The following is a 72,089-nucleotide window of genomic DNA, read 5'->3' as shown; positions in this document are numbered from 1 at the left end:
GAGACACTGCATATGTTTTATGCATGTCCAATGTTGCGGGTATTTTTGTGTGAGATAGAGGTATTCCTCAAGAAGATTACGGGCTGCAACGTTCAGTTATCTGTTATGCTGGTACTACTCATTGTATAAAATAAGGTGATTTTTATTTGTAACAATGGCAATATATCATCTTTGTTTTGCAACAGACTGGATCAAAAAAGAACCCCCTACGTTTGAGGGATGGCGATCTAGATTACTTGCCATCTATAATATTGAATTAAGCTTGTATAAACTAAAAGGTTATAAGAGGAGACATAGGGGGGAACGAATTTGGGCACCACTGACCAAATGGCTGGAAAATCAAGATACACCATAGAGGTTGTTGACTATTTTGATATGTGATGGATATATCTGTCTCCTTCCAGGTTAAAAAAATAAATAAATAAATAAATAAATCCCACAAAATATAATGGGATTTATATTTTGGCGGACGGGATAGCCGCCACCATCTGCCGAGATTTAAATCAGACCTTTTGTCATTAACATGCTTCTTTAAGTAACTCATCTACCAATTATTTTCTTTATGCATCATATTTACAGGTTAATCCACTGTTAGTGGTCAAAAATCTCTAGTGAGTAATCATTATGTAAGAAAATAAATGTTTTATTATTTGCAGAGGATATAAAGTCTGCCCAAGTAATAAGTCTCAAAAACAAAGCACAGGGCTACACTGTTTTCCTCAGAACCTAGGATATTATCCATTATATGAATGCCTCACTTGTCTCAATGTGCAATTGTGTAATGTGCACACATCAGGGAGGTGTAACCCAGCTTGTATAATAACTCATGTGAAAAATTGGGTTGTTGGTTGACTGGGGTGTGAGCCCTGGTCAAGCAATAGATACAATCTCTTGCAGGATGTTCCACAAAACGTCACTCAATTAGTCTGTGCTTAACCCTGGGTAGCTTGGCACAAAAAAGCAGTCAAGCTTAACTTAGATGCAATGTGCAGAGTATGAATGCAGCACAAAAACAGCAAGGAAGTGAAAACACAGCACAAGAAAAATCTGAAACCAGTTTAGAAAAATGGAGTCAATTTTCATCAATTATTTAATACCAAAATGACAAAAATCCAGTCAGATACACAAGAGGTATGAATTTTTTTTTTTTTAGTAAAATCTAACGCCTAAAAGATCAAAACATCCACAGTGGACAGCTAGTCGCAAAAGACCGGGTCAAAGTTGAAAAATATGTCCGACCACTATGAAGCACGGTTCTGTTCAAATACACGAAGTTGATTGGGCCTCGTCAGCGCTTACCTTCAGACTTTCATAAACTTTTGTGAAAAATGTTCTGAGAAGGTAAAGTTCAGTGCAAAAGGGTGCAGAAGGTGTCAGAGGATGGAGCGTCATCGTCAGATAGCCTTGGGTCAAAGCTGCGGTGAAGATTTCTACATTCAGACTTAGCCTCTGACGTTGAAGCCAAAAATCTCCAGCGGAATGAGGCAGAGGTCTGTAGCCGAAGATACTTCGACTAGGCCAGATATTTCCTTAGCAAATGACTGCTAAAAAGGATTTGCTGCTGTGAAGAAGAATGAAATGGGAGAAGCCACAAAGTGAATCCTGCCAGTAATGCACCTCAAGAAGATAAGCAAAGAGGTTCTCAGAGCAGGTTTTAGCCAAAAATGTCCCCACTTTTGGATTTTGCCTATCTGGACACCTTTTGCAGAACTTTGAAAGGTCCAAGACTAGAGGGACACCCCTTGGAGAGTCCGGACTCACTGAGGCTGGGGCCAGGTGCAGTTTCAAGATGGCAAAGCCTTTGTGCCTCTAAGGCTCTTAAGAGGAGACCAGCAAACTAGCTCTTGTGAATCACTGTTGGACCTGGCCCTTTTTGCAGGGTCATCCCCAATGTTTTTACCTCCTTCCTCCTATTTTTTCTGACCAGTTTTTGGTGGCTTTAGGACTCTAGGCACATTCCCACTGCTAACCAGTGCTAAAGTGCATATGCTCTCTGTGTAAATTGTATTAGTGATTGGGTTATCCACGACTGACCAATCTGATTTACTAGAAAATCCCTAGTAAAGTGCACTAGAGGTGCCCAGGACCTGTAAATCAAATGCTACTAGTGGGCCTGTGGCACTGGTTGTGCCACCCACATTAGAAGTCCTGTGAACATGGCTCAGACCTGCCACTGCAGTGTCTGGGTGTGCAGTTTTAACCTGCCAATTCGACTTGGCAAGTGTCCTCACTTGCCAGGCCTGAACCTTTCCCTTTTTATACATGTAAGGCACCCCTAAGGTAGGCCCTAGGTAGCCCCACGGGCAGGGTACAGTGTATGTTAAGGGTGGGATATGTACTGATGTGTTTCACATGTCCTAACAGTGAAATACTGCTAAACTCAGTTTTCACTGTTGCAAGGTCTATCTCTCTCATAGCATGGGGGCTGCCTTTAAATAACTTTAAAGAACAAATTCCCTTTGGGAGCAGATAGAAAAATTGAGTTTGGTGTCTCTGAACTCACAATTTAAAAATACATCTTTTAGTGAAGTTGTTTTTTAGATTGTAAGTTTGAAAATGCCACATTTATGAAGTGGGCATTTTCTTGCTTAAACTATTCTGTGACTCTGCCTGTTTGTGGATTCCCTGTCTGGGTCAGTTTGACAGTTGGGCTGTTTGTGAATCCGCTCTAGACAGTCAGACGAAGGGCGCTGGGGTATAGCCTGCATAGCCTAATGAACCATCTGTGCTAGAGTGGAGGGAAGAGTTCATTGCAGTCTCCACCCCCTTGGTGTGTATCTGACACCTGGCCTGGGCAAGACAGGATCCTGTAAACAACTGAGACTTTCCTTTGAAGTTTGCTGACTTCAAAGGCAGAAAGGGGTATAAGTAGTAGACCCAAAACCCCAGACTTTAGATTTCTTCAAGATCACTTGTAGATTCAAGAGGAACCTCTGACAAAGTGAAGAACTGAAGAGCTGAGGAGAAGTGCTGCCCCTGCCTGTGGCTGTGCTTGGTCGGACTATCCTGCAGTTGCTGATTCTGCCTGTGAAAGGGGACAAATACTGGACTTTGTTGTGCATTCCTGCTTGAGAAGAATCTCCATGGGCTTGAGCTGAGCTTGCCTCCTATTTTGAAGTCTCAGGGCCATTAAAGACTTCCTCTGCAAGCATCTGGACTCTCTGCTGAGACTCCTGTCCTGTCAAGTGGTGCCCTATCCAGTCCCTGGGCCCTTCAAAGGTGAATTTGGCAGAACAAGAACTGAAATCCATGCACAGAATGCCGTGCGGGTAAATTTTCAAATCACCATCTGCAACACAGCTGATAAACGACCTGCCAGTGGCTTTGACGCTGAAATTGACGCTCCACCTGCATTGCGGCTGGGAGATCGACGAATCACTGTCTGGAGAAATGACATGCAACACCTACTTGTGGCTGCTGATAACAATGCAAACCCCACGCAGTGTGGTTTTCTAACATCGTGCTGCCAGATTTCTCATACTTCTTCCCTGGGCATTAAGGTCATCCCGTCCCTGCACGGATCTGAGGTGCCCCGTCCGGAAAGCGACGCATGACTCCCTTGCGAGGGAGAAAATCGATGCATCGCCGGCCTGACCAGAGAAGAAACGACACACAGCTTCACTTGTAAGTATGGAATTGATGCATCGCTGACTTTTCTGACACACACTCACCCATGCGGCTTTATATTTGATGCAAACCAGGCACTTTGTGTAAAATCAAGGTTTCCATTGTTTTCTATGGAATAAGACTCTTATTCTTTGGAAAATTGATATTTTGACTTGTGTATGTTGGATTTTTGTTGTTTTGGTCGTGTTTGGTTTAGATAAATATTACCTTTTTTTCTATACTGGTGTGGTGCCCATTTTGTAGTGTTTTCACTGTATTACTGTGTGTGTTGGTACAAATACTTTACACATTGCTTCTGAGTTAAGCCTATCTGCTTGTATCAAGCTACCATGGGGGTGAGAGGGGGTTAACCAGGTGTGTTTCACCTTTGCCCTGACTAGAGTGAGGGTCCTTGCTTTGACAGGGGGTAACCTGACTGCCCAGAGTTGGTGCCTGAGGTCCCCTTTCTACACCCTGGAGCCCCCCTTGTGTAAGGTGGGAGAAGCATCTAACATTGGCTTTGAAGTACATGAGATTTCTTGCCTCCCCTACCCTGGCTGTTATCTGGCTGTAGTGACAATGTCAGGTTGCTAGGTCCTTTGTGTGAAGGCAGAGCATAGGCTATTCAGTTGCTGGGAGGGCTGCACCCAGCTCTGCCCCTCCATCTTGCCAGTAGATGGCCCACTGAGGCACACCTAATCTATCTATTGCTTTAATATTGGAAGGAATTCACTAAGTCTAACTGTCAGTTACACCTAGTCATGTGACCAAGGCCAGGATGCAGGCACAAAAGGGATGAAGGCAGAAAATACCAACTTTCTTAAAGTGGTATTTTGAAAATTGTGATAAAAACATACTTTACCATTAAATGAGGGTTTTCACCACAGTTCCAAGCCACCAACCATGAGATAGCCATCTGTTCTCAAAGAGAAATTACAGCTTAGTAGAAGTACTAAGGAATCTCCAATTTTGTAGTGAGGGAGGGTTAGGCCTCACAGTAGAGGAAAACTAATTTAGGAGTTTTTCCTGCCCTGACATGTAATGCCTAAAGGTACATGTCCAGCATTTTTAAGGACCCAGCATCCTTCCCTATGGGCTACCTAATTGAACAGAAAAGGAGTCTACCCAATTAACCCCACTATTCCTGGGTAAAGGTAAGCAAAAAAATAACAAGTGGTAAAATAGTAGGGAAAAAAATAATTCTTAATATTAAACAATGAAACTATGCATCAATCATTGAAACTGCAATTTAATTGCATATTCTTATTTGGTTATGTTTTGCTCACATGTAAGAATAGCATATAGACTGTATAAAACATATACTACACATAGATCAAATACAAACAAACAAATGATGAAATTAATAAAACAAGTAGTCCTTCAATCATCTCCTTATTTTAAGGCAGTGTGGTTATCACCAATACTTTCAATATAGATCTACAACAAAGAGATGGTTGCATTGTTTACACAGCTGTATATCATCCTTATTTTCATGCATATTTGAAGAAAGATGTGTGAAGAAATCCTTATAGGGCGTATTTAAATTCTACGCAACTTCTCTTTAAAAGGTCGATGCATTTCGGCCCACTTTAAATACAGGCCTCATCAGGACTAACAGAGATAGAAGTACCTAATAAATACAAATAAATCAATTACCAGAAGAACAACTTTGAACTATTGAAACCTCCACCGTGAGGAATTCTATTGAAACTTCAAACCACAAATAGTGTCTTCACAAACTCACCGCATTAAAAACGTAGTGATTCTCATGCACGGCTGAGTGATAATCATTAATTGCGTAGGCCCTCTAAGTGCCTGATCTCTTGAACAGACGATATAATCTATGTGAAAGCAATTTGAAGTTCTACCACATCTGACACCACTATGCCAAAAAACCTTGATTTATGTACAGGTGTTCCTTAACTATGGTCAGACAAAAACTTGACCATGATCATCTCCTTCCTAAAGGGCACACCAAATGCTGAAACAAAGTTAAAACATTTGCCTGAATTGCCCAAGGTACTGCTATTATTAAGCACTTATCCAATTGTGTTAGAATCTTGCAGTGTACTGCCGTAACTAACCAGAGGGCCGCATCACAGCTCCTCATAGATGTGATTACATAAAAAAAATGTATCCTGGAACACCTCCGGTACTTCAAATATGTAACCCAATGCCCCTCTAGTGGTCTCCGTTCATGTCGGAACCGCTCCCCTTCTCCTTCATGTCCTTTTACGGCAGCCATCTTAGAGGAGGAAAAACCCTTTCTCTGTTTAGCAAGGCCACTATCTTTTCTTTCTCTGTTCATTTAATCAAAAACAGCCCTTCTTAAAAACCAAGGGGCATATTTATACTCTGTTTGCGCCGAATTTGCGTCGTTTTTTTCGACGCAAATTCGACGCAAAACTAACTCCATATTTATACTTTGACGTTAGACGCGTCTAGCGCCAAAGTTCATGGAGTTAGCGTCATTTTTTTGCGTGAACACCTTCCTTGCGTTAATGATATGCAAGGTAGGCGTTCCCGTCTTAAAAAATGACTCCGATGCATATGCGTCGTATTTATACTCCCGGGCAAAAATGACGCCCGGGAGTGGGCGGGTCTAAAAATCCCGCATTAGCGCCGGATTTTAGCGCCTGGGTCAGGGCAGGCGTTAAGGGACCTGTGGGCTCAGAATGAGCCCAGAGGTGCCCTCCCCTGCCCCCAGGGACACCCCCTGCCACCCTTGCCCACCCCAGGAGGACACCCAAAGATGGAGGGACCCACCCCAGGGACATTAAGGTAAGTCCAGGTAAGTATTTTTTTTATTTTTTATTTGTGGCATAGGGGGCCTGATTTGTGCCCCCCTACATGCCACTATGCCCAATGACCATGCCCAGGGGACAGAAGTCCCCTGGGCATGGCCATTGGGCAAGGGGGCATGACTCCTGTCTTTGCTAAGACAGGAGTCATTTCAATGGGGGATGGCGTCGTAAAAAAATGGCGCAAATCGGGTTGTGGCGATTTTTTTGCCTCAGCCTGACTTGCACCATTTGTGGACGCCCATACGCCATTTTCCCCCTACGCCGGCGCTGCCTGGTGTACGTCGTTTTTTTTAACGCACACCAGACAGCGCCGGCGGCAAACGCCGGCTAACATCATTGAATAAATATGGCGCCTGCATGGCGCTTCAGAATGGCGTTAGCCGGTGCTAATTATTTTGCCGCAAAACTGCGTTAGCGTAGTTTTGCATAAAAAAGTATAAATATGGCCCCAAATACCTGCAAAGTCTTATTATTGTAAACCTCAATTGTCAGAATTCCTATTATCTTTTGTCATCTGAGCCTTTAAAGTGTTACAGAATAATACAATGCCTCTAGAGACTATACTCCTTGGAACCCCAAAATCCTCTTGTAAACAGGAGATGTCTTGTTTGTACAGCATGTTCTATTATTCTAGTAGAGGCATAAGACATAAGCCTCAATTTTTGTGATGCTTCTGTGGCGCAAAGCACAGCACCGTATTTACAAGGTGGCATGAAGCCACTTTTTGTGGCTTAATGCCATCCTGCAAATACGACCCCTTCCCACGGAGCACTATGCTTGGAAGGGGCGTGCAATGGGTGCTGCTGTGGGCGTGCTGCAGCAACGCCCATTGCATTTTGATGCTGCCTCAGATTTATGAAATCATGTAAACCTGAGGCAGCACCAAAATCTAACGCCACCCCCAGTGGTGGCGTTAGCAGGGCTCAACGAGGAGGAACACCTTTATTCCTCCTCGTTGTTTGCTTTTTGTATATGTGCTGCATTCTGCTGCACACACAGAAAAAGCAAAATGACAGAAATTATTGTTTATGTGCAGGAGGGTGTCCGTTCCTGCACATAAACAATCATTTGAACATGACGCTTTGGGACATCTGTGTGTGCTGCATTGTGCAGCACACACAAAAGTGCCAAAGTGGCATTAGTGTTTGTTTATGTGCAGGAAGGGACACCTTCCTGCATCTAAACAATCACACTCCTCAACACAGACATCCTTGCACGATGGTGCTAGGATGCCTGCGTTGGCGCTGGTAGCTCAATTTAGCGCCAGACAGTGACACAAAGGGGGCTGGGGTGTAGCCTGCATATTCTGATGAGCTATCTGAGCTAGGAGGGAGGGGAGGAGTGGTCACTCGCATCTGAAAGGGCTATGTCGGCCCTCACACAATGCAGATTCCAACCCCCTGGTGTGTGTCTGAGGCCTTGCCTGGGCAAGGCGGGATTTCACAAACAAGTGAGACTTTTCTTTGAAGTAAGTCTACTTCGAAGGGCAAAATGGGTATAAGAAGAGGACCCAAACCCACAGAATTTAGACACTTCTTGGGGTAGACAATCTACCTCACAGACACTTATGGACAAGAAACCTGCTGGTGAAGAATCCCTGAACCAGACCTGCCAAGAGGAACTGCCTGGCGGCCCAAAAGACTCACTGAGACTGCTTTTCTGACTAGGATTGCTGCCTTGCTGTTGCCCTGCTGCCTTGCTGCTCTCTGGCTGTGCTGAGAAGTGCTCTCCAAAGGCTTGGATGGAGCTTGCCTCCTGTTACCTGAAGTCTCAGGACCAAAAATACTTTACTCCTGCAACTGGACTCCTTGTGCAGCAAAAATTAAATGCGCAGCCTGCTAAAAACGACACAAAGCCTGCCCTGTGGTGAAAAATTCACGGCATGCTGAACTGGAACGATGCAGCCTGACTTCGCAAGGAGAAGATCAACGCAGGACCTGCTTTGCGACCGGAACTTTGACGCACAGCCCACCGGAACGACGCACAGCCAACCCGGGACAAAGCAGCCAGACTTTCAGAGAGGAATCGGTGCATGATATCAAATTGGTGACTAACTCATAGATTCCAACAAGTATAGATTGGGTTAGTGTTAAAAGATGAGTGAATTTTTACATTGCTGGACATCTTAAAATTACCTCAATTTTTATTAGAATTTCTGTTACTGTTTACTGTTTATTCAGCCTTGATAAAGTCCAGAATAGGACGAAACACGTGTCGGCTGGAGCTTTTGGCTGTTTTTTCCAATCAGAGTGAACTTTATGATTATGAACGGAACTATTTCTGATTGAATCTTGTGGTTGGATTGAACCTCATTATCACCATCAGGATTATTTCTGGATGGACTCATTATGGATATCATCTTAATGTTTGTTTTTGATTTATGCATGTCCAACTTGTACTGATGTCCAACTTGTACTGTTAAGTTTATATGTTAAGGCCCATATTTATACTTTTTGACGCAAAACTGCGCTAACGCAGTTTTGCGTCAAAAAAATTAGCGCTGGCTAACGCCATTCTGAAGCGCCATGCGGGCGCCGTATTTATTGAATGACGTTAGCCGGCGTTAGCCGGCGTTAGCCGCCGGCGCCTTCTGGTGTGCGTTAAAAAAAACAACGTACACCAGGCAGCGCCGGCGTAGGGGAAAATGGAGCTTGGGCGTCAAGAAATGGGGCAAGTCAGGTTGAGGCAATTTTTGCGCCTCAACCCGATTTGCGCCATTTTTTTTCACTCCAACCCACATCGAAATGACTCCTGTCTTAGCAAAGTAAATACTTTACATATTGCCTTCTAAGTTAAGCCTGACTGCTCAGTACCAAGCTACCTGAGGGAGGGCACAGGATAATTTGGATTGTGTGTGATTTACCCTGACTAGAGTGAGGGTCCCTGCTTGGACAGGGGGTAATGTGACTGCCAACCAAAGACCCCATTTCTAACAACATGTTTAATAATGTGTTTGTCCATTCTACATTAAGGGGCTCATTATGAACCCTTGCAGTTCAGAACACCATGCCGGCGGTGGCGGCAAAGACCGCCACTGCCACGGCAGTCTGAACCGCCATATAATGATCACAGGGAGGGCCGTCTGTGGCGGCTCTCCTCCACCGCCAGGCTACTGCTGACAGGCAGCCTGACGATGGAGGAAATCATTATCCTTCGGATAATTAGCTCTTTTCCTCCAACCTTTCCCTGGCGGATTCCACCGCCAGATTAAGGCTGGCAGAAGGGGTGCTCCAGAGGGCCCCTGGTGGCCCATGCACTCGGCATGGGCAGAGCAGGGGCCCATGTGCAGTACCCTGTCGCGCAGGTCACTGCCCCATTTACTTGCAGTGTTCTGCGCGACAGGTGCTGCTGCACGGCCACACATCAACATTGGCGGCAGCTCCATTTGGAGCCGCTTTCAATGTTGCAGCCCTTTTCCCTGCTAGGCCGGTGGGTGGAAACACTGTTTCCACGTGCCGGCTCAGCAGGGAAAACATTATACGGCCGGTGGAGGTCATCACTTTGGCGGACTTCTGTTGACCGTCAGGCTGATCTCGGCGGTTTTTACCACTGACATCATAATGTTCACATGTAAATTGACATGCAATACAGTTTTTACATGTATAATGGCCCTGTAATGAAGGGAGCTGAAGCATCATTCTAAGAACTTTTTCTCTTTTCCAAATGGTAAGCCACTTTAAACCAATATTCACCTAAATTCCGTGCTTTTTTAAAAGCAAACAGAGGTTTCCTAATGTCTAATCTGGTTAAAATCTGCCAGTTTCTTTCAATAATAGATCTTATTTTGTTCACTATGGGACTATATGTAATAACACAAGTCAAGGGATTCTCTTTCAGTTGTTGTCTGGGGGTTAATACAGATTCTCTACATGTGAACCATGCCCTTTTAGATGCTGCTTTCACCAGTTTTTTAGGGTAGCCTCTGCTAACTAGTTTATTTACCAATTTGGGTGCATTTTCAAAATAGTTATCTTTATTGGTGCAATCCATTCTGATACAAAGAAACCGGCCATAAGGTAAGTTTTCTTTCAAAGTTCTAGGATGGCCACTAGAAAAATGCAACAAAGTGTTGCGATCAGTAGGTTTCTTATATAGGCTCACTTCAAGAAAGCCCCCATTTGATATTGTCTGGAGGTCTAAGAAATTGATTTTCTTAGCATCAAAATTCATGTGGGCTACCTAAGGCCTACATTACGAGTGACATATGCAATGAGAGGGGAGTTTAAGGCTTGGCAATGGTATTTTAATGCCAATTCAACATGAGATTTTTTAAAACTGCATTCAGGCTGCAGTGGTAGACTTGGGGCATGTTTTAAGGTGCTAATTAAGTGGGTGGCGTAATAACTGCTCACTGGTAGCATTTAATGTAAAGTCTGTGGTATGTGGACTGCTACTCTGCAAGGGACATACAAGTAAATTAAATAAGCCATATGGGGATAAGTCAATCTAACCATGTTTGAGTGGAGAGAGCACAAACACTTCAGCACTGGTTAGCAGTGGTAAAGTGCACAGACCAACAAACGTAAGTGCAGCAAAATGGAGGAAAAGAGGCAAAAAGTCCGGGGGAAGACCACTCTAAGGCTGACAAGTCTAACAACCAAGATTTTAGCTTCACTGGAATTATTATACCCAGTTGCCTCTTTTTTAAGCCTCATGGTTAGTTTTTTATCCAGGTGCTTAAGTTAACCTTTTAAGATATAGAAATTCACACTGCTGGACCGGTAGGACAGCATGTCAGTTTCCCTGCTCTCTCCATTGTTTAACTGAGGTAGTAAAATGCCACCATCCTGATAAGAACCCACTGAAGTCGCTCATCATTAGAAAGTCAAAACATGGACAATAAATATTCAATGGTTAGAGTGTTGATTGAGTGGTCTGCAAGCGCATTTGGTGGAAATCAGCAGTCTAAATCAAACTCTTGTTTCCTACAAATTGTGAATGCAGCTGCGTATGACCTCAAGTGTATCTGAGCCAATTCTGTTGTTGTATCTTCACCTGTCCCAACACCTAATGACCACTGTGTCTCTGCCATGCACTTGTTCTTATGAGGTTCTCGTCTAATCCAATTTAATTTCCATATTAGGTCTATATTTATGTTGAATATATTATAATTGACATACTCTACAAGCATTGGTTTCCATTTTTTATTGTTCATTTTTAAGACAATTTGTGCTGGAGGAGGAGGTTATTCTACTCTCTTAGTTTGAAAGGGTTAATGCCTCTTCGATTCTGTCCATAGGGACTACTTTTTTTAAATAATAGGTAAAGCTCCTTATCAGGTCCAATACACTAGTTCAATAAATGAACCTGGGCTCGGTCCCTGATAGCTTTGGCACAGACCAGATTGGCTTAACCTAGGGGAATATGTGTAGAATATTTAGAAGTAACAAAACAATCAACATGTCAAATCACAAAACAATACAAATGCCAAAAACAATTTCTATATAGAACATGTCAATTAAGAGAATAGCACAAAAATTATTTAAGTACAAAAGGGGAATCACAGGTATGTTTTTTAAAAAATTTGGTATAAAAAGCACCAAGAAAAAAATGTCAATCACTGTTCACGATTGACCAGAACCAAGGCCCAACTTCAGGCTGACCCCAATGTAACATAGGTCAAATTCATTAATGAATTTGTCCCAGTCAAAAACGTTACCTTCTATCGCTGACATGGAAGTCAACAATTTACAGCAGGGCAAGGATTCAGACAGCATCCAGTGAAGACCTCTTGCGGTCTGACAGCCATTGGTTGAAGCCCTGCTGAGGACATCGATTTTGACAGAAAAAGCACTGCGTGAAAAAATTCAAATTTCGCACCTGCAAAATTGCCAGAATAATGCAAGGACAACAGGAATTGATGAAAGTGATTGTAATAAGATCAACACAAAATTAATAATTTGATTTGGCAATGCAACAGATATGGACAAATGTACAAAAAAGGGACACTGCCCAGTCCTCAGTTCACAGGGGCCACATGACCACAGGGCAAAGTCCAAGGCCCCTCTTGCACCAATATGGAGAGAACACTGCAGGGGCCTCAGATGGCAAATAAGCAGGCATCTCAGAGGGATGGGGGGCACTGCAGCCTGATGCGGAAACAAGACCACTAGTTCTGGAGGGGGCAACATGCCCATTGCTTGGCCCTGGGAGTGCAAGGCCACAGTCTCTGGAGTGGGTGACTTGCCCACTGGTTCTAGATGGGGCAACATGCCCTGTTCTTGGTCCTGGGGAGTGCAATGCCACAGTCTCTCGAGTGGGTGACTTGCCAACTGGTTCTGGAGGGGGCACCATGCCCATTGCTCTTTGTCCTGGGGAGTGCAAGGCCACAGTCTCTCAAGTGGGTGTCTTGCTCACTGGTTCTGGTGGGAACAGGCCCCACAGCAGCCCATGGAGGCTGGATCATATGGCGTCTGCTGGCGGTGATGGCTGCACTGCAGTGAAGGTGGTAGTGGGAGGTACCTGCTCAGACTCTGCACCCTCTGATGGCTGCACTGTGGTGGTAGTGGTAGTGGGAGGCTCCTGCTCAGCCCCTGCACCCTCTGATGACTTCACTGTAGTGGTATTGGTAGTGGGAGGCTCCTTCTCAGCCCCTGCACACGCTGATGGCTGCACTGTTGTGGTGGTGGTAATGGAAGTCTCCTGCTCAATCTCTGCACTCATTGATGGCTGCACAACCATGGCTGGCAGTGGGGGCTCTGTGACAGCTGCTGGTGCAGGCTCCTTGCCATTTTTGGTGGCTGGTGCAGGCTCATTCCCCTTTCTGCTGGCTGGTGCAGGCTCCTTCCCCTTTCTGCTGGCTGGTGCCGGATCCCTCCCCTTTCTGCTGGCTGGTGCAAGCTCCTTCCTATTTTTGATGGCTGGTGCAGGCTCTTTCCCCTTCAGTATTTGCCTGGATTCCATTCCACCACAAATAGGTGCTGATGGAACTGGGCCCGTGCACTGTTTGGCTGAGGTGCTTGGCTGTTGCGTAGGCTCTCATTATTCTAATGAGACTACTGGATTTTGAGCGGCAGAATCGCCTGCGGTGTGGGAGACTAAGTCTAACCCACTGCGGGTGACACCTGTCGCTCCAATCCGGGTTTTGCTCCAGCTAACTAGCAGTGCCTCATCTCTATCAAAGGATGGTGATGATTGGGCAGCCAAGCGCATGACATACCTGGCTTCTCAGGGAAGTCATGGTCACTCAAGTCTCATCCAGTTCTCTCACTTACAATTCAGTCTCATATATAAATGACAAACAGAATCAGTATATGTTTCAATAATGAGTTTAATAAAACGACTGCATCTTAGATAGTAAGGCGTGAGCTGCAATAACCAGGACAACACAACATGACAGTATTAAAATTGTGATGAGAAGAGTGAAGCCTAAGAACAACGCTATTATATTGTCACTATTTTCGATAGACTAATCCCTACCTAGGCTAGGATAGAGCACAGCATGTTAAGCTCTAATTCTGCCCTTCAGGGTCCCCTGGGAAGACATTAACCCCCATACCTGAGCAAAGGCCTGCGGTCTGCGTTAGCGTCTGCAGCAAAGCATTTGGCAATCAGCATACAGTCGTGGTTCTCTAACTGGAATCTCCCTTTAACGTGTAAGGGACAAGGAAGTGTTTTTATAATAACACAGCTGATATTCTGAGAAAGTGGCCCTACGTAAGGATGTGTATTTTCTACGAATATTGAAGACTAAACTTCTACCACGTTCACCGGCAATGTACCGTGCTGTAGCCTTGGAAGAAGCACAGAGTGATCAAGAAAGTCTTTTTTGAGAACAGAGTGCTGGCCTAGGCAAAAACAGTTAGAGATACCGAAATAAAACAAGACCGTAGAAATGGTTTTTGCAACAGTAATAAGACGAAGCAGAATAAAATATATCTAGGTTAAAGTGAACAGCGGCCTAGTGTGTTAAAATAACGTGCATGGAGCTATAACTAAAATGGCTACACAACAGGCTCGGTCCTTGATATCCTGGCCATACGTGCAGGATGGTGGGGAGGGGGAGGGAAAAGGTCAATGGTGGAAAGGAAAAGCTTTTTTTAGGGACATTGGGTCAGTAAGAGGGAGAAGAAATGGGAGTGGAGGATGAGGGAGTGGTTGTTAGAGATGTTTGTCTTCTGGATTTGGGTGCAGGTGCATGGGTTGTATGCTGTTAAGAGGTGGATGACTGTTGCATGTCTGAGTGCTTGCGTTTGTGTACTTTAGGAGGGGGGATAGACACTGTGGGAGAGGACACAGGAGACGTGTGCATGGAGGTGTCTGCCAGTGAGGTGTGTGTTCTGATTGGTGTGGTGATGATGCAGGTAGTGGATGATGATATAGTACATGCAGGTGTGAGTGTGGACGTAAATGGGTGGGTGATGGAGGAGGTAGAGGAGGAGACATTGGAAAGAGTGGATGTTGTTGTGTCTGCAAATGAATGGTGTTTGTGTGAGTGCCTGTGGGATGAAGTATGGTGCTTGTGTTTGCCTGTGACACTTTTGGGTGTTGTCCTGTGTGCATGCTCATCTGGCTGTGTACTTGGATGGGTTGGGGTTGAGAAGAATGGGACTGGAAAGTGGTAGTTCAAGGGGGGATGGATGAAACAGGGACAATGGCTGCTAACAGAGATGTGGCCAGAGCCTGGATTGATCTCTGTTGGGCTGCCAATCCACTGTGAATGCCCTCCGTGAATGCATTAGATCGCTGCATCTGGGCTGCCACCGCCTGGATGGCATTCACAATGGTTGATTGCCCTACAGAGATGGATCTCAGGAGGTCAATAGCCTCCTCCCTTAGGGCAGCAGGGCTCACTGGGGCAGGGCCCAAAGTGCCTGGGGCGAAGGAGATGCCCGCCCTCCTGGGTGAGCGGGCACAGTCAACATGCTGAGGGACTGCTGGGAGGGCAGTGCTGGTATGGGGGTGGCAGCTGTACCTGTAGTTGGGGAGGTCACAGAGGGGTCCGCCACCACCAGGGAGATCCCATCAGGGGAGGTATCTGAGTCTGTATTATCCCCCCCAGTCTCCGCTGTGGTGCTCTCCTCGCCCTCCATCCCACTGTGCCCTCATCGTCGGTGGATCCTGCCTCCTGGGTCTTGTGGGATGCAGCTCCCTCCATCAAAGGTGCCTCTGCTACTCCACCAGATGATGGTAATGCACATTAGGACAGGATGACAAAACAAGAAAGGGGGGTGAAACAAAGGATGCACTGGGTCAATGACTGCACCGACACCACCGTTGGCATACACAGCACCATCACACACAGAGTACAGGCCTACACATTATGAGTTGCACTACCAGTGATATTGCTATCCACCAAGGATTGAGGAGGGACACACACTGCCAACTGCAGCACATCTGGGACCTATGCAGCCCTGACCAGTAGTGGATGCTAACAAGCGAGGTAGGCAGTAATTCCCCTTCAGACCCTTAGCCACCAGAGGACCTACCCTGCTATGTCTGGCCTGGCCTGGCCTAGGGGAACCCACTGACACACAACCACCACCCAGATACCACCCATCCTAACGTTTCCTTCAATGATGGCCACTGTACTCACCCCCTTGTGGCTGCTGTGTTGCCCTCAAGCACCCATCCAGTTCTGGATAGGCCACTGCCGGTATGTGGGCCACCAGGGCGGTCAGGGTTCGACGGGTAGCCCTTACTCGTTTGGAGGTCATCCCCAGCTGGGCCTCCGCGGTCTTCTGTGCCCAGCATCTCAGATCCTCCCACCGTTTGCGACAGTGGGTGCTCCGCCTGCCATAGACCCCCAGGGCCCACACCTCTTTGGCAATGGCATGCCATATACCCTTCTTTTGATGAGTGCTGACCTGTAGAGGCTATACAGACAGGAGAACACCATCAGTCAAACAGTACAGCCTGTCACACAAATGGCCCACCACACCCGTTTCCAGCACTATTGGCACACACATCGCCCAGCACTCAATGTGTACATCCCTCCCCCTTACAACACCTCCATGCATGTATGCCACATGCATCATGCCCACAGTGTTATCACCTGTTGGTCTGGAGGCCCGTACAGCAGTACGTACTGGGGTAGGACCCCATCCACCAGTCTCTCCAACTCCTCCAAAGTGAAGGCTGGGGCCCTTTACCAGGTCACACAGGCCATAGCAGGTTCCAGACACAGGTCACAGCAGCACATGCAGTGTAGGTCCTCCCCTATGGAAGGTTAGGAAACAAGTGACGAATCAGATAGAAAATGGCAGTCAAGTCACCGCCGGGGTAGATCACCATTGGCCCCTGTACCCCATAGCACCCAATATGAACCAATGAGGAATTGCACAGCGGTTCCCGACCGCCTCCCGCCATCGCGCACAACGTCAGCGGCATTACCTCACTTCCACCTGTCCCTCCACACAGGACAGGCGGACGCCATTTCAGGGGGGCAGCCCTATGAAATAATGCTGCGTCACAGGAGAAATAGGCACATACTGGACAACTGACAGTGACCCATTACTTGTTTACAGATTGCAAACTACTGTTGAGGCTCCATTGTTCAGTTTGTGACAGCCTCTTCACTCTTTTGTCCTTAGATTCCTACCGCTGTGGATGAATAGGAGAGGGATACATACCCCGTGTACAGACCCTGGTGGACTTGGCTACACTGGAGGACAGGCACATAATACTCACCTATAAACTAGACAGGGCCACGATCACAGAGCTGTGTGCCCAATTGGAGCCTGACATGTTATCTGCTATCCGTCATCTCACTGGGATCCCCCCTCTTGTGCAAGTTCAATCAGTGCTCCATTTCATGGCAACTGGTTCTTTCTAAGTGACAGTGGGCCTGGCAGGAGGAATGTCACAGCCAATGTTCTGAAATCTGCTGACAAGAGTGTTGTCTGCCCTGATAAAACACATGTGCAGCTACATTGAATTCCCCCAGGTTGAGGATTTGGCCACTGTGAAGGCCGAGTTTTATGCAATGGGGCATATCCCCAATATAATTGGGGTGATTGATGGAACCCAAATTGCATTTGTCCCCCCCGCCAGAATGAACAGGTGTTCAGGAATCGTAAGAGTTTCCACTCTATGCATGTGCAGATGGTGTGCTTGGCGGACCAGTACATCTCCCATGTCAAAGCAAAGTACCCTGGGTCACTGCATGATGCCTTTGTCCTGAGGAATAGCAGCATCCTAAATGTGATGTCCAACTACAGAGGCACAGGGTGTGGCTAATAGGTGAGCCCTGGTTCCCACCCAGTATATGTTGGTGTATGGGTATGGTGTTGGCCATACAGGCCAGTGTGTGGCTAAATGTTATCCCTTAATATTTGCAGGTGACTCTGGTTACCCAAACCTATCATGGGTGCTGACCCCTGTGAGGAATGCAGGGCAAGGGCAGAAGAATGTTATAATGAGGCACATGGGTGAACCAGAAGGATAATTGAGAGAACCTTTGGCATCCTGAAGGCCAGGTTCTGGTGCCTCCATCTGACAGGTGGATCCCTGTGCTACTCATCCAATAAGGTCTGCCATATAGTGGTGGCATGCTGCATGTTGCACAACCTGGCCCTCAGACGCCATGTCCCTTTACTGCAGGAGGTGGAGACTGGAGATGCCCCTGTGGCAGCAGTTCACCCTGTGGACCGTGAGGATAAGGAGGCAGAGGATGAGGATGAATACAACAGAACAACTGTAATCCATCAGTACTTCCAATGACACACAGGTGAGACGGTGTAACTTTACATTTCAATGACTTTGGGTGTATTCTGTGTGGCATTTTCCACTTCTATACCCACTTTCCCACTTCTATGCCCAGTTACTGTTGCCTCTGGCTATTCATTTTGCAGATGTTGGTGATTTGACAAATACTCCTGGTGTGATCACAACAGCCAGCTACAGGTCATTAATTCTATGCTCATTCTATGAACAGTTCTTTTGCACTGGTTGTGCCTGTTTCAATCAATACATATTTGAAACGCATGACACACTCGAAATCGATTTTTATCAAATGGTGTTTACTGTAATCCTAACATCTAGGGGGAAAGTGCAATGGAATGGGGTGATGATGGAGGAAAGTCCAGGGTATTTTTCCAGTCTGTTTGTACCACTGGTGCATTGTCCAAGGGGCCATAGGAAGGGGAGCAATGGCATTTCAAGGTGGACAGGGTGACTGAGTGGGACACAAGGAGTACCATCATGAGAATCTCATTTCCCGGCAGGGGTCTTGGCAAGTGTCTCTGGCTTCTGTTTGGATCGCAGGGAACATTTACGGGGTGGTTCACCTTCTGCAGGGGGAGAGATGCTGGTGGCCTGTGGGTCCTGTGGCAGGGCCTCCTGGCCACTAGCGGCAGCAAAAGTAGAAGGTTGTTCAGGTGACTGGCTAGTGGCAGGGGCCCACTGGTGTGAGACTGCCTCTCTCATAATGTTGGCCATGTCAACCAGCACCCATGCTATTGAGATCAGGGTGTTGTTGATGGCCTGCAAGTCCTCCCTCATCCCCTGGAACTGTCCCTCCTGCAGCCTCCTGTCCTCCTGCACGTTGTCCAGGATCTGGCCCACCGTGTCCTGGGATTGTTGATAGGCTCCCAGGATCTTGGAGAGTGCCTCCTGGAGAGTCGGTTCCCTGGGCCTGTCCTCCCCCTAGTGCACAGCAGTCCTCTCAGTGTCCCTGTTGGCCTGTGCCTCTGTCCCCTGAACTGTGTGCCTACTGCCACTGACTCCAGGTACATGATTGTCTTGGGTGCAAGGTGTAGCCTGGGGTCCCTATACAGGGGGGCACAATGCTGATTGATGTGTCCTGGGGACAGAGGTTTGGGGATGCTGCGTGGGTGCTGTGGTGTTGGATCCTGATGGGGGAGGCTCTGTGGTGGTCTGCGATTGGGCTTGGGCAACTGACTGTCCAGTGGTCCCTGATGGGCCAGGTAGATCATCCAGATCCTGCAAGTCCAGAGTTACTGTCATCACTTTGGGCCTCTTCTGTTGGGTGACTGGATAGTGTTGGCTCCTCCTCTCCGGTGACATTGGCTGGGGTACCTGTGGGGATGTAAATGATGTGTTATGGTTAATGTGTATGACATATTGTACATCTCTTGCTTCCCCTCTATGGTTGGGGTTGCCCTACCAGCTTTAGCTTGTGCATGTTGGTGTATGGTGGGATTGTTAGTTCACTATGCTATGCATGCTTTAGTGATGAGTGTCCATGCAGGGCTGTGAGGGGTGTCCATGCATTGGTACAGCATGCAGTGCTTGGCATTGGGATTAGTGAGATGTGATGGTGGGGTGTATGGGATGTAGTGCAGTGATGGCAGTGAGGATGAGGGTATGTGATGGCATGCAGGCAAGGGGGTGATAAAAGTAGAGAGTTGACTTACCAGAGTCCAGTCCTCCTCTGACTCTGGCCAGGCCTCAGGATGCAGTATTACCAAGACTAGCTCCTCCCATTCTGTGAGTTGTGGGGGAGGAGGTGGGGGTCCACCGCCAGTCCTCTGGATAGCGAGCTGGTGTGTTGCTGCTATGGAACGTACCTTCCCCCGTAGGTCGTTCCAGGTCTTCCTGATGTTTTCCCTTGTTCTGGGGTGCTGTCCCATGGTGTTGACCCTGTCCACGATTCTCCACCATAGCTCCATCTTCCTGGCTATTGATATCTGCTGCACCTGTGCTCCAAATAGCTGTGGCTCTCTCCTGACAATTTCCTCCACCATGACCCTTAACTCCTCCTCTGTGAAATAGGGCTGCCTTTATGGTGCTATGGGTGTTATGTGATGTGTGTTGGTGAGGGTGTATTTGGTAATGCGTCGGGGTGTGTGAAGTGGGGTGCGTGAGGGGTGTATGGATGTATGTGGTGGGTGTATGTAGTTGTGGCAGTGGTCTTGGTGACAGTCTGATGGCGCTTATTGGTATTTGTAAAGGGTTGTGGGTAATGTGGGTGGGCGTTTTATAGTGGTGTGAGTGTGTGAGTGTGGTGGTTGTATGGGTGTCAGGTGTGTGTTGTTTGAATTGTCCAATGTGGTGTTGTTTTTTCTGTGGGTGTCCATTGTGAGCCCAGCGGTATGTACCGCCAATGGTTTACTGCAGTTGAAGGTCTGCTGTGGTGATTCTTGGATCATAATGTGGTGGGCGTTGTTCTGTTGGCGTAACGGTGTGCGTTTCGATACCACACTTTATCACTGATTTGTGTATGTGGCTGAATTCTGTCGGATTGGTGTTTGTGTGTCATAATATGGTGAACAGATAGCTGCCGCTGCGGCGGTAAGTTGGCGTCCGTCAGTGTGGTGGTAAGCAGAATTTACCGCCAATGTCATAATGAGGGCCTAAGTCTTATTAGAGTCAAAACTTTAATGCCTGGTCAGAACAGGCATTAAAATGAGATCCACACACCACTACATAAGGGAAACACACAGAAGGAGCATTGCAAAGCATCTGGACACCATGGAACTGTTACTTCTACAGCTCAGCATCCGTAGAAGATGACAGTGATGATGCAAAGTGCCTCCGGCACAACAGCAGTAACCGCAAACACCACCAGAGTAGCCACAACCACAGCATAGAAGGCGAGAGAAGATCGTTCGCCAGCATGCAAGCATTCTGGCCCTCAGGGAAGAAGAGGTGGTCAGCCTCTACCATTTGAGGCGGGAGTCCATTGTACGCCTGCTCCACCACATTGCTCCAGACATCACAGCAAGAGTGCAGAGTCACACAGAACTTCCACCCATGACCAAACTCCTGGCTGTCCTCCATTTGCTGGCATCAGGTTTGTTCCAGAGGACTGCAGCACAAGTGGGTGGGATCTCCCAACCATTCCTCTCTGCCTTACTTATGTAGGTCCTGGATGCTATTATCAGACTCACACGCCACCACATCCGGTTCCCCAACACCCAGGCACTGCAAGAGGAGACCATGCAAAGTTTCTACCAAATCGCTTGCTTTCAGCATGTACTGGGTGCAATAGATTGAACCTATAGGCAACCTATCCCTCCTGCAGCAACTGAACACCTCTACAAGAACCAAAAACATACCCACTCCCTCAATGTGCAGGCCATCATTGACCACTGTGGAATAATCACAAACATCCTTGCGCCCATGATGCTTACAAATTCAAACACTTGATTATAAACCAACAATTCCAGGATAGACAACATGGCAATTACCTACTTGTAGGTAAGATACCGTATAAATCATAACACACACAGCAAACCAAACTTGTAGTACAAACTATACAAACACAACACCAAACATATATGGACAGGGAAACAGAGATGTATAGACCATAACACATGTGCCACATGCCACACTACACTGCATGCAATGCACATCACCCTCACATACACCCTATCTACAAGTCCTTGGCACCACCTGACTGACACAGCAGTGGACGGACTGGTCAAACAAAGTCACCCATGACTACAAAAGCTGGATTCAAACAACTACATGTGTCCACTGCTTCACCACAAAACACAGATCATTCACACATAACACTTACCAAGGAATCAATCTGCTATTTGAATTGCATTGACCAATCAAATATCAGACAACTCACATATTGGCACTGCCCCACATTTACGATGCTTTAGAAATCTCAGACAGCACTGATATCTAGTGCCACCCGAGTGGTCCCATCACCATCTATATATCAGCAAAAGACAATAGATATACTCATTGTGTACAACTTTCCCTTGTGTGGTGCATAGTGCAGCACACATTGAAATACATCACCATCAATGAAAGATCTTGTGTAGGAATGAACACCTTATAGCACACCAATAAACATATCTATAAATCCCACACCTCCATACAATGATACAAGGGTGCCAACTGTCAACATCAGGGCAGTGCACGCTCTACGGGCGATGAAAATGCAAAAACCCAGCCTTTATACAAGAGCACAATTCATGCATTGTGTTTATATGCAGTATGTTAACCTTTTGCATTGCAGACTTTAACCTTATAAAACACTATTGATGATGTTTGCAATAACTGTTCTTTTGCAAGGTGTTGCTGCAGACGTACTGAGTGTATTAGGGTGTGGTCCCTTTCTAGGGTCTTCCAGAAGCTTTCTCTGCAGCATGACTGGGTGTGGTTGTGGGCTGGGCCAGACTCTATATAAGGGAGCTAGCCCAGCTTCACGTGCTCACTGTTCAGAGGTTCCGGTGCAGAGCAGCAGCATTTTCCTCAGCTCCTGTTCCGGAGGCCTACCTTGGCGTTCCAGGCCTGCCCCTCATTCTTTTGGTGATCCTTGAGCAGGGTGGTAAGACGGAGGTCGGGCTGGGCGCACAACCCCGTTCTAGGAGACTCTTGAGTTTTGGGGCCTATTCGTAAAACTTTCAGAGTACGCAAATCATTGCTCGGATTCAGATCTTGGTGTTCAGATCGCTTACAGAGTGCGCGATCATTTCATGGCATTTGCATATTCTTGTTGTGATCAGCAGTGTGCGTGATTCATTCCCGCATTTAAACCTTGATGTTCAGATCGCTTATAGAGTGCGCGATCATTTCATGGCATTTGCATATTCTTGTTGAGATCGGCAGTGTGCGCGATTCATTCCCGCATTTAAACCTTGACGTTCAGATCGCTTACAGAGTGCGTGATCATTTCATGGCATTTGCATATTCTTGTTGAGATCGGCAGTGTGCGCGATTCATTCCCGCATTTAGACCTTGACGTTCAGATCGCTTACAGAGTGCATGATCATTTCATGGCATTTGAATATACTTGTTGGAATCAGTAGTGTGCGCAATTCATTTCCCGGATTTAAATCTAGGTGCTCAGATCGCTTACAGTGTGCGCAATCATTTCATGGCAATTAAAACTTGATGTGTAGTGTTTCCTGAAGTGCACACGATTATCCAGGGCCTTTTGAATTTTCTGTAAAAGGAGTTAAATTCAAGATGTTACATTCTATGTGCATGTTAAGTCCTTAGTACAATTCCTATTGTTTTCAAGGGAGTGTTCAGATTATCTTTTGTCCTCATGTAAAGAGGCAATGTTTGTTCTGAAACATAATTCTAGAAGGTTCTTATATTCCTAGACAGTATGTGACATTTCATGAAAAGTTCATATGAAACATTGTATTAACCATTCTTGATTCCTTCCCAGGTACCCAGACATCTTGAGGTCTAGTTATAGTCCTATCTAAAGTCATCCATGGTTACAGTATGACAATGCTTAGAATCATAGTCTAGTGAAAATCAATGTGATAATAACTTGATATTGTGTTGTTTAACCTTTTGCTTCCTACAGGTCTCCTTCCCAGCTGTTCCCATCCGAATCCCCTTTTCCCCCGCTTGGACTCTCTCAGGCTCTGTGATATTTCTATCAGAGTTTTGGAGCTGTCTAGTGGTGGACATGTTGGGATCGTACGCAGGCCCCGAGGATCTGGTTTACCTGACACCAACAATGGACTGCGGCAGATGAACTACTGTCAATGTACGGGGAGAGGCCAGAAATGCATATGAATGAAGATACATGGAACTTAGCAGGGCTGGGCACCTGATGAAGGGCTGTGCAGAATAGCATAGCATGCCGTGTCCTGTCCCACAGCTGTCTGAAAAGTCTTGCGCACATCAAAATACATCCTATAAAATTGTTCCACATTGGGCATATGGTTCTCATGCACATACTTGTGCCAGCCAGCAATTGCCAACAACAGCAAGGGAGGTGTTTCAATGGCAAAGGTTTGGGATTCACATGCAACACACAGGGCCCTACACCTGTTACATGGAACACAACACACTAAATAGGTACACATGTCCACTACATCACTCTTTTGTAGGTCTAAAGTGAAGGCACCAAGGGCCACATGTCAGAAAAACTGGGCAGCAACTAAAGCAGTGCTATTTTACTTGCGTACTTTAGTGCCCCTACACCCAACATGTTTGTGCTGTATACAATATATGGCGAACCATGGTGCAGAGTAGGTGCAATACTGTCACCGTGATGGAAGCCATCAATGAACTGTGTAGGATAATTGCCAAATGTATGGTGCAAATCCTGAACACCACATAGGGCCCCATTTAAAGCAATGGTGTGCCCCATTCTTATGCATGCTCTTTGCAGGAATCAAAAGTACCAGGTAAAAATTACACATTGGAACTTCTTATATTCCTCTGCACCATTTTTGCTTTTGTCCAACGTGAGAACACACCCCTTGCATACATGATGCTATGCGCAGTGTCGCAAATATTCACTAAGTGTTGCACTGCATGGGTAGTGGCACTTTGTAAACATACTGTGTACAAAAATGAGGCTAATGTGTTGCAAGGAGATGCCAGGGCCTTGTAAATTTGGGCCCCTGGCTCAAATATAGAGTATACTGCACACATTTGGCATGGGTGAACTGTCAGACAAAAAATTCCAATTACAATCACCATGGGCACAACCGATGATCGGAAAGTTCATCACCACAGACTAATGCAACCATCCATCCAGACAGTAACACACATAATACCAGATGTAAGCCTGATACAACACTCCACTCAAAACAAATATGGGCCATGGCACCTAGCAATTAACTAATGTGCATGAATGGCACATGTTCTCACATTCCTTTGCAGCTGACCAAGGTTACAGCATCCAGTCATGGGTCATGACACCTTTTAGAAATCCTGCAACGGATGCAGAGCAGGCCTACAATGAAGGCCACATAAGGACCAGATATGTTATGGGGCGAACATTTTGCCCCCTGAAATTTAGGTTCAGGTGCCTACATCTTACAGGAGGAGGACAGTTATATGTACCACACCTTGTCTGCAAAATTATCCTTCTATGTGCCATTTTGCACAACACTTATGCACTTATGTCCCCTGGGATGAACAAGTCGATGTCCCCAATGAGGAGGATGACAACAATGGTGTACTACTGGAGGAGGGGGGATAACAAAACACTGTTGCTGGAGAACGCAGAAGAGAATTAATTGTGCAGAACATTTTCATGCAGAACTGAACTTCAAGAATCGCTAAGTAAATAATTCAATAAAATCACAGAATGTACATGGTGTACTTTTTACACACTCACATACCAATTGTAACTTGCCCATATCTCAGAGAGCATGACTACACCACAACAGTTGTAACCAACGTGGGAACATAGGCCCTGATTTAAGAGAGCTTAGTGCATCCTTGTTCAACATTAGTGTCAAACATCTCAAACCAATGTGGCCCAACTACACAAATATCTAAGCAGCAGAATCTCATAGTGGCACAGTCAGGCATTGTGTCACTTTGTAACACCATGTGCCACAAAATGCCTATTGCAGGCATTAATTATGCATGGGGGGTGTACAGCTGGTATGGAGGGAGCCGCAATTGTGCAATGGAATATAGCTTAAACAATTGTGTCATATATTGCTGCTACTTTTAACAGCTGCACAGAGCATTGGTACCAATGGCACCCTACATACTGTTGAGGGTAAGAGCCAAACTTTTATCTCTGACCCTGAACAGTATGTCAATTGCGTCAAATACCTTACACACTATTGCCCCATACTCTGTCCCATGGTGCGCAGTCTTTAAAAAACGACACATACATGCTGGTGGTAGGGAGATGTTAAAGGGGAAAGGAAAGTGGCCCTCCATTGACTGCTGCACCACTTTACTTTAATTTGCCCAATAGTCAGGGACAAGAAGCATCTTTAAAATAATTCACTAACACATGAATGTGTTTGTGGAATTTAGGCATTGTCTGTAGCTAATACATTTTACATTGTCACAAACATATCACACACGTGTGTTGGCTTGACATATTTCTGTAGCAATCCTGGAAATATATGTGAGACTGCTGTACGGGTATATGGGCTAGGTAGGAAAAGGCCAGCAATTACCTACAATGGTAGGTTTGTGTCTGCTTAATAACCTAGCTAAGGCTGAATTACACTATCACAAAAGAGTACTGATAACATACTTCTCAGTGCCACACATGTATTAGCAAACGAGTGACATACAGGGACCAATACACATAAATGTCTACGTGTATCACATGAATCAACTAGGAATGTGCATGTAAGTCAAGCACTGCACTAACAAGTCGCAGACCCTTGGCAAATTGTATCTGTGAAGAATGACCTAGAAAGCTTGATTGTGTCATTCCCTCTTCTCATAGGTAACATGAGTAATCACAGTACCAAAGTAGACTCACTGGGAATGTTGCATAGGTTGTGGAATGCAAATGTGAGTATGTGGCCATGTATGACAAATGATCTGAAGCTGCAGTAGAACAGTGGTGAGAGAAGTTGGAAGACTTGGAGGGCTGGTCCTGCTGAAATAATGTATGGATACTAGTGCTACCTCTAAATACCAAGAGTCCGGCCATGGACCTGTTTGTGGACGATCTCACCCTGTAACAGCTGCAAACATGTGGACTTTCAAAAATCTTTTAGGTGGAGGGAGCCCACCACATCCCAGGTGTACCTTGAAAGACTAGAGCACACCCTTGGTCCATCACAGCAAGGCTCATAAACGTCCGATACTGGGACGTGAATCTCCAAGCAGCTTACAGTGCCACTCATTGCATATATTTAAAGCTCAAGTTACCTTCTTCTCCAACGTCAGTCTCTGGGTACAGAGGCTACGCTGAGGTTTCCTCTAGGTGAAGAACTCTTTGAGGGAATGTACCATAAAGTAAACAATGACTTATCCAGCACAGCTTTGATTAGTCACAACATGCAAAATTCACTTCCTATCAAGCCCAGAAGCTAGTCGTGATTAGCTGGATCAAATGGCAAGTGGCAGAAGGGTCAAGACACTGTGACCGCCAAAAGAGGTGCCGGGTTGGCGGCATGGCAAAGGTGAATAGTGAAACACTTGAAGTGGAGTTGCAGGTGAAAACAAATTACACCTAGCCTAGGGCATCGTTCTGATCACCTGAGCGGATCTTGAGACCCATGAGGGGGCAAGAGGGGCTCGTGGGATTGTAAATGTAGCACTGGAGATGCACCTGGACCGTCTTGTGGGTGGGCTGGCAGCAGCCTGCTATGGTACTAAATCTGTGATTGGGGGCAAAATTGAGACAGGAGAAATGAGACACCAACTTGGTAAAGATATTCCAGTACGGGGCTGGGTGGTGGGCCATAAGGCATTAGTGTTGCTTCCTAGTTAGCAGTATGTTTGGTTGGGGCAACAGGCGCTATGTGCAGTTGGGGAGGTGGGCATTTTGGATTCTGCAGCGCAGTGTAGCAGGGAAGAGGGATTGATGATTGAAGGGGGTTTATTGGGTAGTTGCTGTGGTTAATGTTCAGGCAAAATACATACGGCCGGTCAACATAGCTGAGGCAGACAGGATATTCACTCTTACAGTGTGAACCCCAACCGCTTTGGCCCAGCACCCCCTGGGTGTGGTCCATTAACCATACAGTGAGATGTCCAAAGTTAGTATGTGAACGCTAAGAATACTATTCTGGAATGTTAATGGCCTAGCCAACAAAGTCAAAAGGGGAGTGGTGCTCCAGTACATCAAACCAGGATTTCCAGAAATGGATCTCCTACAAGTGACTCACCTCCTAGGTAATAGATGTCATGCTCTTGGCAATTGGGAAAATGAAAAAGGCTGCTAATGTGGGTCCTACAACCTCCTATAGAGGAGTAGTAATCTTGGTGAGGAGAACGCTGCCCCATGTCATTTGGCAAATATAGCGTGCCTGTCATGACCACACAAACTTGCCAAATCAAATCAAAGAAATGCTTGAGAAAAGCAAAGAGATATCCTCAGTGGAGACAGCAAAGCCCAAACTGGAAGGTTTGCAGAGTAATCTTGCGCTTATTTCAAAGGAAGAATCAAGAAGAGAAGATTCAAGATGGCCGTCGTGAGTCCTGAAGGTTAGTTACAGTTCTAGTCTTGCAATCAGTTGGTTGCTAGGCTACGAGCTCACCAGCTGGAAGCTTCGCACTTCAACTGAGGTCTGACAGGAATCAGCTGTGTGGAGAGAGAGCGCGCTTCAGAGCAGAAACTCCTGTGAGGTAAAATTACCCTTGAAGACTATTTTACAGAAAATGTGATAAATATTGTCAAGGTTTATTCGAGGAGTTTGATAGTAGACCGTTCCAGTGGAGGTTTGGCAAGGCTACAGAGTTTAATGTATGAATAAACCTTATGTTTACAAGGTTCCTGTTTAAGATACCAAAGTCAAAAGAAAAACAAACTTTAACAAGGAGATATTTACAAATACCAAGGTTATAAATGAAGGCCGAGTTTAACGGAGAAATGAATGTTAGCAAGTAAGCATTTACAAATGCAATGGTAATAAACCAAAGTAGAGTTTAAAAGAGAAACAAACTTTAATAAACAAGCATTTACAAATACAAGTTATCGACAGATGTCGAAGTAAGAAAGGAGAAACTAACTTTAACAAACAAGCATTTACAAATACAAGTTATCAACAGATGTCGAAGTAAGAAAGAAGAAACAAACTTTAATAAACAAGCATTTACAAATACAAGTATTGACAGAAGCCAAAATAAGACAGGAGAAACAAACCTTCACAAGCAAGAATTACCAAAGCAATAAACGTAATTGACCTCTCTAATGTAAAGTAGAAACCAACTAACATCATCTGATTTGGAGAACGCATTATCACCAACTATATATATATATATATATTTTTAAGAAGAGCTTATCATTCATAGAGAGAAACAAGGCTACAGAGAACTCAGAGTGAGTGAAGAAATAATAGAATTAAAGAGAATTAACTGTTAAGAGTAGAAAGTGTAAAACTGATGTTGTATGTCCCTAGTAATTGTGACTGTGACTCTTGCAGGTGCTGCATCCAATCTTAGAAGTGAAGAGGCAGACTGAGTACTGACGTTCATCATCTCTGTGGCAGTCTCTCTACAATCCCATTCCCCTTTCCCCCTCCGGGGTACTCAGCATGAAGGATTAAAATTTGTTGTGAGTAGCTCGGGTTGGGACTGAGGAGTTATCTTCTGCTTCTGAGGAAATCGAATTGACGTATCCAGACAGTGATCCTCTGAGTCCCTATGTGTTGCTCTGTGGGACCTGGGAGGGGGGACATCTTAAATATACCTTTAGTAGATTTCACAATATGACTTCACGACTCAATACTACCAGTCCTGACCACTCTGCAACACAATCTTCCAGATGGGGAAGTGATTATGTGAGGGGACCTTAATGCAACACTGAGTGATAGCATTCACCGACATCCCTGCAGGCCCCTGGACTCAGTCAGATGACCATTAACAGACTTACTCACTGCCCAGGGTATGGCAGATGTATGGTTTACCCTTAACCCAGCAACCTAGCACTTCATCCTATTACTTGGGGTGCACTGTAGTCTCTCCTGAAATTATCACTTTCTCATGCCGACTCACCAGCTTTTAAAAGTTAGGGAGGGTACTAACTTAACCAGGGGTATTTCTGACTGTTCTCCCCTGTGGTTGGTGTATGGTCGTCGCAAGAGGGCAAGAGGGCAAACACTACCTGCATCATATTGAGCCCTTAGTACCTTAAAGAGCCAAATACTAGAGAATGGATGTTAGCCACAAAAGACCATTGTTTTCAGTGTAACAACACTTCCGTCAAGTCTACACTCACGTTGTGTGGGGCCTCTGAGACAATAGTGAAGGGGGTGGGTCTCACCATGATAGCGCACGGGAAAAAACTGAAAAGGGCCAAATAGAAGACTCCTGAAGGTGAGTTTTTGTTCCTTGAGGCCGGCTTACCAAATGAAGAGAGATCAGAGGGAGCCCACATCCTAACCCTGAAGCAAAAGGTATATTGAGTCGTGGCCCAGAAAGTTGCTAATATGCACCATATTGCAACACAGCAACACATCAATGTAATGGGGGACACGACAGGAGGAATATTGGCCTGGCTGGACAGGTAGGAGGCAGTGGATAGATGGGTTTCTGGGACCCAGAAGGAGTCAGCTGAACTTGCTAGTAGTGGACAAACCATTGGCCAAATGTTTTCCTACTACTATGGGAAAATCAATTATGCAAGATATTTTGTAAAAAAAACAAAGCAGTTGAGCTTCTTAGTGACAACCCCTTCCCAAGCCTCACTACAGAGGATAGGGAAGCCATAGATGGTTTACACTTTTCCTGGAGGAAATTGTATGAGCCATCAGTGATGTGAAGTCCAGCAAAGCATCAGGGCCCAACGGTTACCAATTGAAGCCTATACGTTGACAGCCACTAAACTTGCCTCACATCTGAAGGAGATGTATGAGAAGAGCCAGAAGGTGTGAGTACCTCATTAGACCAGCCCCAGGCTTCCATAGTAGTCATCCTCAAAGAAGGGAAGCCCAGGGAGTACAGTATCTGTATCTTGGTCTACAGACAAGACCCAGTTCCCCAAACTATCAAGAACCTAACAAGTATTCTAGGAATAACCACACTGACTTATTTGACAAATCCTGTAAAACCATGTGAATTGATGTGACATGTCCTACACAAACAAGCTGGCAGTCCCCAGTATATGATAGGGCAAGCCTGACATCAAAAACCTCAAGATTAACAACACACACTTGGCCATGGGATCACAAATGTGCAGAAGTATTTCTGCAAGGGACTGTGTATCACAATGCTGATGATCAATCATGAGGATGGCAGATCACAACCCAGCACCCCCTCAAACCTCCAAGTAGGCTACATTTATCCTTGCCAAGTCAGAAGCCAGCTGATTGCGCCAATGAACTTAGCTGAGGTGACCACAGTTAAACGGTGTTCATACATGCAACAATGGCACTGTGTGATCATTCAAAGTGCCACAGGAACACTGATGACTATGGTGCCATCACTGCATGAGAGCACCCCTGCCGTACAGATTGTATTCAATTTGACCAATATCCCAATAACATCAAAGTAACACATAATACCTAAATGTTTCCACACATGTTCCAGCTAGGTGGGCCAGGCTTAGTGTTGTCAATTTGAGGATGGACAAATGAGTACATTTTACATGATAAAATATGTATGTGTCACATGATAACTTACAACTTATCATGACCATACAAATGTCCCCCCATCGTGAAACATGTTTTGTAGAGATATGAGTACACAGCTTTCAAACAATGGCCTACATAATAGACAGCTGGAATAGAGATTTCGTAAGTGTCCAATCCGTAAACACACCACTGTATCATGCAGCACTTATCAGACGTGATACATATATTTTCACACCAAAAACATGTCACATATATACCTAAAATTACATGTGTAAACACACCATCTCCTACATCTTGCATTCATGGGGACCCATAGGTTACATGTGTTGCTTTGCATCATTAAGTCTGCTCCTTACAACACACCAGAGTGTGCACATATGGGCACTCATATTGAAATGGCTTACATAATCTAATCCCTGCCATAGTCAACAGCATTTTTTGCTAAATATTTGGTGAGGGTATGATATGTCTGATCATTAATTACACATGACCTTTCCCATATTATGTTGTGTATTGTAACCTACAGTCAGAATTCTGACATGACAATGTGGTAGAGCCACAACATGAGTAGCATCACATATGTACACTCAATACACATGTGTAAACATGTATGTGGCAAAGAGTTTTCATACATAGGCACATTTGCAAACAGTATCAATTCTAGAAAGCATCACCCACATACAAACATACAATAACACATTCCCATGTTGCGGCTACACAATTAACTGCACATGCACACACATGTAGCCATACCAAACAAACTACATAGATGCATAGCTCCTGTAACAAGGAATGTGAATGTGGGTGCACTGTCAGCCTTTCCACCAAAATCCCCGCATGGCCATTATGCATCACAAAATGTCATGCATATGGTACATCTCCAAAGATCGCAAACATTAAAATGGCGCCTGGTACTATGCACGTCTGAACTGTCTGTTGCTGTTTAAGTCTACTCTCCAAAATCCGCACATGCCCGGTATTCATCAACAATGTTGACACATACATTGTCCTACAGACATCAAATGACACCTGGCCCCTGAGAGTCAATTGCATGCCGACAGGCCTTATCAGCCTTCATGGAAAATATCTATGCCTGGCCGTCATGGGTAAAAAAAAAAAGAAAAAAAAAACACATCAGAAAAGGTAATGCATACGCCCAAGAAGTGAGGAAACAGGACTTACTTGCTGCACACATGGTGAACTGAATTTACTTTCACTTTTACATTATAGTCTCATTGTCTGTGGTTGTGTATGGAGCTGGTGCTGGTTAAGGAGTTGTGTTTTCTGGGAGTTTTGTGCTGTGTCTTGTTGCTGTTAAATCCTAATTGTTGTATTTGAACGTTTTGTGTTGTGTTATTGTCCTGTTATTGTATTTGTATTGTCGGTGTTTGTCTTGCAGTAGTGTAGTTTGTAGGGGTATTTTGGGGTTAGGTAGGGTTATTATACACATTTTATGGGGGTTTATTGGTTGCTGTGGAAGGAAACAGCAGGATGTCCGGCAAGGGAAAGGCACAGAGCATGAGTCCAGATGAACTGGGGGGTTCATATGATTAGTGTGCCACTACCTCCCCAACATGGTGAATATGGGTGGCCTTTTCATCATGGGCTACCTACGGAGGCCAGGAAGCTGTGCTGGGGGAAGTTGCTGTTCCAGCTGCACAGGATCTTAAAGGTTGCATGCACGGACCACCTTATTAAGCACCGATGTGCAGACCTCATTGCCCGGAAAAGGGATGTCCTGGATCAACTAGTTGTTCGGGTTAGCGGACCTGTTAGTAAATAAACCTGTAACATAACTATATCCTCTTTTGCATGTGCATGACAGTAGGGCATAAGGATAAGTGCAGCATGTTATGAGAAAGGTGAAAACGTCAAGGGGCAGATTTAAGGATAGTGGCACTGCACCCAGTGCAGCACCACTTTCCTTGCTCCCTTTAGCACCCTCTACTGCCACCATGTGTACACTGTATCTAAGATATGGCGCACCATGACGCAGGTTAGGGGGCAATCGCGTCATATTTTTGAACGCTACTGATGTGCTGAGTAGGGTTATTGCCATAAATATGCTGATAACCCTGACCAGTACATAGTGGGCCATCAAAATATAATGGTGCGTCCCCTTTTAACACCTGCCCAGAGCAGGCGTTAAAATGTTCAGAACAAAATGACGCAAAATGTTCCTTTAGTTTTCAATGTGCCATTTCTTCAGACACCCCCCCATGGTCAAACTCCCACTTTGCATACATTATGGCTTGCGCAGGCATAATGTAGCGGAAAAGATGATGAAGCAGCACAATGCATGCATTGCACCATTGGAGCATGATTATGCCTATGCCATATATGATGTAGGCAAGGGGGGCGGTCTCCCATTAGGGGGGCAAAAAATAAAAGGCGCCAAGAAAAGTAAAAGAATTCTTTGTGTAAATCATTCTGGCATTTTCTATGCTTGCTCAGACCAGGTGTCAAAAGGGGGCACATCATTGATTAAGAAGGGCCCCCATGTACTGTTCAGGATTGGATCCAAATCTTGCTACTAACCCTGCACAGTACATCGATAGTGTAAAAAAGGATGATGTCATTGCCCCCTACCCTGCACCATGGTGTGCCTTATCTCAGATATGGCACACACATGGTTGCAGTAGGGGGGTGCTAAGAGGGGAAAGGAAAGTGGCACTCCACTGGGTGCAGCACAACTTCGCTATTATCTTCCCCTAAGCTTTGGACAATTAACAGTGTCCTGTCCCCTAGTAAGTGTGACATATGAATCAGAAACATGTATATATGAGTAAGTCACATTGCTATATATGTTTTTGGGTGCTACCTATGTCCGTCTGACTGACATGTTGTAGATGGCAGTGGGTCATTCCTAACACTAAATTCAGCCAAACAAGTGCAATGTGTAACAGTTGTCCATGCTAATCTCTGTTCACAAATCATAAAGCTATGTTTTCCTGTCATGTCTTGCAGGTGAACCTCCACGCTACACCATAGGCAAAGTTTCCACTTTCAAAGACCCCAATGCAACCAGTAAGTGTTACCGTGTATGTTATATGTGTACATACAGGGGGTCATTCTGACCCTGGCGGTCCATGACCGCCAGGGCCGGGGACCGCGGAAGCACCGCCAACAGGCTGGCGGTGCTTCCTGGGCCATTCTGACCGCGGCGGTAAAGCCGCGGTCAGAAAAGGGCAACCGGCGGTTTCCCGCCGGTTTACCCCTGGCCCAGGGAATCCTCCATGGCGGCGCTGCAAGGGATTTCGACCCCCTTCCCGCCATCCTGTTCCTGGCGGTTTTTACCGCCAGGAACAGGATGGTGGGAACGGGTGTCGTGGGGCCCCTGGGGGCCCCTGCACTGCCCATGCCACTGGCATGGGCAGTGCAGGGGCCCCCTAACAGGGCCCCATAATGATTTTCAGTGTCTGCTTTGCAGACACTGAAAATCGCGACGGGTGCCACTGCACCCGTCGCACCCCTACAACTCCGCCGGCTCCATTCGGAGCCGGCTTCACTGTTGAGGGGGGTTTCCCGCTGGGCCGGCGGGCGGCCTTCTGGCGGTCGCCCGCCGGCCCAGCGGAAAAGCCAGAATGGCCGCCGCGGTCTTTTGACCGCGGTGCGGTCATTTGGCGGTTCCCTCCAGGCGGGCAGCTCCCGCCGCCCGCCGGGGTCAGAATGACCCCCACAGTGTTGTGTCTGAGAGGGTTTGATGTGTATTAAGCTATGTACAAATGGCGTGTGTCAATTTAGACACCATCATATATTCCTGGATATCAACATCATGTAAGTTGGGCAAGTCCATGGATTAAAGCAAATAAGATGTGTGCAGATGAAACAACAGCTTTTAACCATCATGATAGTTGTGAGCAAGCATGATCACAACATGTGTGTATTAAATGTGCATGGTGAGTGTGTACCTTGTAGTTAGGAAGTGTATCTCATTTGTGCACAGATAGGGGCAGATACAAGCATAAAGTGCTGAACCCAGTGCTGCTCCACTTCTATTGCTGTCCTTAGCTCTCGTTATCCACCACCATGTCTGTGCTATATATGATATACTGAGCACCATGTTGGTGGTTATTTGCCAATTGTGGTTAACTTCTTCATGAAAATGATATACTATTCATGGTTAGCACAAGAGAATCTAATGCTAACCCTGGACTGTATATAGGGGTCCATTGTGGTGAATGATGTGCCCCCTTTTAATTCTAGCTCTGAGCTGGCATTGAAAGTAGCCAAACAAAATGATGCTGCTGAATCTCTTAGATTGCAGGGTGCCATTTTGGCAGTCACCCTACCGGGGGAGCGCCATCCTTGCATACATCATGCCTGGCACAGGCCTAATGTGGCGCAAGGGGTGACAAAGTGGCACAATGCAAGGATTGCACCACTTTGTTTATATTCTGCTGACCATTTGGCCTTGTTGTGCCTTATTAGCATCATATTGATTATGACACTAATGTGGTGCAAGGAAGCCGTAGACCCTCATAAATCTTGGCTTTCGTGTGCAACTTTGGAGAGCCATTATCCCCCTGACATGTACAAAATACCGTAGATGCTTGCTAGGCAGATTTGTATAGACTTGGGTTTTGCCCTTGTTTTGCCCTTGTTGTTAGCTCACTGGTTGACAACATGTCATCAGAAAATGCTGTTTACAATGCATGCTTGTTCTCCCTCTACCCAAACCAGGTACTGATGAGATGTTCTCCTCATGGTTTAGCTGCCATAATGAATCCAGGCCAGAAACACCGATTCGGAAAACATGTTGAACATTTCTGACGCATATGCAAGGTCCAGGCTGGTTACCAGAAGATGTCTCAGAGGTACCGCACAGAAAAGTCATCTGGGTCATGGAAGCCTTTCCCACATGGTGGACCAGCTCAACAGCCTGCAACCACCTCAACAAAAGGAGTATTCTCTGCACCCAGAGTCCATGGTGTTCCATCAGGTCCAACACCCTCAACATCTACAGCACATCTAGTGCCAGAAGCACAACAACAGCCCCCACCATCTGCCCCTGGGTGCACCTTTGAGGTGGAACTGCTTAAAGACCTGGCTGAGGTCAAGGCTAGGTTGGCCAGACTTGAGGCAGACAATGCCAGGAATTACAAAATCCTAAAGTACATTAAGAAGAAGCTGTAGGTGTGGCCACTCATAACTTCCCAGGTCCTTCCCCTCCCCAGTCTGCACTGTGTATAGTTTTAGTTGGTTTTAGGGGGGTAGACATAGGTCATGTAGGATAAAGTAGGTTTGTTGTAGGATATAGTTGGTGTAGCTTGGGGTTGGGATTTAGGCATTTTTTTGTTTGAGAGTGGATGGGTGGGGGTATATGTTAAAAAAAAAGAAAAACTAAACAAAATAAACAATTTTAAAAAATACAAAAAAATATATATTTGTTTAGGACATAGGATTATTTAGTATATGTGTAGCTTTCGTTCATGTTGTCCTACACGTCTATTGTCTCAAAAGAGGGGTGGGGGACAATGGTTATTGAGTGGCGTCATGTGGATAATTTAAGTTTAGATTATGAGAGATAGATGTAGGGTTAAGTTAAGATAAGTTAGTATAGCTTAGTGTAGGTTAGGTTTTTCATAGGTTGTGTTTTTAGGTAACAATGAGTCCTGTAAGGTTTTGACAATTAGGTATCCATGATGATTGCCTGTCTGGGTGCTCTCATTTCTGCACTGGCCAAGTTGTGGAAATACCTTAGGGTATGCATTCAGGATTGATTTACATGTTTGACTATGTGTATCACCAATGACCAAGGAGCTGTCTGATTGGCAGTTCTATGACATCAGCTACTCAAGACAGTTGTCAGTGCAGTTCCTGATACTCACAATGTTTATGGATATAAAATCTTTGACAGCTAATGATGCAACATCAATTATCATTGCGAAGGTCTGTCACAATCATTTTAGAAATGTTTAGCACATTAAACTCCACCTCATTTGGGGTACGGATACTGACACACTGACAGCTGCCTGTCACATTCTTAAATATGCCTCTTCTGTTCCTCACATATCTGTTGTCTTGGCACAATCATCAGGGGAATTTCCTGACACTTGTGTTCTGAACCATTCATGCCATATGTCAACTTACATTGATATATGTTCAATACATGCTTGGAAGGCTCAGTAAGTTGTTGATAGTACACAATACTATTGGTTACCTTTATCATATTTGAGTCCTAGTGTATGCCTTTGTGTCTGACAGTAAGCCACACATGTCATTTTCATTGACATTGCTTCACACAATGCAGACATTGTGATTATCATGATGTATTTATATGTCCAAGTTTAGTTTCTAATGCAGTACAATGTTTAGTTCACTGACCTCACGAGAGATCCTGAGCCATTTGATATACATTCAGTCCATGGGTGAGAGATATGTCATGAGGCATGTGTCGGAGAAGTGTGTATTAGTGAGGAGGTGTCCAAATTTACAATAGGTAGGAATTGAGCCAGTGACAGTCCATAGAAGACAAGTCAACAGTGGTAGAGTGAATAGGACACATTGACAGTTGTCACAACACTGGCATGAATTTAAAGCACAGAACTAAAGAGATACTGTCCGTGTGGCACAGTTTGCAGCTACCGGGTGGTTTTACGTGTGACTGTTGTTCCTTCCACAACTTCATCCTCTGTTATTTGTGGTGCCTCCTGTGCCATGAATGGTGCTGTTGTTGAAGTTGAGGGGGCCACACACACATCAGGGGATAGAGATGTGTGAACACAGAAGGCATCACTGCAGAAAGAAGGAAGTGCTGATTTCTCAACACTGCTGCTACATCACAGTGGTAGGCAGCCATGTTTTATGCGAGGGAAGTCACTTCCCACTGTATGGACTCCAGGGCATTTTGTATAGCCCCCAGCCTGTTATCTGTCATGCTGCTGCCACTTTCAGAGGGCAATTGTTCAAGCCTCTGCCTTATGACAGCATTTATGTTGGCCAGGGACTGCTAGAGTCTACATAGCAGGAAATGGGTGCCTCTGATGGCAGCTGAGTTGTCCTTATTCTGACTGAGGCACCTCTGTACACCGTATAGGCTGCCTGCCATGGTCTCCATTCCCACCCACAGCTGCTGTACCATCTCCCGCTGGACGTCTACCACTGTCCTCTGAAAAGTGATGTCTGGGCCCTCAGAGTCCAGGGCTGTGGCAGGACTGGTTGGTGCTGTGTGTTGGAAGTTGGATGGTTCATAAGGAAATCCAGCAACACTATGGGGGTCATTACAACATTGGCGGTAAAAGCCTCTTACCGCCGTGCAGAAGACCACCAACACACCGCTGCGGCCGCGGAATTCCGCCACAGCTATTATGACACACATCTCGCAATCCAACAAAATTCAGACACCCACACAAGTCCGCCACACCAAAGGTCAGTGATAAACTGGCAAAAACAAAACAGACACCGTCACGCCAACAAGTACGGCCACACTATCACGACACACGAATCCACGCAGCGGTCTTTCAGCCGCGGTATTCCATTGGCGGTACACACTGCCGCGCTCAAAATACACACACTCTTACGAAACACCACCACATTGGACAAATCCAAATACACACACCTGATACACATACACACACCACTCCCACACACCCAATACAATATAAAACACACACCCACATCACCCACAAACCCCTACGACCACAATTACAGAGAGAAGGCCAGAGAGAGACACCACCATCAACAAACTAGCATCCACAGGCATACAACTCCATCACCCACACTACTTCCACGCACAACACACCACACACCACTACATATCACCACACTTATCACCACACACACCACCCCACACATCACCTACACCACCCCATGGCACGGCAAAGACACCCCAGGTTCTCGGAGGAGGAGCTCAGGGTCATGGTGGAGGAAATCGTCTGGGGTGAGCCACAGCTATTTGGATCACAGGTACAGCACACCTCAATTGCAAGGAAGATGGAGCTATGGCGAAGAATAGTTGACATGGTCAACGCAGTGGGACAACACCCAAGAAATCGGGAGGACATCAGGAAGAGGTGGAACGACCTACGGGGGAAGGTGCGTTCCGCGGTCTCAAGACACCACCAGGCGGTGCAGCGGACTGGTGGCGGACCCCCACCTCCTCCCCCACAACTAAAAACATGGGAGGAGCAGGTCTTGGCGATTCTGCATCCTGAGGGCCTCGTAGGAGTCGGTGGAGGAATGGACTCTGGTAAGTCAAATCTTAACTATTACATCCCCCACCCTACCTGCATGCTATCACATACCCCCACCCTCGCCTCCACCCCTATCACTCCAACTCCTCCCAAATGTACCAATATCACAAACCACACATCCCAACACCAAGACCTGCATGCAACAACAACGCATGGACACCCATCACTAAAGCATGCCCACTGCACATACCCTACACCCCCCTAAACCATCATCACACAAGCTCAAACATAGGAATGCCAGCACTGGGGTACACGGTCACCCGCCCATTGCACACCATAACACACACAGATGCAATAATCATGCCTTTACACCCCTGCAGGACCACTACCCAACGTCACCAGACAGGAGGGCCCAGACATCACCACTCCACCCAGAGAAGAGGCACACAGTGATGACAGCACCTCTGTCCACCTGGATCTAGATGACCAGCCCGGACCATCGGGGGCCTCGGGACAGTCGGTTCCCTCACACTGGCACAGGCCACTACAGGCCACTACAGAGCATCCCCCCACAAGAACACAACACCCACCCAGCGGGCCCATACCTCCATCCCCAGGACACGTCAATCAGCTGTGTGTCTACCACTATAGGTAACCCAGGATAACCCACCACCCCAACAACAACAGGGACCTGGGGGCAGTGGCAGTGGCAGACGGTCCAGGGGACAGAGACACAGGAACACAGGGGAACTGGGAGGGCTGCGGTGTGACACGGGGCGGACAGGCCAAGGGAACCCACTCTCCACGAGGCCCTATGCTCCATCATGGGAGCATACCACCACTCCCAGGAGACAATGGCAACGGTACTGGCCAAGTTTCAGGACACCCAGCGGATGCAGGAGGAACAGTATTTGGGGTTCAGGGAGGAACTCAGAACCATCAGCTCCGCCCTGGGCACCATCGTAGGGGTGCTGAAGGAAGTACTGAACATCAGGAGGGACACTGTGGCACTACAAGGGGCCCCTGACACTAGCATGGATGATGAACTGCCCACCACCTCCGCCGGCGCTAGTGGACAGGAGGCACTGCCACAGGACCACCACACCAGCACCCTACCCCTGCAGACGGAGAACCACCCGCAAACGGTCCCTGAGATCTAGGAACAAGACAGAGCACGATGCCAAGACCCCGCCAGGAAATGAGACCACCCTGATTGTCATCCCTCTGTCCCACTTTGTCACCCTGTCCATATTGAAACTGCCCCAGCTCCACTTCCTATGCCCATATGGGCAATGCACCAGTGAGACTAATAGACTGGACTCTGCCATGGCACTCCTCCGCCATCACCCCTCACCATTTAACTTCCCCCTCCAATATTTTGTAGTTAAATAAATACACCTAAATCACCAAAAGTTCTGGAGTCTGTCTGTGATTTCGAAATAGTGTATTTGCAATTACAGTGACAAAATGTTCCTGATATAGTAATGTCAACATACCTATGTCACACAGCTCTAGTCCATGAGGAATCTAAGCAGATGACACACGTTGGGACCCACACCTGTGAAACCGTAAGTGAAAGTGACAACTCAGTGACCATACACTGGGTGAAATCGACAGACAGGATAGAGGTAGAAGTGTAAAAGTACATGTAGTAGGCAGGATTGTATTCTCACCTGTGTTTCAATGGAAATATTGCTGGATCACTGAGTCCCTGTTCTGCATGTCTTCTTCCTCTGCTTCATCCTCATCACTGTCCACAGGCTCCACAGCTGCCACAACACCGCCATCTGGGCCATCCTCCTGCAGAAAAGGCACCTGTCGTTGTGAAGCATACAGCAGGCCACGATGATCTGGCACACCTTCTTTGGTGAGTAGAATAGGGATCCACCTGTCATGTGGAGGCACCTGAACCTGGCCTTCAGGAGGATGAAGGTCCGCTCGATCACCCTCCTAGTTCGACCAAGGGCCTCATTGTAGCGTTCCTCTGCCCTTGTCCTGGGATTCCTCACTGGGGTCAGTAGCCATGACAGGTTGGGGTAACCAGAGTCACCTAATAGCCACACACGGTGCCTCTGGAGTTGACCCATCACATAAGGGATGCTGCTATTCCGCATGATGTAGGCTTCATGCACTGAGCCAGGGAACATGGCATTCACATGGGAGATGTACTAGTCTGCCAAACATACCATCGGAACATTCATGGAATGATAACTCTTCCGGTTCCTGTACACCTGTTCACTCCTGTGGGGGGACCAAAGCCACATGAGTCCCATCAATGGCACCTATGATGTTGGGGATATGTCCAAGGTCATTGAAGTCACCTTTCACTGTAGGAAAATCCTCCACATGAGGGAAAACGATGTAGCTCCACATGTGTTTCAGCAGGGCAGACAACACTCTGGACAATACGTTGGAAAACATAGGCTGGGACATCCCTGATGCCATGGCCACAGTTGGAGCACTGATAGCACCTGCACTTGAGGGGGGATTCCTGTGGGATGGCGGATTGCTGACATCAGGTCAGGCTCCAACTGTGTACACAGTTCCTGGATTGTTGCACGGTCAAACCTGTAGGTGATAATCAAATTTCTTTCCTCCATTGTCGACAGGTCCACCAGCGGTCGGTACACCGGAGGATTCCGCCATCTCCTCACATGTCCCAGCGGACGGTGCATATGAAGGACAACAGCGAGCACAGAGTCAAACAACTCAGAGGTATGTACCCACAGTCTACACAGAACACCATTCATACATAAAATGTGACCTGTATGTGTGTTGAGACTAGGCCTAGGTATGTGTGACGCAGTTGGTAATTAGGCCATGTGGGCCCCTGAAATGGCGGCTGCCTGACCTGAAAAGTGGGATAATGGGATGTGAGGTAACTGCGCTGGTGTTGTACACCTTCGGGGTAGGCGGTCGAAGACAGCGCACAATGCTGCATTGGTTAACATTGGACCCTATGGGTCCCAGGTGCCAATGACGATGTATACCTGCGGTGATGGTACGCACCGCCGTGGACGTGACCGCCATTTTCTATCTGTTGAATCACTCAATACCTGATCTTCGACAGGAGAGGGCCTACACTGCAAGTGCTGCTGTGACCTTGGTCTGGAAGAGACAATGGCTTGTGCATCTGGGGAAAGGGCCCCTGCCTTCACATCGGAGGAGTTGGAGAAGCTCGTGGATGGGGTCCTCCCCCAGTACATGCTACTCTACGGTCCTCCAGACCAAAAGGTAAGTACACAGGGAGCATGTTGTATGGGCTATGCCTGTGTGGAGAGGGCTGGTTGTAAGAAGGAAGGGGGCAGAGTTCTGCGTGCATGAAAGACGGTGGGTGCGTGTGCCACATGGCAAGGGTAGGGATTGGGGCCACTCACTTTGACGGCACAGTTGGTAATGACTTCTCTTCTTCCCCTGTACATTTCATGTAGGTCAGCGGCCACCAGAAGAAGGATATTTGGCGTGCCATCGCCAAGGACGTCCGGACCCTGGGGGTCCACCACAGACGGAGGACCCACTGCCGGAAAATATGGGAGGACATTCGCCGCTGGAGCAAGAAGATGGCGGAGGCTCAGCTGGGGATGGTCTCCCAACATGGGAGGGGTGCCCGTCGAACCATGACCCCCTGATGTTCCGGATCCTGGCTTTGGCCTACCCGGAGTTGGATGGGTGCTTGTGAGCGTCACAGCAGACACAAGGGGGTGAGTACACTCTCATTCAGCTGACTTTGCGCGCAGTGGAGGGGTCTGGGTGGGGGAGGAGGGCTGTGGGTTTCCCTAGGCCAGGGCGAGTTCCGTAGGCTAGGCCCCTCCGTAAGGCATGGCCCTGTGGCCCCCCACCCAACCTCTGTAGAGTGCCAAGTACAGCTATTCATGCACCTGTGCCATCTATGTGTGCAGATGTCGTCCATAGCCTTGTAGACCATTTCCCAGGAATTGCACTGTAGAGCCCAACAGCGTGACGTAGTGCAGGGGGCTTCTGTGTCTGTCTTGTCTGCCAATAGTAGAGGTAATCCATGCACTCAACATGTCTTTCTTCTGTTCCCCCCCCCCCCTTTTTTGCGGTCTTCCTATTCTTGTGTGCAATAGAATCATCAGGCGGAGGAGCAGTGGCACCGGAGCACGAGGGAGCTGCATCCCACATGGCCATGGAGTGCCACACTATGGACTCAGAATAAACCAGTGGGACGTAGGGCGAGGGGAGCACCACGGCGGGGACAGGAGCTGAAACCAGCGACACAGACTTGTCCTCCGATGGGAGCTCCCTTGTGGTGGCGGCAACATCTGTGCCCCCCACTTCTACAGGTACAGCCGCCACCCCCCTACCAACACTGCCCTCCCAGCAGCCCCTCAGCCTTCGCCCCGTGCCCGCTCACCCAGGAGGGTGGGCATCACATTCGCCCCAGGCACCTCAGCCCCTGCCCCAGTCACCCCTGCTGCCCTCAGTGAGGAGGCCATTGACCTCCTCAGGTCCCTCACTGTTGGGCAGTCTACCGTTTTGAATGCCATCCAGGGTGTAGAAAGGCAGTTGCAACAAACCAATGCATTCCTGGAGGGCATTCATTCTGGTCAGGCGGCCCTTCACCGATCCTTTCAAACTCTGGCCTCAGCACTGATGGCAGCCATTGTCCCTGTGTCTAGCCTCCCCCCTCCAACTTCCTCCACCCAGACCCAATCCCCTGTACCTCTGCCTATCCCAAGCACACCATCAGACCAGCCTGCACACACCTCACCACACAAGGGAAGCTCAGGCAAACATAAGCACCACACATCCCACAGGCACTCACGCTAGCATCACACACATACACAAACACCAACATCCACTGCCTCCACTGTGTCCCCCTCCTCATCGTCTCCCTCCTCCCTCCCAGTCTCGTCTGCACTCACACCTGCATGCACTACCTCTACAGCCACTACGTCCGGCACCAGCACACCCACCACCACACCCGCTCACGTGCAGTCACCACCCCCACTACCATTCACACGTCCACTGTGTCCTCTCCCAGTGTGTCTGTGACACCCCCTCCGAAGATACACAAACGCAGGCACAAACCCACCCAACATGCATCCACCTCACAACAGCCTCCAGCGCATGCACCTGCACCCAAAGCCACCAAACGTACAGCTCTTAGAACCACCACCTCTTCCTCCACTCCCAAACCCCCTCCAGCTACCCGTCCCAGTGTATCTAAACAACTTTTCCTGTCCACCCTTAACCTATTTCCCACCACCCCCGTCAAACTCATAGGTCCCGAAATAGCACCTCAGCCACAACAACTCCGGGACCAGTGGTGCCTGTTGTCACAGGTATGTGGAGTGGCACCGAGCCACACCATAGCCATTCCCCCCCCCCCGGTGAAGCACCAGAAGTTGGGCAGTGCCCGGCGGGAGAAGGGGAAGATTCCAGCCACCCAAGCCGCTCCCAGGGGTCCCGGTGGGAGTGTGGACTCAGGTGTGACTCCTCCCAAGGTGGGGAAGGGCCAGAAGAAACCCGGCAAGTCTGGGAGGAGCAGCACTGCGGAGAAGACCGCCATCATCCCCGCTGGCCAGGAGGGCCCCGCCAGCCCCATCGTCGCTGCCCAGGAGGCCCCCGCCAGCCCCATCGTCTCTGCCCAGGAGGCCACCTCCAGCCACAGCCCAGCTGCCCAGGAGGGCCCCGCCAGCCACAGCCCACCTGCCCAGGATGGCCCCGCCAGCCACAGCCCAGCTGACCAGGAGGGCTCCGCCAGCCACAGCCCAGCTGCCCAGGAGGGCCCCGCCAGCCACAGCCCAGCTGACCAATGAAGGACCGCCGGCCCAGCCCAGCTGGTCAATGAAGGACCGTCAAATCAAGCACCGCTGAACAGGACAAGAACCGCCAAGTCAAGCACCGCTGAACAGGGCAAGCACAGCTGAACAGGGCAAGAACCGCGAACTCAAGCACCACGGAACAGGGCAAGAACCGCCAACTCAAGCACCGCTGAACAGGGCAAGGACCGCCAACTCAAGCACCGCTGAACAGGGCAAGCACCGCTGAACAGGGCAAGAACCACCAACTCAAGCACCGCTAAACAGGGCAAGCACTGCTGAACAGGGCAAGGACCTCTGAACAGGGCAAGGACCGCCAACTCAAGCACCGCTGAACAGGGCAAGGACCGCCAACTCAAGCACCGCTGAACAGGGCAAGAACCGCCAACTCAAGCACTGCTGCACAGGGCACGGACTGCCAACTCAAGCACCGCTGAACAGGGCAAGCACCGCTGAACAGGGCAAGAACCGCCAACTCAAGCACCACTGAACAGGGCAAGAACCGCCAACTCAAGCACCGCTAGCCCATGAGTGGCAGGGGCACTGACGCCACAGGGACCGTCACGTGGTGAGTGATGCACTCTGGGCACCAGTCCCCCTCCAGAACCAGTGGAGATTCACATCCACTACGTCTGTCCTTGGCAGGATGAAGCACTCTGGGCACCAGTCCCCCTCCAGAACCAGTGGAGATACACATCCACTACCTCAGTCCTTGGCAGGATGAAGCACTCTGGGCACCAGTCCCCCTCCAGAAACCAGTAGAGAATGTTATCCACTTGAGAGACTGTGGCTTTGCACTCCCCAGGATGCAGCAGTGGGCAAATCACCCACTGTAGAGACTTGAGAGACTGTGGCTTTGCACTCCCCAGGATGCAGCAGTGGGCAAACCACCCACTGTAGAGACTTGAGAGACTGTGGCTTTGCACTCCCCATGATACATTAATGGGCATAGAGGGCCCTCGTGGATCTGGTGTTGTGCACTCATCCGGTTGAGGTGCCCCCCCTTCCCTTCCCCCTGAGGTGCCTGTTGTATTTCTATCTGATGCCCCTGCAGTGTTCTCTCTGTTTTGATCTGGTATCGTGTGTGGGCCTCGCCCATGCATTTTGGGCCCAGTGGCCCACGGACTATGAATGGTGCAATACCTGGACTACTAATCTTGGTGTATATTTTGTCAATAGTGTAAATATGTATATTTTTACTTACTGAATTTTGATATATTACAATGGTTTCACTCATTTCCTTTTGTTTTTGCATTCTTCCGGGCGGGGGTTGTGGGGTGTAACTATAATGTATCGATATGCATTAGCATGTGTGTTGTAGTGGGTGAGGGTGGGGGTGGGGGTGTTGTGTGCTGCGTGTGTGTGTCCCTGTTTTTTGCCTCCCCCCTCCTCTGTGTCGTAGGTGCAGTACTCACCGTGGTCTTCGCCGCCGGCGTTGGTGCTCCTGCTACAGGAGCAGGAAGACTATCGCAGGGAGAATTTGGAGTTCCGGGTCCATGGTGTCCTCCTTCCTTGTGGAGTGTGTAGAGGTGAGCGTTTTCCCTTCGAAATTCCTGTTTCCGCTGTGTTTTTATCCGCAGTGAATCCGCCCCGGAAAAGGTGACGGATTAGCCTGTCATAATAGTGTGGGCGGTACATTGTCCTCCGCCTGTCTGTTGGCGGTGACCGCCGAGCTGTTTGTTTGTACCGCCGTGGCGGTCGGAGTGTTAAAGTGGCTGTCTTTGTTGGCGGTTTCCACCACGGTCGTAATTCCAACATTTTTACCGCCGGCCTGTTGGCTGTCTTACCGCCGCTTTAACACCGTCCGCCAGGGTTGTAATGACCACCTATGTGTCCTCCCTCCTCCCAAGACTTCCTGGAGACTCTCTTCATTAACGGTTGGCAGCTAGTTATCCATATCATCTATAAAATCCAGGACAGGCAGGTCTGCAGGAGGTAAGGCATCATCCTCTGCAAAGGGATAGTGAAAGGTCAGTCTTTGACTGTAGTGGCTGTTGACATGGCTCATCATTTACTTGCTACTGATGTCTCTGTGACATGTTGCAGACCCCAACATCAAAGCACACATTTGTGGAGAACTAATGGCACACTTTGCCATCTGAACATCATTTGTGTGTAGTTACCATTTGTACCATCTGCCAGTCGACAGGTCCCAGTGTGTTACACCCACCTTGATATTCTAACCATGGTCTTTGACATATGGACCCCTTTCATTCACTTTACTGTATAAACTTTGCAAGACATGTACGTTGTTTCAGATTTGTTCTTATAGGTATTTGAGTTGTTAGGGGACTCATCTGCCACCCTGCATGTGTTGATGGAGTGACAGTATGGGGTGAGCTGTCCACATGCATCCTCCTAGACACTTTGAGTGAATTGTCCAGCATCCTGGACCGCCAACAGTGAGTTTCAACCAGGTTGTATGTATATGAGCAGGATTTTCTCCCTTCCTGCTAGAGAACACACATCCATGCATCCCAGGTTTCCTTGTTGAATAGCTGCAAGGATGGCTGCATTGCTGGCCTGAGGGTTGTTTTGGTGGAAGGTAGACCTTCCTGTTTGCACACATACACACAAGATGGTTCATTGTTATGTTGTGTGGCGCAGGATGCTGATTGCAGGATGCTGAATACATGACTCTGGGGGCTCAGATTTACAAGGCCTGATCACCACTTGAGCTTCACTTTTAGGAATGCTCCATGTTGCTTTTCAGTGCTTCATATTTACAAAGAAGTATATTGCCACTGTTTGCGCCATTACGCAGCATTACGTGTCCTTGTTGAAATGGACTCTTCGAACGCAGTTTTCTGCATCAGGGGGCATGTTAAGGGTGATGAAGTGGCCGTTCCTCCACAACCTCCATAATTTATCATGTTCCCCCAAATTTACAAGAAATCCCCAAATTGTGGCAGCGGCAATTATTGACGCAAAACCCACGTTTGGCTTTAACATGGCAAAATGAGGAGGAATGCTTGTATTCTTCCTTGTGTGCGTTTTCTATGTGTACAGCATTCTGCAGCACACATAGGAGAGGCAAAATGCCAAGGGTGTTTGTTAATGTGCAGGAAGGTGTCCCTTTCTGCACATAAACAATCAGTCTCCTCAAAGCAGGCACACTTGCACTCTTGTGCAAGGATGCCTGCGTTGGTGCATGCAGCTTACTTCATCGCCATCACAGGGGGAACTGCAAGGGTGAGCCATATTCTTGAAAATAAGGTGCATCCCTGCATTTCAAAAGTAGCGCAGCACTGATATTTTTTGTGAAGCAGTGTGCTGCACCACTTTGTCATGAATCTGGGCCTAAGTTGCTAGGAGGATATATGTGGAAAGGCCACCCACTTCCATCACTCTGTGAACACATGTGTGGTGGGAGGCGGACATGAAACATTTAGAAGCTTGTTGATGTGTGGCTGCATTATGTTGGGGCACCATATCAAGGGTGTTATTGTATTTTTGGTACTGAGAACAGCTGTTGTAGTAATCCTATTGTGGACTACTTTCAGTGTGTGTTGCAATCATAGTCAAACATTGTAAGTGGCAGACAGCAATCCTGGGGCACTCCTACACCATGCAGGTGGTGTGGCAATGTTGCTAAGGGCCCTCATATTTTTGAAATTTATCAAGGTTAGTATAGGGATGCATTGACTGTGTGAGAAGCACATATCCCTGGACATTTGAATTGATGCTGCACAGCGCAGCAAGCATAGCTGTTGTACTGCATGTTTCTTCATCAATGGGTATATGTGCCAGTATATCCAGACACAGACATCATAATGATAAATTCAAGCATCTACATCTAAAACTTCTGACTTGTACTTGAGTGGTGGATAGTGATAGCTCATACTTAACATGCCAAGGTGAACCACCTTGCATTCCTTATCCTGGCATTTTCCAAGTGCCCCTCTCACACCTGACACTGCATGTAATAGGCATTCCATTTTATATTTGTGATTTTCCCATGCAACACATGTGTGACCGACCCAGCTTCTGATGCCTATGAAAAGATGAGCACATCTGGATTAGGTTTAGTGTAGTCGAAGAACTCAGGATGGTGTTGAGTGACAAATCGGTGTATGGCAAGTTTGTAATTCTATAGGTTGTAGTTGTTTATAAAATGTTGCATTGTGCATCACACATAGGACAACCCTTCAAGGTATTTCATACATTGATCCCACACCACCATTTTCCTTGCAGGCCCCTTGCCCCAGTCACTGACACCATGGAAACACATAATATACATTCCTGTTCACCATGGTGGACATTCCCACAGTAGTTTAATGAGTTCTGAAGCTATTTTGGTGCTTTACTACATTTGCACCATGAATGATGGCACTAGTGCAGCAAAGCACAGGGAAGGTCCATTGCTTACAATGCATACGTCACTTTGCCATCTGCCTTTAACAGACTTCACCCATGAGGTAATTAGATGGCACAGTGCAACTTTTATGGATTGTCAGCCCCATTGGTTCTTCCCTCCCTGCTTAAGGGATATTTTCTCCCATACAGCATATTTGGCATAGGCATAAAGTGGGTGTAAAGATGCACAATGTGGATCAATTCATGCATTGTGTGACTTTATTAATGTGGCACAAGAGGAATGGGAGGCTTGGATCCACATTGGTAACAACTTGTATGATGGTAATGTTGCATGCTGCTTGTGACATTGGGCCCATAGTGTAACACTTATGCTACTTGTAGCTGTTCTTATGTATGAAGATGTCCCTTTGTGCACAACACCAATCATTCTCACAACACAGGCAACCTTGTTAAATGGTAAAATGAGAGTTACTTGTACAGCAGCACATATTATGATCACAGACATTCCCAGAAATGTTCACTTTTGTGACCATTCCCAAATGGTGCATGGAGATGTGTGAGAGATGTTGTTGGCTCACTCTGGGCAACAAACGTAGGACATGTTGCACACTGAGGGCCATATTTATACTTTTTGACGCACAACTGCGCCAACGCAGTTGTGCGTCAAAAATGTTAACGCCGGCTAACGCCATTCCAAAGCACCATGCGGACGCCTTATTTATTGAATGACGTTAGCCGGAGCAGCTGACTGGTGTGCGTCCAAAAAAATTACCCACACCAGGCAGCACCAGCGTAGGGGAAAATGGAGCTTGGGCGTCAAAAAATGGGGCAAGTCAGGTCTGAGGCAAAATATTGGCCTCAACCCGATTTGCGCTATTTTTTTTTACTCCCAACCCCCATTGAAATGACTCCTGTCTTAGCACAGACAGGAGTCATGCCCCCTTGCCCAATGGCCATGCCCAGTGGACTTATGTCCCCTGGGCATGGTCATTGGGCATAGTGGCATGTAGGGGGGCACAAATCAGGTCCCCCTATGCCACAAAAAAATAACAAAACAAATACTTACCTGAACTTACCTTAAGTTCCCTGGGATGGGTCCCTCCATCCATGGGCGTCCTCCTGGGGTGGGCAAGGGTGGCAGGGGGTGTCCCTGGGGGCATGGGAGGGCACCTCTCGGCTCCTTCCGAGCCCACAGGTCCCTTAACGCCTGCCCTGACCAGGCGTTAAAAAATGACGCAAAAGCGTCTGGACGTCATTTTTTAAGGCCCGCCCACTCCTGTGCGTCATTTTTGTACGGGAGTTTAAATAAGGCGCACATGCCTTAGAGTCATTTTTTAGAAGGGAACGCCTACCTTGCATATCATTAACGCAAGGTAGGTGTCCACGCTAAAAAATGACGCAAACTCCAAGATCTTTGGCGCTAGACGGGTCTAATGCCAAAGTATAAATATGGAGTTAGCTTTGCGTCGGATTTGCGTAAAAAAAAACGACGCAAATTCGGTGCAAACAGAGTATAAATATGCCCCTGAGTGTTACACATGGGCAGGTGGATCAGTGGCAACAGTGAAGTAATTTCTGGGTTGATTGAGAAATGTTTGGTGCACATAGGGGGAAGGTGTGGATGCATCAGAAGTGTTGGGCCATTATTGCCCAGGTTTCAGGGAAAATGACAGAGTGCAACGTTGCACCACATTTGGCAGTGCAACACTCCGTCATTTTCAATACACTTGGATGCACCATTTTGAAGTACATATGGGGCATCCCTATAATGGCCCCTGCATTAGTGCAATATTTGCTGCCGAGCACTAACTCAAACAACTCTGCGCCATGGAGCAAGGATGGCTGCACTGTGGGGGAGGTAGTTTTTCGGTAGGAAGGGACACCTTCTTGCAGAAAATACAGTCTTTTCTGTGCATTTGCACTTTCTATGTGTGCTGCAGGATGCAGCACAAATAGGAAGAGCAATAACACAGCGAGGAAGGAAAGCATTTGTCCTTGTTGTGCCATTTTATCACCACCCCTGGACGGGTGTTGGATTTAGTCGCAGCCTTTGGCTTACATGTAGTCTTAAATCTGGGGCAATCACAAGATGCAATGGGTGTTGTTGTGCCACAGCCACACTGATTGCACGCACCCACCAGGCAAAGAGCTGCGTGTGAATGGGCCATATTTACAAGGTGGTGTTGAGCCACAAAAAGTGGTTTAACACCATGTTGTGAATATGGAGGAGTGTATAGCGCCATCAAAGTGTCACTAAAAGTGAGGCTCTGTGGTGACAGATCCTTTTGATTCTGGCACTATGGCCCTCATTACAACATTGGCGGTAAAAGCCGCTTACCGCCGAGCAGCAGACCGCCAACACACCGCCGCAGCAGCGGAATTCCGCCATGGTCATTATGACCCACTGCTCAGAATCCGCCAAAATTCAGACACCCACAGAAGTCCGCCACACCAAAGGTCAGTGATAAACTGGCAAAAACAAAACCTCCACCCATCACGCCAACAGAAATACACCCACACTATCACGACACATGAATCCACGCGCCGGTCTTTCAACTGCGGTATTCCATTGGCGGTACACACCGCCGAGCTCAAAATACACACACATTTACAAAACACTATCACATTGGACAATTCGAAATACACACACCTGATACACAAACACACACCATTCCCACACACCCATTACAGGATAAAACACACACCCCTATCACCCACATCACCCACAAACCCCTATGACAAAATTACTGAGAGAAGGCCAGAGAGAGACACTACAAACAACTACCAAGCATCAACAGGCACACAATACCTTCACCCACATAACTTCCACACACCTCACACAACACACCACTCCATATCACCCCACTTACAACGACACACACCACCCCACACATCACCCACACCACCCCATGGTACAGCAAAGACACCCCAGGTTCTCTGAGGAGGAGCTCAGGGTCATGGTGGAGGAAATCGTCCGGGTACAGCCACAGCTATTCGGAGCACAGGTGCAACACACCTCAATAGCCAGGAAGATGGAGCTATGGCGAAGAATAGTGGACAGGGTCAACGCAGTGGGACAGCACCCAAGAAATAGGAATGACATCAGGAAGAGGTGGAACAACCTACGGGGGAAGGTGCGTTCCGTGGTCTCAAGACACCACCTTGCGGTTCAGCGGACTGGCGGCGGACCCCCACCTCCTCCCCCACAACTAACAACATGGGAAGAGCAGGTCTTGGCGATTCTGCATCCTGAGGGCCTCGCTGGAGTAGATGGAGGAATGGACTCTGGTAAGTCAAATCTTAACTATTACATCCCCCACTCTACATGCATGCTATCACATACCCCCAACCTCACCCCCACCCCCATCACTCCAACTACTCACAAATGTCCCACTATTACAATCCACACATCCTAACACCAAGCCCTGCATGCAACAACAAGGCATGGACACCCATCACCAAAGCATGGCCACTGCACATACCCATACACACCCCTAAACCACCATCACACAAGGGCCCACACAGGAATGCAAGCACTGGGGTACACGGTCACCCACAAATTGCACTCCATAGCACACACAGAAGTAATAAACATCCTTTTATACTCCTGCAGGACCCCTACCCAACGTCACCGGAAAGGAGGGTCCACACATGTCCACACCACCAAAAGAAGAGGTCCACAGTGATGACAGCAGCGCTGTCCAACTGGATCTAGATGACCAGCCTGGCCCATCGGGGACCTCTGGACAGTCGGTTCCCCTGACACAGTCACAGGCCACCACAGAGCTTCCCCCCTCTGGAAACACCAGCACAGCACCCACCCAGCGGGCCCAAACCTCTGTACCCAGGACACGTCAATCAACAGTGTGTCCACCACTACAGGGAACCCAGGCTAACCAACCACCCCAACAACAACAGGGACCTGGGGGCAGTGGCAGTGGGCACACAGTCCTGGGGACAGAGGCCTAGGAACACAGGGGAACTGGGAGGGCTGCTGTGCGACAGGGGGAGGACAGGCCAAGGGAACTCACTCTCCACGAGGCCCACTCCAACATCATGGGAGCCTACCACCATTCCCAGGAGACGATGGCAACGGTACTGGCCAAGTTTCAGGAGACCCAGCGCCTGCAGGAGGAACAGTATTTGGGCCTCAGGGAGGAACTCAGATCCATCAATTCCACCCTGGGCACCATCGTAGGGGTGCTGAAGGAAGTCCTCATCACCAGGAGGGACACTGTGGCACCCTGACACTAGCCTGGACGATGAACTGCCCACCACTTCCGCCGGCGCTAGTGGACAGGAGGCACCGCCACAGGACCACCACACCAGCACCCCACCCCCTGCAGAAGGTGAACCATCCCACAAACGGTCCCAGGACAAAGACAGAGAACGATGCCAAGACCCCCGCCAAGAAATGAGACCACCCTGAATGTCATCCTTCTGTCCCACTTTGTCACCATGTCCATCCTCAAACTGCCCCAGCTCCACTTCCTATGACCATTTGGGCAATGCACCTGTGAGACTAATAGACTGGACTCTGCCATGGACATTCCTCCACCATCACCCCATACCATTTTACAACCCCCTCCAATATTGAGCACTTAAATAAACACCCTTGAAGCACAAAACAATCTGGAGTCAGTCTGTAATTTCGAAATAGTGTATTAGCAATTACAGTGTCAAAATGCTCTTTCAAACGTAATGTCAACATACCTATGTCCCACAGCTCTAGTCCATGAGGAAACAAAGCAGATGTCACACAGTGGGACCCACATCTGTGAAATCGGAAGGGAAAGTGAGAACTCAGTGACCATACACTGGGTGAAAACGACAGACAGTTGAGAGGTAGTAGTGTTAAAGTACATGTAGTAAGCAGGTTTGTATTCTTACCTGTGTCTCACTGGAAATATTGCAGGATCAAAGAGTTCCTATTGTCGATGTCCTCTTATTCTGCTTCCTCATCTTTACTGTCCACAGGCTCCACAGCTGCAACAACATCGCCATCTGGACCATCCTCCTGCAGAAAAGGCACCTGTCGTCGCAAAGATAAGTTGTGAAGCATACAGCAGGCCACGATGATCTGGCACACCTTCTTTGGTGAGTAGAATAGGGATCCACCTGTCATATGGAGGCACCTGAACCTGGCCTTCAGGAGGCCGAAGGTCCGCTCTATAATCCGCTGAGTTCGCCCATGGGCCACATTGTAGCGTTCCTCTGCCCTTGTCCTGGGATTCCTCACTGGGGTCAGTAGCCATGACAGGTTGGGGTAACCAGAGTCACCTGAAAATGGCGAGGGACAACTGTTAGACACACACTAACCTGTAGGGATATCCCCAGACCCAGACAACCATTCCCACTGTCTTGCTTCCAGGTGCTCACCTAATAGCCACACACAGTGCCTCTGGAGTTGACCCATCACATAAGGGATGCTGCTATTCCGCAGGATGTAAGCGTCATGCACTGAGCCAGGGAATTTGGCATTCACATGGGAGATGTACTGGTCTGCCAAACACACCATCTGCACATTCATGGAATGATAACTCTTCCGGTTTCTGTACACCTGTTCACTCCTGCGGAGGGTACCAAAGCCACATGTGTCCCATCAGTGGCACCTATGATGTTGTGGATATGTCCCAGGGCATAGAAGTCACCTTTCACTGTAGGCAAATCCTCCAGCTGAGGGAAAACGATGTAGCTCCGCATGTGTTTCAGCAGGGCAGACAACAATCTGGACAACATGTTGGAAAACATAGGCTGGGACATCCCTGATGCTATGGCCACTGTTGTTTGAAATTACCCACTTGCAAGGAAATGGAGTACTGACAGCACCTGCACTTGAGGGGGGATTCCTGTGGGATGGCGGATAGCTGACATCAGGTCTGGCTCCAGCTGGGCACACAGTTCCAGGATTGTGGCACGATCAAGCCTGTAGGTGATGATCACATGAATTTCCTCCATTGTCGACAGGTCCACCAGCGGTCTGTACACCGGAGGATGCCGCCGTCTCCTCACATGTCCCAGCGGACGGTGCCTATGAAGGACAGCAGTGAGCACAGAGTCAACCAACTCAGAGGTACGTACCCACAGCTTACACAGAACACGAATCATAATCTGAAATTTGGCCTGTTTGAGTGTTGAGGCAAGGCCTCGGTATGTGTGACATAGTTAAAAATTAAGCCATTTTGGCCCCTGAAATGGCGGCTGCCTGACCTGTAAAGTGGGACAATGGGATGTGAGATAAGTGTGCTGGCGTTGTATACCGTCGCGGTGGGCGGTCGAAGACCGCAGCGCAATTCTGCATTGGTTAACATTGGACCCTATGGGTCCCAGGAGCCAATGACGATGTACGCCGGCGGTGATGGTACGCACCGCCGCAGATGTGACCGCCATTTTCTATCTGTTCAATCACTCGATACCTGATCTTCGGCAGGAGAGGACCTACACTGCAAGTGCTACTGTGACCTCGGTCTGGAAGAGACAATGGCTCATGCGTCTGGGGAAAGGGCCCCTGCCTTCACATCGGAGGAGTTGGAGAAACTCGTGGAAGGGGTCCTCCCCCAGTACACGCTACTCTACGGTCCTCCAGACCAACAGGTAGGTACACTGGGAGCATGCTGTTTGGGCTATGCCTGTGTGGAGTGGGGTGGATGAAACATGGGGGGGGGGAGATTGATGCGTGCATGAAACGACAGTGAGTGCATGTGCCACATGGCAAGGGTAGGGATGGGGGCCAATGACTGTGATGGTGCAGTTGGTAATAACTTTTCTTTTCCCCCTGTACAATTCATGTAGGTCAGCGCCCACCAGAAAAAGGATATTTGGCGTGCCATCGCCAAGGACGTCCGGACCCTTTGGTCTACCACAGACAGAGCACCCACTGCTGTAAGAGATGGGAGGACATTTGCCGCTGGAGCAAGAAGACTGCAGAGGCCCAGCTGGGGATGACCTCCCAACGTGGGAGTGGTGCCCGTCGCACCATGACCCCCCTGATGTTCAGGATCCTGGCGGTGGCATACCCGGAGTTGGATGGGTGCTTGAGGGCATCACAGCAGACACAAGGGGGTGAGTATACTCTAATTCTGCTGATTTTGCGTGCAGTGGAGGTGTCTGGGTGGGGGAGGTGGGCTGTGGGTTTCCCTAGGCCAGGGCGAGTGTGCTAGTTAGGTCCCCTTGTTCTGGTAGACCCTGTGGCACCCCACCCCACCTGTGTACAGTGCCAAGTACACCTAGTCAGGCTCCTGTGTCATCCATGTGTGCAGATGTCGGCCACAGACTTGTAGGCCATGTCCCAGGGATTGAACAGTGGAGCCCAAGTGTGCGGCGTAGTGCAGGGGGCTTCTGTGTCTGTCGTGTCCACCAACAGTAGCGGTAATGCATGCACTCAACATGTCTTTCTTCTATCATCCCCCCCCTTTTTGTGGTCTCCCTGTTCTTGTGTGCATTAGCATCATCAGGCGGAGGAGCAGTGGCACAGGAGCAGGAGGGAGCTGCATCCCACATGGCCCTGGAGGGCTAGACAATGGACTCGGAGTTCACCAGTGGGACGGAGGGCAAGGGAAGATCCACAACAGGGACAGGAGCTAACACCAGTAATACGGACTCATCCTCTAAAGGGAGCTCCCTTGTGGTGGCAGCAACATCTGTGCCCCCCGCATCTACAGGTAAGGCCGCCACCCCCCTACCAGCACTGCCCTCCCAGCAGCCCCTCAGTCTTTGCCCCAGGAGGGTGGGCATCACCTTCGCCCCAGGCACCTCAGCCCCTGCCCCAGTCACCCCTGCTGCCCTCAGTGAGGAGGCCATTGACCTCCTCAGGTAATTCACTGTTTGGCAGTCTACCATTTTGAATGCCATCCAGGGTGTAGAAAGGCAGTTGCCACAAACAAATGCATTCCTGGAGGACATTCATTCTGGTCAGGCCGCCCTTCAGCGAGCTTTTCAGACTCTGGCCTCAGCACTGAGGGCAGTCAATGTCCCTGTCTTTAGCCTCCCCCCTCCAACTTCCTCCACCCAGACCCAATCCCCTCTACCTCAGGTTATCCCAAGCACACCTTCAGACCAGCATGCACACACGTCAACACACAAGAGAAGCTCAGGCAAACATAAGCACCACACATCCCACAGGCACTCACGCAAGCATCACACACATGCAGACACACCAACATCTACTGCCTCCACTGTATCCCCCTCCTCCTCGTCTCCCTCCTCCCTCCCAGTCTCATCTACACTCACACCTGCATGCACTACATCTACAGCCACTACTGCCATCACCAGCACACACACCACCACACCCCGCTCACGTGCAGTCACCACCCCCACTGCCATTCACACGTCTCCTGTGTCCTCTCCCAGTGTGTCTGTGACGCCACCTCCCAAGATTCACAAACGCAGGCACACACCCACCCAACATCCATCCACCTCACAACAGCCTCCAGCGCATGTACCTTCAACCAGAGTCACTAAACGAACACCTCCTACAACCACAACCTCTTCCTCCACTTCCAAACCCCCTCCAGCTACCCATCCCAGTGTTCCCAAGAAACTTTTCCTGTCCAACCTTGACCTCTTAACCTCACCTCCCCCACCCCCTCAGTCTCCTAGGGCCCGACTCTCCAGGTCCCAACCTAGCACCTCAGCCACAACATCTCCGGTACCAGTGGTGCCTGTAGTCACCGGAATCTGGAGTGCACCGACCACCAGGGCAGCCAGTGTGGCACGGAGCCACAGCACGGACAGTCCCCCACCTGTCAAGCATCAAATGTTGGCCAGTGCCCGGCGGGAGAGGGGGAAAACTCCAGCCACCAAAGCCGCTCCCAGGTGTACAGGTGGGAATGTGGAGTCAGCTGCGACACCTTCCAAGGTGGGGAAGGGCCACAAGAAAGTCAGCAAGTCTGGGAAAAGCAGCACAGCGGAGAAGACAGCCATCATCCCCGCTGCCCAGGAGGCCACTGCCGTCATCCCTGCTGCCCAGGAGGCCACCGCCACCAGCCCTGCTGCCAAGGAGGCCACCGCCAGCACCAGCCCTGCTGCCCAGGAGGCCACCGCCATCATCCCCGCTGCCCAGGAGGCCACCGCCATCATCCCCGCTGCCCAGGAGGTCACCGCCATCAACCGCGCTGCCCAGGAGGCCACCACCAGCACCAGCCCTGTTGCCCAGGAGGCCACCACAATCATCACCGCTGCCCAGGAGGCCACCGCCATCATCCACGCTGCCCAGGAGGCCACCGCCATCTTCCCCGCTGCCCAGGAGGCCACCGCCACCAGGCCACCGCCACCAGCCCTGCTGCCCAGGAGGCCACCGCCAGCACCAGCCCAGCTGCCCAGGAGGCCACCGCCAGCACCAGCCCTGCTTCCCAGGAGGCCACCGCCAGCAGCAGCCCAGCTGCCGAGGAGGCCACCGCCAGCACCAGCCCAGCTGCCCAGGAGGCCTCCACCAGCACCAGCCCAGCTGCCCAGGAGGCCTCCACCAGCACCAGCCCAGCTGCCCAGGACAGGACCACCAGCACCAGCCCCCCTAGGCCATGAAGGACTGCCAGCACCAGCCCCTCCAGGCCAGACAGGACCGCCACCACCAGCCCCGCTGGGCCAGACAGGACCGCCAGCAGCTGAGTCACTGCCAAGGACCCCCCCGCCCCAAGCACCACTGAACAGGACACCGCCGCCACAAACACCGCTGAAGAGGACACCGCTGCCACCAGCACCGCTGAACAGGACACCACCACCACAAGCACTGCTGAACAGGACACCGCCGCCAAAAGCACCGCTGAACAGGGCACCACCGCCACAAGCACCGCTGCCAAGGACACCACCGCAACAAGCACCGCTACCAAGGACACCACTGCAACAAGCACCGCTGGCCCATGAGCGCCAAGGGCACTGATGCTACTGAGTCCGTCACGAGCAGGATGAAGCACTCTGGGCACAAGGCCCCCTCCAGAACCAGTGGAGAGATACATCCACTACCTCTGTCCTTGGCAGGATGAAGAACTCTGGGCACAAGGCCCCCTCCAGAAGCAGTGGAGAGATACATCCACTACCTCTGTCCTTGGCAGGATGAAGCACTCTGGGCACAAGGCCCCCTCCAGAACCAGTGGAGAAAGGCACCCACTTGAGAGAATATAGCTTTACAATCCCCAGGACCAAGCAGTGGGCAAACCACCCACTTGAGAGACTGTGGCTTTGCACTCCCAGGACCAAGAAGTGGGCAACCCACCCACTAGAGAGACTGAGGCTTTGCACGTCCCAGGACCAAGCAGTGGGCAAACCACCCACTAGAGAGACTGTGGCTTTGTACTCCCCAGGACCAAGCATTGGGCAAACCACCCACTAGAGAGACTGCGGCTTTGCACTCCCCAGGACATCGCAGAGGGCATGTAGCCCCCTTCAGGAGCAGTGGTGTTGTACCATCTTCTGGCTGAGATGCCCCTGTTCCCCTTCCCCCTGAGGTGCCTGTGTATCTTCGACATGATGCCCCAGCAGTGTTCTCTCTGTATTGAGGCAGGAGTCAAGTGTGGCCTTGGCCTATGTGTTAGGGCCCTGTGGCCACGGATATTTTGGAGTGGGCATAGTACCTCCATTTGTACATATTGTACATACTGTGTTGTGCTTTAAGGACGTATTTATCTACATTTGTAATATTACACTCATTTTAATCAATTCCTTTGGTCCTTGTGTTGTTCCTGAGGGTTACCGGGTGGCCCCCTTCCTTGTGTGCTAGGTGTGATACTCACCGTGGTCGTCTTCGCCGCCGTCCGTGTTCCTGGTGAAGGAGGAGGTAGACCAGCATGAGAAATATGTGCAACTCGGGATCCATGGCGTTGTGGTTCTTCCTTGAGTGTTGAGAGGTGAGTCGTTTCCCTTCTGTTTACTGTTTCCGCCGTGCTTTTGATGGCCTTGGTACCACCTCGGAAAAAGTGGCAGATTGGCCTATCATAATACAGTGGGGGGTACATTGTCTTCTGTCTGGCTGTTGGCGGTTACCGCCATGGTGCTTGTTGCTACCGCTGTGGGGGTCGGAGTGTTAAAGTAGCTGTCTATGTTGGCGGTTTCCACCGTGGTCAAAATTCCATTTTTTTACCGCTGGCCTGTTGGAGATATTACCGCCGCTCTATCACCGACCGCCAGGGCATTAGTTTTTTTTCTGGAGTTTAAAAATACTACGCCTGGCAATGTCTGGAATTTCTACTCCTTTTTAAATTGGAGACCTTATCTCCTGGTCCCACTTAAGCTCCTGGGGTTTTGGAAGTCCAAAAATGTTCTAACTCCCAATATTTCAGAGTTTCTGGATTAGTTCTCCTCAGTCTCTTACAGCACTTATATGGTCAGCTAACTAACTCTTAAAGTACACGTGGGAAGAGGTCCAGCTCCTCAGGTCTCAAAACAGATCACATAGAGCCGATACAGTCCTCTTCTTGTTTCTCACTATTGACTGCGTGACCTTCCAAACATCTCAGGTGGATGTGTGAGCAGTACCCAGGTGAATTAGTGCTTTCGTCACATCACTTGGATATATCTGGATATATTAGTAGGGTCCTCACCCACAGGTACCACCCATGGTCTGCTTCATCATTGGACGCACACCCAGGTCACCTAATGTGAGTGGGTGGGCTTTATGTGTTTGTAAGCAAAGCACTTCTAATGAGAAAGGCAAGGACTTTGCATAGGTGAGTTAAACGTGCCTCATATATCCTACAGATATTTCTTTACTAAGCAAGGTCTTAGGCAAGATTAAAAAAACTGTGAGATGTCATGAGGTTATAATGGTCTTTAACTTCAGGAGGTTGACCTGTTTCAGCCTTGTCGCTGCCACAAAGGGTCAATCAGCTTTCTTCAGGACCAGAATACAATCCAAATCCCTGCGTAGTGGATTAGGTTTTCAAACTACTTCACTGCTTTCATAATAGTTCTAAGGAAGGATGCACACACAATACAGACCATATTTTAGAACATTCACCTCAACATAGTCATAACTAAGAATAGGTATCATGATCATACATTTATGGGACAGTTGAACTTTCAGTGCCCTCACACTAAGACACAATGGCCCTGATTACAACCCTGGCGTTCCAAGACCGCAAGGGCTGTTTTGGCTGAAGCACCGCAAACAGGCTGGTGGTGCTTCAGAGGGGATTACGACCGCGGTGGTAGCGCCGCGGTCGCACCCCCAGGGCCGGCGGTTTCCCGCCACATTTGCCCCGGCGGTGATAATCCGCCAGGGCAGCGCTGCTTGCCGCGCTGCCCAGGGGATTACGAGTTCCCCTACTGCCAGCCTTTTCCTGGCGGTTGAACCGCCAGGAAAAGGATGGCGGTATAGGGAGTCGCGGGGCCCGGGCCCCAGGGGGCCCCTGCACTGCCCATGCCACTGGCATGGGCAGTGCAGGGGCCCCCTGACAGGGCCCCGTGCAGCTTTTCACTGTCTGCATAGCAGACAGTGAAAAGCGCGACGGGTGCAACTGCACCCGTCGCATGGCCGCAACACCGCCGGCTCCATTTGGAGCCGGCTCCCATGTTGCGTCCCACATCCACACTGGGCCGGCGGGGATGCCATAATGGGCACTGCGAGAGTGCGGCTGCATTAGCGGCCGCACTGCGGTTACAACTTGGCGGGCGGCGGTTGCTGCCCGCCAATGTTGTAATGACCCCCAATGACTGTAGGAGGCTGGCCCTCTATGTAGTGTGCAAAACAAGGCACACCGTGCAGGGGGTCCAAGCAACCACACCTTGGTTCACATGGGTAAAAACTAGATCACCTAATGTTCTACATTTAAGGAATTTTGGTTGAGCAGTTAGGCCAATCTTGGAGAAGTGCAAAGCATAGTTTGTACTCACAGTATCAATCATGCAGCTCACACACTCAAAGGAATAACTCAAGCCCCTATTATAAAAATACTTCAGATTGTTATAAAATTATTAAAACCAAGATTATCAAAATTGGTTAAGTACTTTTTGAGGTATTAATTTTTGAAGTTTAAAAAATGTGTCTTTTTGTGCGCAATTACACATCATGGGAATCAATGAGAAGTTACCTTTCCAAAAATATATACAATTGTACAGTTAGTTTACCAAGTTTTTGGTCGAGGTTGTTGGTGGGCACGCTGTGCCAGCTGGAGCAGTTTGGGCAGCTCCAAGTTTCCGTGGAGCAACGGTGAAAGGTGTCTAGAGCTGGTGCACAGCCACTGCAGGGAACCACCTGGAAAAGGACTGCACAGGTAAGTTTAAAGATAGTTCCTTAGAGTCACCTTGGAGTGGTGGGATCGCAAGGGGTGGTGGACCCTTAGGGCACAGCAGGTTTTCGGTGTAGGGCACAGGACAGCCGGGTGCAGAGCAAATAAGTGAGCCAGAAGCTATGCCCAAAGATGCCCTTTGAAGCTGGAGGTAGGTTGGTTCAAGGGTCGTTTGCAGGACAACAGGGGCACTCTGGTGGGAGGTCTGGGGTGTTCCAGAAGCCCCTCAACTGGGGCTTCCTTTGGATCCTTTTTCAGCCCCGGGTGAGCTGTTTTCCTGGTGTCCCATGTTAGCTGACTAATTCCAAGGGTATTTGTATGGTTTGACTACTGGACTGTGCAGTGCCACCAAATTTGGCAAACTTTCAGGGTTTGCCCTCATGGTCATCAGTATGTCATCGGGTCCAGCTGCAGCTTCAGATTCGGGAGTTAGCAGCTGGTCAGTGAAATGACCCTCAAAGGTTGACTGGTTTCTTCTTGTTGCAGAGTGGTATTGTCTGGAGGGAATTCTTGGGTGATTTCTGAAGCCTAGAGGTCTTCTGGGGTTCTTTAGAGTTTTCCTAGCAGTCCAGCAGCTCCTCAGTGGCGATTGTTGGGTTCTGGATGCAGCAGGCAGGGTTTGGCACCTTTTCCTTGTGCAGCAGGTCCACAGTTCTCAAGCCTTAGATCTTCTTGGTGCTGGTCTTCTTTTTGTACATCAAATCTGATTACCTGGGTTAGGGGTGCCCATTAAATACTGCATTTAGTGGGTGCTTTAGGGGGATCCTGGTAGTGTCCAATGGGACACCTACCTTTGGGTGGCTACACCCACTACTGTGACCACTTCCATTGGGAAGGGTCACTTCTCTATCCCTGATTGGTTATTGTCCTTCCATCCAAGATGGATGAAAATGAAATGGCGTGTCCACCTCGCAGGCAACAACTTATGGGTGGTGCATGCCAGGTGGGGCCACTCCTCCTACCCTCTGTGTAGTTTCCTGCCTTTAATCCCACCAAAAGTGGAGGTTTGCAATCGAGTTGACCATCTGCTGCTAGCAGCAGACCTGGGGGTTGAGTTTCAAAGGTGGTAAGCCCTTTGAATATCGTCACCAGGGCAGTGCACATTCCTGAGGGAGAGTGTATTAGCACCTCAACCCAGGAAGGGCATTGTTTTTCAAACCAAAGAGATGTATCCCTCCCCAAGGTTTGTAGATTGGGTGTCTGGAGGTGGCAGACTGGTTAGGACCAGTCAGCAACCATGCAAGGTAGTTAGCTTTTATAAGGGGCACCTCTAAGGTGACCCCTGGATACATTTAGGGATACATCCAATACTGGTACCAGTTTGGATTTATCATTATGAGTTGTTTTATATGAAACAATCCAGAGTTCAGAGTGATTACCATGTAGCTGGAAAACTCATGTTGACCAGTGTCCAGCACATGTATTAAAATGGCTGGTCTGTTCACTCACTATGTCCCCAGGTTTGGCAGGGACACAATGGGGGCATATTGCTCATGCAGTTATGCCCTCACATATAATATGGTTCACCCTGCCTTACGGCTACAAGGCCTGCCAGAGGGGTTTCTTATCCATAGTATATGCAGTATATGGTGGACAGGGCACACAGGCAGTGTGCCATGTCAAGTTTGCATTTTAGGTTTCCACCAGGACACTGAGCCTGCAATGACAATGCTGGGCGCATCTGGATGCATGGCCCTAGAGGGTAGCACAATCAGTGCTGCTGACCTCAGGAGCCTACCCTTAGTACCTATGCCCTGGGTACCGAAGTACCTTTTACTTCGGACTTGGGCCCAGATTTAAACATTTTGATGCAAAACTGCGTCAAAAAGTATAGCGCCGGCTTGCGCCATTCAGGACGCCAGCCGGGTGCCAAATTTATGGAATGGAACAATCTGGCAAGGGTGGGTTAAGGTCATGGAAAATTACGTTTGCCAAGTGGGGGTGGTGGGATGTGAGAAGGGGGTTTTGCACTAAAAAATGATGTTAGGCTGGTTAGAGTAAAAAAGATGACTCTAACCAGCCTAGTGTCATTTCTTGATGCAAAACCATCCATACCACATGACTCCTGTCTTACAAGACACTAGTCATGCCCACCACCCCAATGGCCAGCACAGGAACAAGGGTTCCCTGGGCATGTCCATTGCACCCAGTGCTATTTATGGGGGCCCATTTCAGGGCGCCAAATGGCACTTTAAAAAATCTAAGATACTTCCCTCTACTTACCTCATTTGGGTCTCTCATCCCCTGGTGTCTCTCTGGTGTTGGTGTTCCTGGGGCTTGGGGAGGGCACCTGTGGGCTCTTTCCATAGTGTTTCACCATGAAAATGGCTCCACGGGTCCCCTAAAGCCAGCCTTGAACCAGTTGTTAAATAATGGCGCTAAGCAGGCTTAGTGCCATTATTTAGGCCTGCCTCCCTTACGTGCACCATTATTGCACAGGAGGGTAAATAAAGCACTAGTGCCTTAGGGTCATTTTTTGGACAGGAACTCATGTCACATAACTGATGCAAGTTAGGTTCACGCATCCAAAAACTGACTTCAAGTCCAATAGTGCCATAATATAAATATGGAGTTAAGTTTGCGCTGAATTAGTGTAAATAAAATGCCGCTAATTCAGCACAAAGAGTATAAATCCGGGCCTTATAGTGGTAGCCTAAGGTGTATCCAATTGTGCCAATGCATCACAACAGTTTTAGGAAAAGAGCTCTGGCCCAGGGAACCTGGTTAGCAGGGGCCCTGGACACTACAATTTCTAGGCTACAACATACATAAGGTAAAAAAAAAAGTGGGGGCTAACCATTTCAAAAAGAGGCCTTTTCTCACAATGGCCCAAATATAGTGTGATGAAAACATGCAGAAACTTGTGAGTCACCTCTCAAAACATCTGTGGTTGTTTCTAAAAGTCACAGAAATATACAGTTAAAAGGCACAATACATAAATCTCAACTTAACTTAAACAAACGTTCATATTATAGTGTAAAACAGGCACACACATAGTGCCAGTAGTCGCAGTCTACCTACATAGCCTTTATGTTCTAGAGGCATCATAGGGAAATGCAAGGGGATGCCCCCTATAGTCACACACCGAAAAAACACACAGAGACAAACAGTTCATTTTAGTAGTATGGATTCTCAAAGGATCCCACTGAAATACATGTGAAAGAAGAATCATAGCACTTACTTCGTCAAGGGATCGCATCTGTGATGTGACCTACATTTCTCCCTGCAGCCCTGCATCTTGGCTTACCTCATGCTCAATGGCATTTAAAAATGATCAGCCCGAAAAGTCACGTGTCCAGAGTGGCATGTGATCAAATGTAGTATGTGCGCCCAATTCACAGTCCACAAAGGCATAGCCCATAAAGCTGCCTTGTTGAGGCCACCAAAAATAGAAAAATGCAGGACCCTGGGGGAAGAGGGGACAGTGGTAAGGAGATCAGCAATTGTGGTATGAGAGCTGGCCATCCTCATCTAGCTCCTGAAACTGACTGCCTGCAGCTGTGTGAAAACATATTAGATGCGCTCCCCCGAGGGATTGATGGAAGTTTGGGCACTTGCCCCTAGCCCAATACATGTCTTTACCGTCTCCAGAACCTGCGCCAGTGATTATTTTGCAGGCAGCGCATCAAAACCAAGGGGCCTACAATGGGGTGGACCCGCTCTTACAGTCTAATGTTTATTTCCAAAAAACACAAGATACATTCTTGTTGCCTGTGCCACTTCCCTGGTAGTACTCAAGTACGACCAGTGGATTGCTCATTCCACAAAGGAACTATTGTGAGGAAATTTCATATGGTGCTGTGTAACAATTGACATACTACCAAACAGTATCAACTGGTCTCATCTGTAAGGGGTTTGAGGGAACAGTAAACCATTATTCATCCACTGCATATGTGCTACTGAGAGTCAGTGTGAAAAAGTTACACCAACATGAATACCATTGAGGACTCTATATGTATGTTGGAAGGTAGGAGGCACCCATTGCATGTTTTCAAAACAATTGAAGGCATCTGGAGATTTGCAGGACACTTGAGGGCTATGTATATATAATTTTGATATTCTTCATTTGCCGAAGTAATGATGTGTGTTTATAAAGTACTCCACCATGGGATCTTGTCATTGAGGCCCGTGATATGAGTTGACAATTTATAGATCCACCTCTGTTCTTTTTCAAAAAGGATCTCTACCGGGTTCCTGGATTTTGCTACTGCCTGTTCTAAGACAATCCATCTCAAGTTGTTCACTGTGTGTTTATTGGAGATGAAATGTTTGCCATTTTGGTACTGCTGTGTCCATAGAGTATATTACTCCTATGTTTGCTGATTCTGGTGCTCACGTTTCTAGCTGTCATCCCTATGTACTAAGGTCACATTGACAGGTAATCATGCAAACGACTTGTTTGGTATTATAGTTAGTGTGCTTCTTAAAATACCCTGGGGCACGTAAGCCCAGATGGATTTCTTTTGTTGGTGCCATAAGATGATATACACTACACTGACCCCAGGGATAGTGTTTTGTGCTTTGTGGTAACCTCAGTGCTGTATCTATTGTGTTCAAGGGTTTCAGGTTCTGTCTAGGTCTTGTGTGTACCAAGGTGTCACGTAAGCTTTTTGCCCTCTTATGGAAAAATGGGGGTAGTCCCAATGTCTTATTCCTGTATTCAAAACTCATCAGTTGCTTTTAATAGTTTTTTTTAATGTGATGTGATGTTATAATGTATGTAGTCACACATACTAAGGGTGGGTCTGTTTTTTTACGTGTTGGGGTTTCTAATAGGGCATCACAGTTTTGATTCCTTGCTCTCTTCCTAGTTTTCTGAATTATATGTTCTGTATAGTTACTTGCCCTCAGTTTATCTGACAATATGTATACCAGATATCTAAAGTCCTTGATCTGGCTACAGTTCTTCCGAAGACAGAGGAACTGTCAGTGGGCTAGATTCTTCCATAAGGGGCATGGATGGAAACTGTCAAATCTCAAGAGATTGTCTCTCACACCGCAGGCTTGTGATAAGTGTCATTCTGGAGTTTACCTCTCTCGTGAAAAATTGTTACATCCAGGATTGTTAATGTGTTCCTGTCCAAGGTGTGAGTAAGCTTTAAATTCCTATCCTGGCAATTAAGCCAAGACACAAAGACCTCCACTGCTGTCCGATCACCCTTCCATATTACGGACACACTGTCTATGTAGCGCTTCCGCATGTAAATGTGGGTACGGCATGAATTACTCTCCTGTAGTATGTGTTTCATTTTCAGGTTATACACATACAACCCCACTACACTAGGAGCGATGGTATTCACCATCGATGTTCCATTGCTTTGGAGAAACAGGGTTCCTTCAAATTCAAAAATTATATTTGTAATGGCCAGTCTTGCACATTCCATAATATATTCATTTGGGATCGTATATGGCCACTCCTCTCTTTCCACAATCTCCCTTATTACTTCTAAGTTATCATTTTGGGGAAGGCTTGGACATAACCTCTCTACATCCAGACTCATAAATAAGTTGTCCTAAATTCAAGACCCTTGATTTGTACCAGTAAATCCTTTGTCTCCTTGATATATGTTTGTGTCCTTTGTAGTGCTGGTTTGAGGAAATAGTCATAAAACAGAGATAAAAGCTCCAATATAGAGTCAATCCCAGATTCTATGGGTTATCCGGGTGGTGGATCACGGTTTTTGTGGATTTTTAAGAGGGTGTAAAAGTATGGGATTCTTGAATTGGTGTTTGTCAAAAAATCACCCTCATGTTTGTTGATCCACCCTTCACATTCTGCCTCTTCAATCATAGAGGCTATCTCAACTGTCAGTACTTGTGTCAGGTCACAATCTAATTCTGTCCAGAAGCCAATAATCTGCAACATTCAGTTCTGTATGTCGTAGTGGCTTGCAGAACAATGCCTCCACTTTTGTCGGCAGGCTGTATTGTGATTTTTGTATCACTTTATAATTATGTAAGGGCAGCACATTCAGTGTTACTTAGATTTTGGAATTTTCTTACTACCACTGGGCTTCTTCTATCTATTTCTGCATCAAACAGAATAAGCAAATTCAATCTTTTTAAAGCCATTGAATCTGGTCTATCAGATTTAGGACTATAGCCCTCATTTTGACATTGGCGGTAAATTTCACTTACCGGCATGCCGACTGCCGCCAACATACCGCGGTGGAGGCAGATATCCGCTAACCATATTATGACACACACACACACACCAATCCGTCACGGGAAACATCCTGAACAACGAGGTCTAAACCACTACTTGCCTGAACCACTACTGCTAAACAACTAAAAAGTCTCTACAACTAAGTACTGAACAACTACTGTCTAAACAACAATTGTGCCTGAATAACAATTGTCTGAACAACTAATTTTAAGGGAGTGCAGAATTATTAGGCAAGTTGTATTTTTGAGGATTAATTTTATTATTGAACAACAACCATGTTCTCAATGAACCCAAAAAACTCATTAATATCAAAGCTGAATATTTTTGGAAGTAGTTTTTAGTTTTTTTTAGTTTTAGCTATGTTAGGGGGATATCTGTGTGTGCAGGTGACTATTACTGTGCATAATTATTAGGCAACTTAACAAAAAAAAATATATACCCATTTCAATTATTTATTATTACCAGTGAAACCAATATAACATCTCAACATTCACAAATATACATTTCTGACATTCAAAAACAAAACAAAAACAAATCAGTGACCAATATAGCCACCTTTCTTTGCAAGGACACTCAAAAGCCTGCCATCCATGGATTCTGTCAGTGTTTTGATCTGTTCACCATCAACATTGCGTGCAGCAGCAACCACAGCCTCCCAGACACTGTTCAGACAGGTGTACTGTTTTCCCTCCTTGTAAATCTCACATTTGATGATGGACCACAGGTTCTCAATGGGGTTCAGATCAGGTGAACAAGGAGGCCATGTCATTAGATTTCCTTCTTTTATACCCTTTCTTGCCAGCCACGCTGTGGAGTACTTGGACGCGTGTGATGGAGCATTGTCCTGCATGAAAATCATGTTTTTCTTGAAGGATGCAGACTTCTTCCTGTACCACTGCTTGAAGAAGGTGTCTACCAGGAACTGGCAGTAGGACTGGGAGTTGAGCTTGACTCCATCCTCAACCCGAAAAGGCCCCACAAGCTCATCTTTGATGATACCAGCCCAAACCAGTACTCCACCTCCACCTTGCTGGCGTCTGAGTCGGACTGGAGCTCTCTGCCCTTTACCAATCCAGCCACGGGCCCATCCATCTGGCCCATCAAGACTCACTCTCATTTCATCAGTCCATAAAACCTTAGAAAAATCAGTCTTGAGATATTTATTGGCCCAGTCTTGACGTTTCAGCTTGTGTGTCTTGTTCAGTGGTGGTCATCTTTCAGCCTTTCTTACCTTGGCCATGTCTCTGAGTATTGCACACCTTGTGCTTTTGGGCACTCCAGTGATGTTGCAGCTCTGAAATATGGCCAAACTGGTGGCAAGTGGCATCGTGGCAGCTGCACGCTTGACTTTTCTCAGTTCATGGGCAGTTATTTTGCGCCTTGGTTTTTCCACACACTTCTTGCGACCCTGTTGACTATTTTGAATGAAACGCTTGATTGTTCGATGATCACGCTTCAGAAGCTTTGCAATTTTAAGAGTGCTGAATCCCTCTGCAAGATATCTCACTATTTTTGACTTTTCTGAGCCTGTCAAGTCCTTCTTTTGACCCATTTTGCCAAAGGAAAGGAAGTTGCCTAATAATTATGCACACCTGATATAGGGTGTTGATGTCATTAGACCACACCCCTTCTCATTACAGAGATGCACATCACCTAATATGCTTAATTGGTAGTAGGCTTTCGAGCCTATACAGCTTGGAGTAAGACAACATGCTTAAAGAGGATGATGTGGTCAAAATACTCATTTGCCTAATAATTCTGCACTCCCTGTATATATATTTAAATATATATACGTTGTTTAGAAAATATATATATATATATATATATATATATATACATGTATATATGTATATATATATATATATATATACATAGATGTATATATGTATATATATATATATATATATATATATATATATATATATATATATATATATATATATAAGTTTTTTAGAAAACAAAAAGAAAACATTACCTTAAAATTAGTTGTTCAGGCAATTGTTATTCAGGCACAATTGTTGTTTAGACAGTAGTTAGTTGTAGAGACTTTTTAGTTGTTAAGAAATAGTGGTTTAGGCTATAGCTGTTTAGGACCTAGTTGTTCTGTCACATATTCATCCGTCACTATTCAGCCACACACGCAAATCCGCCACACCAAAGGTCAGTAATTAACTGGTGGTATCAAAACCCACCCCGTTACGCCAACAGAACAATGCCCATCACATTACGATCCACGAATCACCACAGTGTACATTCAATGGCGGTAAACCAGTGGTGGTACATACCACTGGGCTCAAAATACGCACACACTGACAAAACCACACCACATTAGACAATTCAAACTACACACACCTGCCACCCATACACACACCACACCCACACACCCACACCACTATAAAACACACACCCACATCACCCACAACCCTTTACAACTGCAATCCATTGTCATCAGAGAGAGACAGCAAGAGCACCCATACATCCAGAGCCACATATCACCATCACCTATACACCACCCACGCACCTTACATCACACACCCCAACACATCACCCTACACACCCCTCACCCACACCACTCACACCACACCCATGGCACCACAACAACACCTCAGGTTCTCTGAGGAGGAGCTAAGGGTCATGGTGGAGGAAATTATCCGGCTAGAGCCACAGCTATTTGGATCACAGGTGCAGTAGATATCCATTGCTAGGGAGCAATGGAGGAGGATCGTGGACAGGGTCAACGCCGTGAGACAGCACCCCACAACAAGGGATGGCATCAGGAAGTGGTGGAACGACCTACGGGGGACGGTGCGTTCCATTTCAGCAAGACACCAGCTCGCATTACAGAGGAATGGCATGGAGACCACCTCCTCCCCACAACTAACAACATGGGAGGAGCAAGTCTTGGCAATCATGCATCCTGAGGGCCTGGCAGGAGTAGCAGGAGGACTGGACTCTGGTAATCACATAGCCCCACCCTGACCCTCACTCCCGTCACTCCACCACCTCTCACACACCCCACCATCACAACCAACTCATCCCAATGCCAAGACCTGCATGCAACACCAGTGCATGGACACCCCTCACAGACTTGCATGTATACCTATCACCACAGCATGCACACTGGAGAGAATCACCTATCCCATCAAATAACAACTCACATAAGGAACAGCTGCCAGGGCTACAACAACCATAGAGGGCATCCCACCCATACACATTATG

Source organism: Pleurodeles waltl, chromosome 12 (genome assembly GCF_031143425.1).
Source record: "Pleurodeles waltl isolate 20211129_DDA chromosome 12, aPleWal1.hap1.20221129, whole genome shotgun sequence".
NCBI classification, from domain to species: Eukaryota; Metazoa; Chordata; class Amphibia; order Caudata; family Salamandridae; genus Pleurodeles; species Pleurodeles waltl.
Note: the sequence above shows the minus strand (reverse complement) of the source record.